At 38.8% G+C, this 72,089-nt stretch overlaps 1 protein-coding gene across 1 annotated transcript; it reads left to right on the top strand.

Moving 5' to 3' along the window:
- Positions 1-861: 861 nt before the first annotated feature.
- On the top strand, positions 862-32,939 carry ALX1 (ALX homeobox 1; the record flags this gene model as incomplete). The annotated part of the gene is made up of 4 exons (XM_083365427.1): positions 862-1,084; positions 6,006-6,310; positions 16,750-16,878; positions 32,625-32,939. 4 exons carry the CDS (start codon positions 862-864, stop codon positions 32,937-32,939), a joined length of 972 nt encoding a protein of 323 aa, XP_083221553.1.
- Positions 32,940-72,089: the final 39,150 nt, after the last annotated feature.

The raw sequence follows: 72,089 nt of genomic DNA on the forward strand, positions 1-72,089 counted from the left end.
TCAATTCCTGGATGCTTCGCTCCTTGATCAGCTTCCAGCCGTGTTTCTTGTCCTTCCCTTCTGGTGCTTTGGAAAATAGCTTGACCCCCCCCCCTCTTCTTCTTTATGGCAGCCCCTCAAATACTGCTATTATCTCTACCCACCCACCCCCGCGCCAAGACCTTTGAAATTTCTAACAGCAGCAGCAGCTGTTTTCCACGCCGCCCTGGCAGCGCTCTCGTTTTTGCTGGCTTCCCCAAGGCGCTTCCTCCGAAGGCGGCCCGAGAAGTTTCCAGGGCGATTTCGGGGTCGCGCTCTCTTGCCGGCTCAGCCAGGGCTTTGAAGCTCCTGCGACAAGCTCAGCCGCCGCTGCTGCCGCCGCCGCCCTCGTTGCCTCTGCCGCTCATCGGTCCCTTGGTCTTCCTCCTCAGGTTTACCGGAGCCGAAAAGCTAAATCTTCGGGTCGAGACGGCGTCGCTGGGGCAGGGGAGGCGGGGAGGGGGCAGGACTCCTCTGGGCTGGGAAGAAGCCGGGCCGAAATGTGAGTCGGTTGCGGTGGACGCGGGGCTCTTCCCAGCCGCTCCCCCTCCCCTTGGCCGGCGTCCCCTCCGCTGTGGGCCGAGGCTTGGAGGAGGAGGAGGAGGAGGAGGAGGAGGAGGAGGAGGAGGCGGGGGGGGGGAGGGAGGAGAGGGAAGGGGCCAGCAGGCTGGGTGGAGCCAGCGGAGGCTGCGCGCGGGGAGGGTTGTTGCAAGAAGTCCCCGCTGCGCTTCCAGATATAAAAAGCGTCGTCGGGGCGCCTCCGTCGCGGCAGCCAGGCAGCAGGACGGCAGCCGGGCGGGCGGGCAGGCAGCAGCTGAGGCGAGCGCAGCTCCGTCGAGGATTATGGAATTCCTGAGTGACAAATTCGGCCTCAAGAGCCCCCCGGCGGCGGCGGGCAAAAGCAGCGATTTCTACCTGGCCTCCGGAGCCCCTTTAGAGCACGTCATGGAAGCGCTGGAGGGCGGCGAAGCCTTCTACGCCAAAGGCGGCGGCAAATGCGTGGGCCAGGCAGCCTACGCTCCTCACGGCCGGTTGGAGAGGACTTCCCCGGCTAGGGACGGTTCCGGTAAGTGAGGCAACGGCGTATGTGGGGGGGGGGAGGGAGAGAGGACGGGGGCGGGTGGCTGTCACGAAACCTGGCCCGGGGTCCTGTTTGCTGAAGCAACGTCGCGCCAATGGACCTGGCCTCGGGGAACGGGGAACCGGTTGAATGGGGAGGGGGGGGCAATTCTTCTCCCTCCTCTAAATTCACAAAAAGTCCGGTTCCGGATAGCAAATTTAGCCTCTGATTTACACACTGGGGTTTTGCACAATACACTGAACCGTAAATTATCAGGAGAGTTGAGAGAGCACAACGGGCCAGGCAAAAACGCGGCTGGCTAGTTTCTGGTTGATGCTGTAATTGGCATTTTCGGGGCTCGATCCACCTAGACCTTTCCCCGACGTTTTTGGATTCCGGTTCGCTTTAGGAGCCTCAGGGAAGAAGATGGGGAGGCGGATAGATTCGCTTTATTTATGGGCGGCGGGATGTGGAGGGGGGGGGGAAGAAAGAGAACCTCAAAAATCCTTGAAATCGACAGGCGTGACTTCGGGGAAAAGGAAAAAAAATATATATATTAAGACCGGCTGTACGCTTTAAAAATCGAGAAAACGTACCTCGTATTCCTCTCCGTCTGCCGTTTCATTTTAAAGTAATAGACAATTTCTGATCGATGCTTGTAAAGTTCTGGACACACTGGTTACACAAACACACACACACACACACCACACACCACACACAGTCTTCCCTCAGGCAGAAGCATGGTCTGGAAAACACCAGGGAATATTTGAACTTCCCGACTGTCCCCCAGACGAATTCCTCCCGATGCACTTTGTTTAGGATTCTCTGGGAAATCCTTGGAAAACGTGTTTTAAATTAAAACGTACACACAGCCCCATATCTTGGTCCATATGCTCGAAATTCTGCCCTTGTATGATTTCTGGATTCATCTACTCGTCGGTCTTACACGGAGGAAACACCAATCCGCTTTTATTTTGTAAACATCAACGCCGTATCTTCCTCTTTCTGAGCAAAACGAAAGTGAATCCACAAAGGTTTGGGCAGGCAGAGTCCGGGATGCTAAACTTAAAATTATTGGCCGGGCGAGGGCGGGGCGGGGGTGGTGGTGGGGAAGGAATGGCAGAAAGCAGCAGTTGTTTGGGGTCAACTGGCACCCCGAAACTTCATTTTACTTTTGACACGGGTGCAGCAGCAATTTTTCATTTTCATCCGCTACTTCACCTCACTGCTATGCGGCAGTGGTCTGAATCGTACATAAGTTCGATTTTTACGATTGAATATCTGACTGGAGATCCCAGCCCATTATAACAGCACAAAATTTGTTTATATGGAGAGAGAACAAGACCACTCAATGAACAACTTATTAGGCAGAACAAAACAAAGCCATGACGGAAGGACCAGGTAACTTAATTATGGTTGGGGGAACATTGTTCTGCCATTGAATTTATTTTTGCATATGGTCAACTGGTCAGTCGCTCTGAATCTTATTTTCTAATAGCTTTCTTCCTCCTTTTTAATTAAGGTACAAAAGGCATCGCTCAGACCAATTCTCTCCATTTATACAGGCATTGGTCAACACGATTTCATTGAATTATTTTTAAAAAAAAAAATTAAAAAAATCTTTGCTGCTTCACAAATAGCTTCATTCTTATATTTCTCCTCTATTTTCTTTCTTTAGCAAATAGTTTTTTTATATTTTATTTCGTGTGCTCCCTAAGATAAATTAAGAGTAAAATAAACGATCGCGCAGCTAAGTAGCGCTCCTGCTACTTCCTTTCTCTCTCTCCCAAACCAGCAGCTGCCCTTTGAGTTAATTTTATGTTGCCTGGAAGTGCTGCGTAGCTTCCTTCGCCCCTCTGCCTACTTGCTGGAGATTGAAGAAACTCTCACAGTCCATTCAAACCAAATGCTGTCAGGACTTAAAATTATCCAAAGGATCAAGTCCTTAGTTTATTCTCTCTTTCATCAGCAAAGTGATGGTGGCAGTAGCGATTAGTAATACATTAGTAGCAGCAGCGAGGCAGACTCTTGCAGAAATGAAGTCCTTGGTTTGCAATTAGATGCTCATACTTAGCTGAAAAGTAAGAATTCAATGGGCTTCTTCAATGCTCTCCAAAGCAACTGTGCAACCTGGCGCTCCTATTAACACTTTTTCCAGTCTGGAAAGTCATTGGAACTTGGTGACTGCCTGGAGTCCTTTTGCCTTTGAAAAGTTTTTCTTCTTACAATTTTGTTTTTCATCCAAAAAGCTGGTCTACCACGCACAGCCACACATTTCACCACTTCTAACTGATAAGGGTATGTTGGAATTAGCTTTTTTTGAAGATTCATAGGGAGCAGATCTTCCGCTAAATTCAACTGTTTCACAGTAGCTTCAGGGTCATCCAAAAATCCGTAACAAAAACATCAGCAAAACATCTCTTGCTCTTTAGGAGGCAGATTTGCCTCCAAAACCTGGAAGCTTTTTCTGTTGCTCTCCCACTTTCACCTCTTATCTATCCCATTCTTTAAACCAGACAAACCAAGTCAAGAAGAAATGCTTGGTTACCTAGTCCTTTAGTTTAAGGGGATTGGAGTTCTCTTTAGTCATGTAATTAGTGCAAAAACTCATCACTTAAGAAAACAAACAATGCAAGGCTGGTCTAAAACATCTAGTAAAAAAATTCCTGCTTTCTGTGATTAGTTAGCCTTTCGGTTTAAATGCTACATTTATTTTCTGATTTGCAATATGTGCAATTATGTGCTACATAATTCACAACAGAAATACGACTTGCTCTCTAATTTTAGACTCAGCCAACTAGTTACAGTTTTGACTTGAAGGCACTGTATTTGTATTTTTTAAAAAAAGAATATAGAATGAAAAATATGATTTTTTCATAGCTGAACAGATACAAATATCAAATTTCTAATGGATAACTGGTTTATTCTGTGCAAAGTTATTCATAAAGACTTTGAATCTGTGGAAGGCTTCTTAGAAATTTTGCAATTAAAACAGCAATGGAAGGTATTTAATACATTATGTTGGAAGATCTTTACATACCAAACACTATATGTCAAATAAAGGAACTATATTAAATGATCATTGTGTTTTGGTAAGTTTAATTTTGAATCATAGTATAACTTCCCTTATTATTAGAATTAAAGATTTATCCTACCATTTGTAACATTCTCAGTGTTCAGTGTGCCTAAGAAAATACAGCTCAAATTATTTCTCAGCACACACTCACACTTCCCGATATTAGCTATGGAGAAATGCAATATCTAATGAATCTACCAATTTCATAAAAGTATTAATTAGTTTGCTATTTGCTAATGCCTATTATTTGGCTAGTATTCATCAATATTTATGGTTTGCATTCATAGAAGATGGCACCAAACTTTTACCAGGAAAGGAACGAGAAAGTATATTGTTGGCAGAATTTAAATCATTGTTGCTCACCTTGCTTAGATTAATTTTTAATTTTTATATATAATTTTATTTTATGTATGTAGGTGCATGATTCTCTCCCCCCCTCTCTCTCTGTGTATGTGATAATACTAATTTATAAGTAAAAACATAAATATATTTGCTCACTAGGACTTTCCTTTGAATTTGCTTGGAATCTCATCTAGAGGTAAGGCCACTAGTATAAATTGTAAACCATGCTTAGCTAAAATCGTACTCAGTGAGCAGACCAGTGTAGTGAAATTACTGGCAGTGACAGAGAACGTTAAAAACAAATTCAAAATAGCAAGCTAAGTTCTTTTCATTGTAATGCTTACTGTTATGGATAAATGGAATGACTTTTTCCTCCTAAACTTGTGAATCTACCCCAACATGTAACATCAATTATCTTGGAAATATGACATTTTTTAAGGAGGGGGGAAATCATGGGAATTTGTTCAGAAGCTAAGTGGGGGTGTTGGAATACTTTAAGCTTTATCTTGGACAGTGAGTGCTTCTGAGAAGGTAAATAGTTCTTGTAGGACCAGTGCAAAATATAGGAAATAACCATTTTGACTTGAGTTATGATTTTAAAGAGCCCCCGCTTCCCAGTTTACAGTAATAAAGAAACTAATTGGGAACAAAGCCACTCCAGTAAGATCCAAGATCATTATTTTTTCGTGAAATATTTTCATTTCTTACTAAGCGTGACTCAGCATGCTCTATTCCTTAAGAAATCCTTGTAATAATTTTCATTATTAAATAATTTGTAAAATAAAATAACTGGACATAATCCATTCAAAGGAAAGCATTTTAAAACTCTAATTAATTTTTCCCCCAAATGGAATATGTTCAGATTGTTCCACTGCATATTCTTTGTTCAGCAATAAGTTTCATTATCCCCAACTGATCTTACTCCTAAGTAAATTTGGCTCTGATTATATTTGATAATATTGCTTGTCTACCTGAAAATAAAATTCATTTGACTACATTATAAATGAAAAATAGACAAGCATAGGCTTGGCAGTATAGTGACCCTTTAGAGATATTATATGGAGAATAAGCCCTATTGAAGAGGGTAACACTTCTTCTAAATGAATAGACTTAATACAAAATTAACTCTCCTGAATACAACAAGATTTATTGCTAAGAAGATATGTTCTGTGCCATGCCGTATGTTTGTATATTGATCTAGTTTTCCATTCTGTATGAATCTACCTACCTAGAAAAACAAATGGCGCTGGCGTAAAAGTGCATTTTACTTTGAAGAAAATCAGACTTAAATCTTGATGAAACTACATTCAAAATCCACAATAATATCCTTATTCATTCAGTAATTTCTAGATACTCACATAACAGGAAGTCTGACCCACGAGTAGACCATGTTCCTATAAACATTTCACACACTGTTCTTGCAAGCAATCTATGGTTTTTCACATAGTTTTAAAAATGATTCTAAACTTAACATGAACGTAGCCCAACTTCATTTATTTTCTTCTGCAGTGAATTTTGGGATTACGAAAGTTGAGAGTCAACCATTGCACTCTGAGATGGGCAGACCGCTGGACTCTTGCAGCAACCTCCGCATGTCTCCTGTGAAAGGGATTCCGGAGAAAAGGGAATTGGATGAACTCGGTGATAAGTGTGACAGCAATGTTTCCAGCAGCAAGAAGAGAAGACACAGGACCACTTTTACCAGTTTACAGCTGGAAGAACTGGAGAAAGTGTTCCAGAAGACACATTACCCCGATGTTTATGTCAGAGAGCAGTTGGCTCTGAGAACGGAACTTACAGAAGCTCGAGTTCAGGTAAGTGCCTTAGTTCCATCCAAAACAGAACAACGCAATCTACTCAGTGTTTCTTAAACTTGGCTTCTTTAAAACATGTGGCTTCATGCTCCCTGGGGAATTCTGGGAGTTGAAGTCCACAGATCTTAAAGTTGCCAAGTTTGAGAAACACTGAATTAGAGGATAAAAGAAACACCTGAAGCAGCTGCGTCTTGCAAAAACCAAACCAAAAGATATAAATTATCAGCCAGACAAAATAAAATGGGTTACTTAGAGCCTTTACTATTCGCTAGCAATAGTAACATGGAACAACTTCCCTAGCTGCCCCCCCCTCCCCCCAATTCTTCACTTCATGATCTCAAGAGTTCGTCCAATAGTCTTGTAAGGTAAGAGAAGATGGTTTTATATTCGCTTCAGCCAGAAATGGCAAAGGCATAGTATCTTCCTTTAGGACATCTGATATGATGCTGGATTATGGACTGAGGACTGTTGGAGTTCAACCAGAGCTGTGATAGCATAAAGCCCTGCTGCTAACAGCAATCATGAAAAGATGAGGAAAAATATGTTACGATATCACAAGTCAATCCTTGCTTGTCTGTGCATGCATCCAGGTGTTGTAAGTCATGAGGCTTATTATTTATTTATTATTATTTATTAATTTAATTTATATACCGCCCTTCTCCCGAAGGACTCAGGGAGGTGAACAGGGCAATACATAAAAACAAGATACAAAAATTAAAAATTATTAAAAAGTAATTAAACAATGCCCATAATAAATTAATACAGATTAAAAATTGAAGTCCATTTATAAAATCCCACCCCGTCCCATCAGGCCAGGCCAGCTTGTTTAAAGAGATCGCGCCGGAAGGAGCGGAGATCGGGCGCCATCCGGAGCTCGACCGGAAGATGGTTCCATAAATCCGGTGCACCCACAGAGAACGCCCTCCCCCTGGGGGCCACCAGTCGGCATTCTTTGACCGGTGGCACCCTGAGGAGGCCCTCTCTGGGAGCGTACTGAGCGGAGGGAAGTTGACGCCGGCCGCAAGTGCTCCCCAAGGTATTCCGGACCCATGCCATGTAGGGCTTTGTAGGTCATTACTAACACCTTGAACCTCATTACTAACACCTTGAACCTTGCATCATGATGCCACAACACTCATCTTGTCATATGCTCTGCTTTCTTTCCCTGGATCCCCTGTCTGTGGCAGCAAATAGTTCTGTTGGACAGCTTTAACTATGCTTCATTAAGATGCTTTGTACCTCCTTTGCATGATCTGCATTTTAGACCTAACTTTTGTTAATGAGGGACATAGAACAGAAGAAGCTATGTTTTCAATAAAAATAATTACGTAGTCCAATTCCTATGTAATTCATTCACATTAGGGACTCTGGAAATATAAAGCTGATGTAAATATGGTAAAATTACTTTAATGTTATGATTAAGGAATGCCAAATTGTGCAGGTAGATAAAGGAATGTATCCGCATTCTGAAGTTGGAAATAACCATCCTTTGTTCAGGAAAGTGATAACTTGCTTAAGCAATAATAAACATAAAATAATAATAAAATGACTCTCTGTAGTGAATTGAAATACCTGTTGATTCTGAAATGTATTTAAAGAGAAGAATAAAGAAAGAACATGTTATATTGAACAGTGTCAAGCATTTTAGCCACTGGCATACTCCTAGCAGTTGAGATCTTTTGAATACCACTATTATCATTCAACTCGCTTTTCCTCAGCTGAGAAATCTTGGGCTTTGGCCTTGAAGTTCACACATGACTCTTCCACCATCTGCAAATCTATATAATTCCAGGAACATTATCTGGCTTTCTACTGATGTGTGATGCCAACATTTTATTGCATGCTCTATGAGTCAACAGCATCATCAGTGAATGATTTTGAAAAGTAGAGTTCTGGATCTAAGATTTGTTGCATTAGACTGGACAGCCATTTGTCTGAAATGGTATAGGGTTTCCTGCCTTAGCAGGGGGTTGGACTAGATGACCTCCAAGGTCCCTTCCAACTTCTTCTTCTTCTTCTTCTTCTTCTTCTTCTTCTTCTTCTTCTTCTTCTTCTTCTTCTTCTTCTTCTTCTTCTTCTTCTTCTTCTTGTTATTATTATTGTTATTATTGTTATTATTGTTATTATTGTTATAAATTAAAACTGTCAAGATTAATGTAGTAAATGGTCAAATAACAGTCTTCTGCTAATCAGTATTCTTGTGCTTCTTCAGATGCAAGTGTAAGCTATCAGTTAAGGCTGTTTCAGATTATTGTATATCCATATCCTCTTCATTATTACAAGCATGATTTTTATGATGCGTTAAGCATATACTTAAACATATATATGATGAACAACAAATGTCTGGCATGCTTGTATTTGTAAGTTCATGTATTTCACCTAGAACTACTAATGCAACTAGATTGGGATCTCATATCCCTGCAAAACTGGCAGTACCAGGTTGAACATTATATAGTTTGCAATATATTATATTGGTAATCTGTAGTTGGTAAAACAGCTGCAATAGTTTAAAATATCACATTTAGTTCCCATTCCTGGCAGCTATTCCCACTGAAATAGCAGAGGCACAGTAATACTTGGGCCACTAGAAGCTTGAAAACTTCTTACATGTTCTGATGGCATAGAAGAAATTAGGGTGTATTTTGGAGTTATTTCATTATATTGATTCTGTCTCAAACAGAACTTTATTGTTCTTCAGTCGATGTCTTCCATATGTTTCAGACTACAGTGATTATTGCCATCCACCAGACTAGAGATTATGGGATTTATAGTCTAATACATCTGAAAGGGTTGTTGCATTAGGTGAGGCTGCATTAATTCATATGTTCGGTAAAATCATGTAACACTTAAAGGGTGATAATGGAGACTTGTCGGATGCAGTTATTAATACAGGTAGTCCTCGACTTACTGCAGTTCGTTTAGTGATTGTTCATAATTACCACAGCATTGAAAAAAGTGATTATGACCGTATTTCGCACTTACGACCATTGCAGCATCTTCATGGTCAAACGATCAAAATTCAGACGCTTGGCAACTGACTCCTGTTTATGATGGTTGCAGTGTCCTGGGGTCAAATGATCCCCTTTTGTGACTTTATGATCAGCAAAGTCAATGGGGAATCCTCATTCACTTAACAACCATGTTCCTAGCTTAATAACTGCAGTGATTCACTTAACAACTGTGACAAGTAAGGTTGTAAAATGGAAAAAAGCTCACTTAACAACTGTCTCGCTTAGGAACAGAAATTTTGAGCTCAATTGTGGTCGTAAGTCAAGGACTACCTATATTGCAATCCTAAATGTATTTTCTTATGAATTAAATGCCTCTGGGACAAACTCATAAAAAATCCTGCTAAGTGAAGCAATTCCATTAAACACAATAGGTTTAAAATGGTAAAGTAGTTAGTACACTGAGAAATAGCTGATAATGAATTAATCAACAAATCCAAAAATATACCTTAAACTGTAGAGAACCGCTATAAAGAAATATAATGATACCTTGGATCCAGACTTTATCACCCTTTAAAAAAACTACTGAGCTTAATTGTTTTGGTTTCAATAAGACTAACTGAAAGTTCACTTAAATCTGGAGTATTGGAGTAATTGAATTAAATGAATTAATCTGTTTTAAATATGATTAAGCCTATATCTTCTTTAGTGGTTGGAAAGGGATGGGTATATGTCTTTTACAGAATGCCTCTTACTATTTTACTTATTTATTTTTATCCTGCCTTTATTAATTATATAAATAATTCAAGGGAGTGAATATACATAATACTCCTGCCCCCTCCTATTTTCCCTAGAACAACAACTCTGTGAGGTGGGTTGAGCTGAGAGAGGGTGACTGGCACAAAGTCACTCAGATGGCTTTTATTCCTTAGGCAGGTCTAAAAGTCACAGTCTCCTGGTTGTATAATTTAATACTGTCTTATTTAAGCAAGCTAAAACTATACTTTCTTAATCCTACTAAATCCAGAATATTTAGTAGTTATTTAACACCCAAAGTATCTTACTGTATTTCTCAAACGAAAAAAAAATAGTGTCAATAAATATTTTTGAAAACTAGGTATCTAAGTCAAAATTTGCTGGCCACAAATTTCAGAATTACAGATTATGGTTTTGCTTTTGCATTTGAAAAAAACTGCTGTACTGTTCATGCAATGTCATGTTTTACTATTTGAAGGAAAAGCGAGTCTATTTCAGAAGGCAGCTGCTTAGGTTTTGCTAAGGCTTCCTAAGTCATTATGGACAGATAAAAGAGTGGCAGAGCCAGAGAGAGAGAGTGATGTTATGGCTTGTATATATTATATTCTTTCCTTGGAACAAAATTGCTGGTTTCATTTTTTTTCTGAGACTGTTTATTCTATTCTTTGTGTACATAGAGATTTCCGGGCTATTGAAGTAAATGCCCTAGATTTTTGCATCTCTGATCAGTCTATTGAAAAAGGCCAGTGTAAGAGAATGGGGATCATAATTCCACCAAGCGGCAACAATATTCCATCATGATATTAAGCAATTTTCAAAGGCCTTACATCATTAGAGACCGGCATCTTGTTAGGCAGGGATAACAAGCAGCAGATTGTTGCTTCATTTTGTATAGGCACTGGTTACTTTATCTTTGCCAGGAGTCGGTTTTGAGTAAATCGATGTAAACAGAAACATTTTGGGGGAGTGTCAGGGTTAAAAAATGTGGGTTTTCCCCCCATGAGTTCCTTCCTAAAATTCAAGCAAATTGTTTGATTTAAATTAGCCAAACGATTGGCTGAATATATGCACTGCACATCTCATTTGGTTAGTATTTCATCAAGATCCAATTTAACTTTCATCCTGCTTCCATGCTGAAAGAGTCTGCCTGAACCTAATTTATTGAAGTGGTTTTCTTTTTCTGTTGCATGTCTGTGGAATAACTGGCACCCAGCCTAAGGAGAGGGTCAAGTCCTTTATAGTGACAGGGGCCTAAATATTAAATATTATGAGTTATTTATTCCTACTGTAGGGAAGGCAAATGGGGAATGGGGAGGCAAAAATGTTTCCCAGAGCCCTCATACAGTACAGGTTTATGAACAAAAAAAAATCTTCCTTGCAATTGATTATGCAGTTGGGTAAATTTTATTGACTAGTGATTGCTATACATCAGAGGTGTCAAACTGCCGGCCTATGGGCTGGATGCATCATCCGGAAGCCACGCCCACCCCATTGCCAGCAATGGCAAAACCGTCCCGATACGTTGTGCGACATCACGTGACGTCGCAAGTTTGACTTGTCTGCTATACATGATCATGATATATTTATTAGCTATGTTTCTCCTTTTGATGGTTTTGGGGGCATTTTTCAAAATTGTTCTATTAAATTTGCAAGAGGGCCTGCGGAAAATTAATTCATATGCTGGTGTTTCAGCACGGCAGTTACCTTGTTCTGCTATTAGGTGAAAATAATTTCAAGTGGTTTAATTGTTTCTTAATTGGCTAATCTTTAACTGCCCTGAAGGAGTGTTCTATTTGCAGCAGATTTATTATGTAATGCTAACTATGAATGTGATGGAGTATTGGTAATGCTAGAATATATTCAGTCATTCAGTTGAAAAGGAACAAATATGAAATAAATTATTTGTGTAGTTTGCCATGCTAACATGCATCTTGTAACAATAACTTTGGAAGGTCACATACAGCTACTAGCTTTCATGAAATTCCAGTCCTGTTATGACTTGGGTCTAGCAGCTCCAATAAAGCAACTAATTCCAGCTTATATTTCCTTGAGAGTTGCAGATAAGCCTTTGTACTGGATACTGGAGAACACAAAAGTAGCAAACCTTAAGAACATAAATTCCATCTGCTTCATATCAGCTAGTTACAATATGCTTGATGTAAGTAGGCTGCCTTTGAAAACTTCAGTTGGTTCAAAAAATACTGTGCTTCTTTTATTTAGTGTAGCTGAATTATTGACTGGATCAGCAAGGTTTTAGAGTCAGCATGGAAGAAGGTAAAAATTGGGATTGTATAAAACGTAGCAATGTCCAGATTTTTTGCCAATTGGTTTTCTTCAAGATGAGTTTTTTTATTTAAGTTTTCTATTTTTGTTCCCCAACTTTTCTCTACTTCTGCAGCTGTTGATATTCTTAGTAAACATTCGCCTTTTTTATTAAAACAAAACAAAACAAAACAGAATTGTATGAAAATGACCGAGGTGAGATTGAATTGCAAAACACAACACCATTCTTTGAAAGCCAGTACCTAATTCCAGAATGCTGACTAATTCAAACCAGAGGCAAGAATTTGTCCATGGTACTAAATAAAAAAAAAAAAGTAGGGATTATGTCCCAGATGCAAAATTGCAGTTTGTCCCCCACCTCCAAAGAACATCAGAACACCCATGTCACAGTAAGTAAAATGTGGAAAATAGAGAAACACGTATATTCAAAGATGCATAGAAAAGTATCCCATATTAAAACTCATATGCAATCAAAATAAAGCCAATAAAAAGAAGGAAAGCAGCCCACATTGCTTACGTGATCTCCAGGTCAAATTTGTAAACATAGTAAAAAAAATGTACATCTCCATGAAAGAAAATAGACATGTCTTGGGCATGGGCAAAGACTTCTCATTTCCTTAAAACTTCCTATAGTTTCTTTGGATGTTCTCTGCCATTGCCATTTTGTACCACAGCCTGCTATTATTATTGCTTCAGATGAGATTGCATAAATAAAGAAGATGCTAGGGCGGGGGTGTCAAACTGACGGCCCACTGGCCAGATGCATCATAGCAAAACCACACCTACCCCATTGCTGGCAATGGCAAAAAAGTTGCAATACATCGAGGCACGTCATGTGACGTTGCGGAGTTTGACACCCCTGTGCTAGGGTCAGGAATTTTATCCTGCAGCTTGCCAGTTTTCATTTAATATTGTAAGGGAGAGAGGGGGGGGGAGGGAGGGAGGGAGGGAAGGAGGGAGGGAGGGAGAGAGAGAGAGAGAGAGAGAGAGAGAGAGAGAGAGGGCAAAAACCCACAAATGGGATTAAGTGGCTTTCATCTTCACTCCATCTGAGGGCTCTTGCTCTGTTCCCATGCTCTCTTTCTTTGCCTTTTCCTTTCAAAGGATAGATTTTTCTGTTGCGTAAGTCCATTTCTGGCTGCCTTTTGGTACACATAGAGTTTTGTTGTAAAGTTTGCTTTTACAAGTGCCTTTTACTTATGGAACAATATTTTAAAGGATATATTCCCAAGCACAATGTTTTGACTGGGCTAATGTTTTAGACCACAAGAAGATGATATAGGGCCTTCTTCACCAGTGCGTTTATGGAGACTTGCTAGTGCCCCTGGGCTCCTTGCCTTGTCTGACTTTATTTTTTTTTTAAAAAAGATACTTTAATTGTTTTAAAAATTGAAGCTGGATAGTGTAAAATAGTCTCTATCATCATCTTTATTTTCAAGACTGCTTCTGAAACTCTAATCGAATCCACAAATATTCTTAAAGATGGTGGATGAAGACAACCATCAGATCTGTTTGGAAATATGTCCTCCTATTACCTTTGGATTCAGAAAGAGTGACAGGGAACAACCTGACTAGTTTGCCTCTGTTATTTTATAACAGACCACTTGTCCAAAAACATATCTTCTCTGTCCTTAGTTTAATCAGTGCTTCTCAAACTTGACAATTATAGGTTTTGTGGACTTCTTCACATATCTTAAAATGGTCACATCTGAAAAACATTGGTTTAAATGGTAATTGGTATTTTTGATTTTCATGAATGAAGGCAACTATACATGTCCCGGGATAATGTTGCAGGATCCAATCTGGGTCGGTCATCAGGACCAGAGGTTTAGTCTTCTGAGCTTTCGGACTCGTGCTGGAGCCCATCTTCAGGGAATTCCTTTCTACTGGAATGTGTGCTTTGGACTATTCTATTCACAGTATTTATGTGGTCCCTGGTTAGGTGTGCCTTCTTATTGCTTAATTGGCATGCTGATGGCCAGCTATTAAGTTGTTGGCTGTTTTTTTCCTTGTGTTGCCAAATCCTTCTAAATACTAATACTAGAATAGAATGGAATGGAATGGAACAGAACAGAACAGAACATTGCTGGAGGGGACTTTGGAGGCCTTCTAATCCAGCCCCCCACTCAAGCAGGAGAACCTATACCATCTCAGACAAGTGACTGTCTAGCCTCTTCTTGAAAATCTCCAGTGATGGAGCGCCCACGATTTCTGGAGGCAAGCTGTTCCACTGGTTGATTGTCCTCACTCTCAAGAAGTTTCTCCGTAATTCCAGGTTGGTTCTCTCTTTGTTCAATTTCCAACCATAGTTTCTTGTTCTGCCCTCTGGTGCTTTGGTGAATAACGTGACCTCCCTCTTCTTTATGACAGCCCCTAAATGCTGGAATACTGCTATCATGTCTCCCCTATTTCTTCTCTTCTTTAGAATAGCCAAACCCAAGTCCCATAGCCATTATTTGTATGTTTTAGTCTTCAGGCCTTGAATCATCTTAGTTGCTCTTCTCTGAATTTTTTTCCAAACTCTCAACATCTTTTTCGTGTCATGGCGACCAAAATTGGCTGTAGTATTCTAGGTGTGGTCTTACTAGGATTTTACTAGTACACATACATAAATACTATACATAGCACACATTCCAGTAAAGAGAAGTTCCCCAAGGATGGGGGCTCCAGCATGAGTCTGAAAGCTCAGAAGACTAAACCTCTGGTCCCAATGATTGACCCAGATTGGATCCTGCATTTTTTATTTTGCTTGCCATATTTAGCATATTTTAAATAAAAATGCTTGAAAATGGTAGAGATCCAGTTACAAATGATTGTGCAGAACAAATATTCTCAGATACTGGAAGTCTATCAGTTGTAGGGTCATATTCTTATGGGTATATTTGTAATTCTATTTTGCTGAAGGCTATGAAAATTCCCCACTCCACTTGTCCAGAGAACATATTATGGGAACTTAATCATGAGGTCTTTTACATGACAAAATATCTTTACAATGGCTTGATGTCTGGGATGATGAAAGGTGTAGGCAACAACATATGATGATTTAAAGTTAGGAAACATTGTTAATTTTAGATATTCAGAATACATCATGGAATTATATTGCAGAATTCACCAAAATGCCTTAGTGTAACAGGGAAGTAATTTTTCTAGGCTCATCTGATGCATGCCTGTTGCTCTCATGCAATGGGTTATCAGAGATCAACAAAAAGCCTACTAAAAATATAGGCATACCTTGGAAATATTATGGATTTGGTTCCAGATCACCACAATGAAGGGAATATTGAAAATAAAGAGAGTCACACAATTTTTTTGCTTTCCCATTGAATATGAAAATTATATGTAGTATATACAGTATGCTCCTTTGACACTTGAAGTGGTAAAAGAAGTAAAGAAGAAGAAAAAGTCGAAAGTATGTACTATATTGTAGTCTGTCAAATGTACAATAGTATCATATCTAAAAAAATCAATGTGCAGACTTTAATTAAAACATTGTACTGCTAAAATGCTAATCATCATTTGATTAATGCTGAAAATATGTGGGACCCTTGGTTGCTCCCTGAGGCTGGCGGTTTTCTTGCAGATGTTTCATTACCAAAATAACATCATCAGTGCATTACAAAAATGTGACACAGAGACACAAATTGAGCAAATGCTATTAGAAAAATGGTGCCAATAGACTTGTTCAATGCAGTGTTTTCACAAACCTTCAATTTGCCCACATCTTATCAAATATTCAAAAATATGATGTTTGCAATGGAAACCCTTCCTGTCTGAACTCCAGCCTGATTATTTGAAAAGGACTTTTGAAATTATCTTGAGGGTAGGAGGACATTAAACTAAAAGCTACATGAAGTCTAAAGGTTATTGGTTATCAAACTGCATTAGTCTATAAAAAGGAGTTTTATGGATTGAGACTTGGACCACAGTTCAGCCATTCTTGTGCTTTTTTATTCTGTCATCGTAAAAGGTCTCCATTAAGAAGTCCTTCCTCTCTGTCTGCCAGAAACATCTTTCACTGCATGTCTTAGGAACAGCTTATGATGGTACCTATCAAGATCAGAACACTGTTAGGTTCTAGGATTTCATTAAAATCCAAAACAGAGTAAAGGATAATTTCTTATCTGCAAAATGCTATAAATTTAAAGATGACCTATTAAATCATAAGTCAAGAAGTGACCTTTGGCCATGTTTCTCCTCAGTGCTTTGGACCAAGGGCTGTATTTGGTTGAATGAATTAAATGATGGAGATGTATAGCAGAGCAAAGAAATATTTATGGTGTGGACATAATTTTTCAAGGTGCCTTTGGGATGAATTCAGGAGTTTCAGGGGTCAGCTACAATCCTGGGACTTAAGCAATTTATCACTGATCTATGGGCTGGCAAAACAATTAAGAGGGAGGGCAGCAAAAATGGTTTTTTTGGACAATCTAATAATTTTCTTATTTGACATAGGTCTGGTTCCAAAACCGAAGAGCAAAATGGAGAAAGAGAGAACGTTATGGACAAATCCAACAAGCAAAAAGTCATTTTGCTGCCACATATGATATATCTGTTTTACCACGGACTGATAGCTACCCCCAGGTATTAAATATTGAATATTTATTGTTTTGTTTCTTTTCTCTGCAAGACAAAACCATATAAATCTTATTTATCACATACACACAGACACATCAAGCAGCACAATTACTGTATAATTGCTATACAATAAATTCATTTTTTCCTACATTGTTTGCATCTATATTGGGGATTTTGTGTGCCACATGGAACACTTGTCTGGAGGTATTTCATTCTGTGTGAAGAATTAGAACTCTCAGTACAAGAAAACCTTTTCTGGAACAGAGATGCAGGCAGCAGAGTTAACCAGGGGGAAGATGGCAGTTCCTTCAGTTGTGAGATGTTTCAGCACCAGGCTGTCTGCTTCCCAGTAGATGTGGTTTAGCTATGATGTATTTCAAGACATTTTAAGTAGAAGTCAAGATGAAACCTATAAGCTTGTAAAATCATAAAAAGTTTTGACCAAATTTCTGTAGATTTTGCTCTTTCAATTCAATGCAGTTGTTAATTATTACAAGAAATCTGCCCTTGTGTATCATGATAAAATAATGCTTGGAGACATTTTTAGCAATCAATAACCAGCTTGAACAAGAATTTTATAAAAATAGTAATGCAGCCAACCATCTGTTTTCTTTTTATTCCATTCTCCGAATTGTTAGTTGTATAATTTTATTTTCCTTCAGATACATTTTGGAAAGTTTTTTTCTCCCCTTTGCCTTCCATAAATGTCAGGAAGCATTGTAATCAGAACAACTGAAGTGTTTACAAAGATAAATAATTAACTGTTGGAATATTGCATGAAATATTCAGAAAAAAACTTCTTTCAACTCTTTCCAAAGTCCCAAAGCTGGCTTCCTAGCAAAATGTCAGGCATTAACCTTTTGTCTGAGAATTCTACTATTTTTTCTGTTCTGACAATCTGGTGGAGTCTTGTAGATGATTTAGAATCTTCTCACATATTATAAAATCAGCTGTAATTGTGCTAATACAACAGCTTTTCTTTGTCAATGTTATGTCCTAATAAAACTAACATAGGTGCTTTAGTATCTCCATTTTTCTGAAAGTAGGAAAAGCATGGGATGAACTTCCAAGTAAAACTATTTAGAATGGAGATTCCAATGCAAAAAGGTAAAACAATCGTCCATATTGTTTTTATATCAAAGATTTATTTCTTGACTAGGTATAGTTAGAGATCAAATTGATTGATTTTGTAATATCTTATATCTGTTTGCTACAGTCTTCCTCACAACGTTGCTTATCAATTCTCTGGAGTATATCATCTCTCATCATTGGTTATGCTGACTGGAGCATGTGAAAGTTGTAGCACAAAATCAGTGCTTGCATATTCTGAATTAGAAAGGAGAATTGGAAAATCTGAGTGACTGTATAGATAATTCATGCATTTGTAACTCTTTCCTTCCTATGATTTCAATAAACATATAGAGTGAAATCTCCTACGGTCACATAGAGTAAAGACTATTTATGAGTCATGAGCCACTTTCAATATTTTATTTATTTTGGCTAATAATCTACTTCATTCATAAATAACTCTAAACGGTGTACATTCCAAAGGAGTAGAAATGTTAAAGCAATAAATAATACAGTACAAAAGCGAACAACTAACAGTAATGTTCACTTCCATCTTATTATATAATACCATTCTTGTTAACATTACAATTATAAAGGAGCATCTGCAGTTTGAATGAAAAAAAAGTCAAGATGGTACTCTGTGATTGACATATGTTTAAAAGGAGAGGGGTTAGATTGTGCACCCCCTACAGATGCTCCTGCAATCATTTAATCACGAATGGGGAATCCCTAAAGCAGGGGTAAGGCAACCTTGGCTCGTTTATGACTCGTGGACTTCAACTCCCAGAATTCCTGAGCCAGCCATGAAGAGAGAACTACTGTGTATGTGTGTCCCAAAATTGCTTTCTAAAGAGGCAATTGGACTTTCTTGTTTTTCTTTGAAGATGTTTCATTTCTCATCCAAGAAGCTTCTTCAACTGTACATGTGGATCCCCTCGAGCTTTTGTGAGAAAAAAAATGAGATACATTTAATCAGTGCATTACATTATATTGTAATATTTGCTGAAAACTAGATCTCCGTGGGGAGCTTTAAACTAAATTCTACTCAGAAGTAAATGTGAGGAACCAAAACCTGAGGAAACCACTTCAGAAATTATTGTTCTCTTATTCTCCTTCAAACAGGCAGTACTGAGATGTATGAAACCTATGAAAGTTTAGCAAATGATTAGTCTTCTATTTTCCAATCAAAATAGCAAGAAGTAACATAAGTAGAGAACTTACTGCTATTAGCAGTCTAGTTGGCCTTATGTAATCATAAAATGGTGAGATAGTCTATTGGAGGAAATGTGTTCCATCTATTGCAATCTTCCTCACAATGAGAATACTTAAAACTACATGATTCTACTTTGTGAGCCAAGGATGTGAGGAAATCTTTCTCAGGCTTCCTCAAACCATTATATATTCAAGTTGGACAGTATTTAATATTTTATTGTTATGTATATGTAGGGGTGTGGGTCTATACATATGTTGTATGTTTTAGGTATGTGTCATGTATGTGTCTCACTTTGAGAGCGGGCAACTAAATTTCATTTTTGATGTGCGCCATTGTGCCCACAGTAAAAAAAATGACAATAAAGATTATCTTTTATCTTAACTTAACTTATCTTATCATCTTATCTTATCTTATCTTATCTTATCTTATCTTATCTTATCTTATCTTATCTTATCTTATCTTATCTTATCTTATCATCTTATCTTATCTTATCTTATCCTATAAATATACACATGCTCTTTGTTAAATGTGCATTTTAATTTCACATCAGAGCCCTTTATGAGCATACATGGATAACTTCCATTAGCAACAATCAGGGTTACATCCTATATTCCAGTTAAATACTGCATAGGGTCAATATTATGGTATTTGACTAAATGTTGTTTTGTTCTATGTAATTACAAAGGCTCTCAGTCCTTCTAAAAATCAGTAATTCACATTAATTGACCACAACTTTTTACTTTTAGTGGAATACATGATATTCCCCTTAAAGAATATTTATTTGGCATTATACTTAACTTAGTAAGTGGGAAATGGCAATTATGAGTGCTTTAATTGTAATTTCCAATTATTAACTATATAATCCATGAAGTTGTCTATGGATCATTAGGAGACCCTTACACAAAGAGTTTGGCACTGATACTATATCTGTACCATGCCCCGGCTTTCCCACATCATCTTCTTTGGCACAGCTCAAACTGCGAAACTTTTATTTTGAGATGCAGGAGTTTGATGGGACAGTTCAGTTTCCTACTAGAATTCCCACATGCTTTGTCTTCCTGACTACATGGCACATGGCTGCCCTGGCAGATGCAAAAATTGTAGAATTCCCTAATGTCTATATATCAGTTTTGTAAGGTGTTTTTTTTGGTTATTGTTATTGTCAGACCTATTTTTCTTTTCTCCTTTGCCAGAAAAACAAATGGTGGGAAGCTGCAAATTTCTGTGGTTCTCTATTTGTCAGTTAGAAGAAATGCCAATCAGTTTGGAACCTGGCAGGATAAGTCTATTTTGGATAATTTTGATATATGTGAAACTGGTTACTATGTGGAAGTGCCCAAATTTTCACTGCAGTCTTATTAAGAAGATACTCTTGGAAATTTGGGAACCAAAAATTTATTTAAGGCTTAGATAAGCCTTAGGACTAGGGGTCCTTAGGACTAGGGGTGACATGATAGCAGTATTCCAATAACTAAGGTGCTGCCATGAGGAAGAGGGGGTCAACCTATTCTCCAAAGCACCTGAAGGCAGGACAAGAAACAATGAATGGAAACTAATCAAGAAGAGAAACAACTTAGAACTAAGGAGAAATTTCCTGACAGAACAATTAATCAGTGGACCAACTTGCCTCCAGAAGTTGTGGGTGCTCCAACACTGGAAGTTTTTAAAAAGAGATTGGACAACCATTTGTTTGGAATGGTATAGGATTTCCTGCCTGAGCAGAGGGTTGGACTAGAAGACCTCCAAGGTCCCTTACAACTCTGTTATTCTGGTTTTTCTGTTTAGTAGAAAAATTTACCATTTTATTATTGGATGATAAAATTGAGCTACCACATTCCTGAATAATCTTTGGATCAGGGAGCTCCATAAGAATTGTTGGGCAGTCTAAAAGAGCATCAAGAAATAATATGCCATAATATTCTTTTTAAATAAATGTAGAATGACTTAGTAATAATGCCTGAAAGGTAACTCCTTTCACAAGCTCTCTGAAAGGTATAGGGGCCTTTATTTTACTTTTACACTTTCAGGATTTACTACAGCAAGAGAAAAAAAATGTTTCTGATAGCTTCTTGTTGAATTCATTTTCAAATCTAGTAATTTGGTGGTGCAGTGGTTAGAATGCAGTACTGCAGGTTACCATGGACAATGGTATCAAAAGCCACTGAGAGGTCTAATAGGACTAGGACAGAGGGACAACCTCTGTCCCGAGCCCGCCAGAGATAATTCACCAGCGTGACCAATGCTGTCTCCGTGCTGTACCTGAGCCTAAAACCCAATTGGTACGGGTCCAGATAGTTAGTTTCCTCCAGGAACAGAGAGAGCTGATGTGCCACCACGCTCTCAACAACCTTCGCAAGAAAGCGAAGGTTGGAGACCAGATGATAGTTGTTCAAAATAGCCGGGTCCAGGGCAGGCTTCTTGAGGAGGGCCCTCACCACCGCCTCCTTCAAGGCGGCAGGGAAGCTACCCTCCCTCAAAGAAGCAGTTATTACTGCCTGGAGCCAGCCTCGTGTCCTCTCCCGAGCTGCATACACCAGCCAGGAGGGGCACGGGTCCAGTAAACATGTACAGTAGTGGAACTCAGCTTCCCCATGATCCTGTCCACCTCTTCCGGAGTCACAGGGTCTAATTCTTCCCAGATAACATTCCTAAGACTGCTCGACTCTGCCCAGGGTTGTTGTCCAGAAAACAGATATGGTGGGGATGGATGAGGAAGACAGGAAGACATAGATACAATGATTAAAGTGGGATCAGTTGTGGCTATGGGGTAATTGGGGTGATACAAGAATCTCTCCCAGATAATGGTGATAGACAAACAATAGAATATAGCAAGGCACACAATTCCAAATCATCAGGTTCTTGCTCTGAAAGAGAGTCCTTTTTTGTAGCATTTTACAAAAAAATAAGGGTAAAGATGGGCTAATTTAATTGAGAAAAAAATTGTTCACTTTGTGAAAAATAATGCATGTCATCTCTTTTTTTGCACTTTTTCCTCCAAAGGAGAGACTTAAATAACTGCTGTTTCTGAAAAACAAAACTGCTAGAATCCTCCTTTCTTTAAAAACAACAACAACCCAAACCTGTATACAATACAGGTTGGCTATGTGTGGCATGGAATATAGGATTCATATGGACAATAAGAACACACCTATGTCTCTACAAACCAGCACTTCAAGTTTAATATCATGTATTCTAGGGTGCCATGGTTTACTCTCCTGATTCCTGAAATGGTTCAATATATGATTGTAGGAGAGTCCCATTTCTTAGATTTATTTACATGGCAAGAGAGAGATAGGGAAGACAGAATGAACGCACTGTGACATATAATAATTATGTTTAAGAAAACAAAGTAATCACAACCATGGAACTCATTAGGTCAGCTACTATCTTTCAGTGCAATTTAACTCACATGTAGAAGAAAGCCAGAATCATAATCAGAATGTGAATAAAGCAAAAGAGGACTGCCTCCTGCTCCTTATCCAAATATTGCTTTTGTTTGTGCAGTAGAGTTGCCTTGCCTGTGTTTTAGATGTGTGTTACTGCATCTCCCAGAAATTCAAGTCATCCTGCCCAACTCTTCTGGTGGGCACTCAATCAGGAACGTATGTGGTAGAATAACTTTTTACTATAGCCTTTCTCTCATGCTTTGATCCTCTCACCTAATGTGAAGGAAGCCAGGAGCCCATCACTTCACACCCCTTGGAATTACTAATAACTTTAGCACTAATGTTACAGAAGACCTGGAGGCTTGTTTGCCGTGTGTATGCAGATGTGATATTTAGTTCTCATGTATAGCATGAGGCATTTAGTTGATTGAGTGAAGTTAATATAACTCCAAACAGGACTGGGTCTTTGAGGGCTAACTAACTTTTGGGTTAGCTGCCTGGATCAATTGGCCTTTTTTGATACTGCCTGGAAATGCTAGCCCCCATTGGCCTAATTAAATTTCTTGTGGAGACTGCATTGAACTTGGTACAACTGCCTGTGCTGATATTGTCTATTTGATGGAATTATTTGACTAACACACAGCTTTAAATGATATCATCCTGAGGTTTTGGCTTTAAGTTCCAAGCTATGATATTTTAAGCTGATACCCTTCTAGGTTTTTTCATTATCAGTATAACATGGGAATTGTAATCAGTTTGACTAAGCAGCATATATTGACATTCAGTGATAAATTACTGAGGTTCATTTTCATGGTTAGCTTGTTTATAATCATTTTACAATTTTTATAATCTAGCTAATGGACATCAAACATAAAATTGTAAAATTGTAAAAAATAAAGCGAATCTACTAGTTCAGTGTACAGTTGACAACTAACCATCAGAACATTACATTAGATTGGGATGGTATTTGGACCATCCCCATTTAACGTACATTGGGCCACACAATACTGCACATAGCTTTTTATTTTCTATAACATTAAGACTCAAGATGGCTATTGTTCTTTTCAGTTAGATTTTGATATCAGCTGGCATGATATACCTTTTTTTCTCTCTGCTATTTACTTTGAAGTTCTTGGAATATGTCTAGAATTTCTTAGTTTGTATGACATCTATTACTTGTAGTTATCTATTTCACTTTCCTATTACTTGTTCTTCCATCTTCCATTGCTGGTACGATGAGTCATCACTTAAGAGTCCAGAAATGACTTGGAGGCCAGGGCTTGGTATTTCTATCTAGCAAATAGTGGGACGGCTATCTCAAAGGTGCTTTTTTCCTTGACGAGTAAGAAGAAAACATTTCACTCCTCATCCAAGAAGTTTCATCAGTTGAGCTTCTTGGATGAGAAGTGAAACATTTCCTCAAGGAAAAACAAAACCCGGTCCAGATAACTTTTGAAAAAGCACCTTTGAGACAAGTATAACTTGGATAACTGAGAATCTCCACATACAGTGGGGCTGCTAGTTAATGAGATTTAAGGTGCTGGTACTTACCTTTAAAGCCCTACATGGCTTAGGACCGGGATACTTGCAGGATCATCTGCTGCCAGGAACGAATTCCCATCGCCCAGTACGCTCACACAGAGAAGGCCTCCTCAGGGTACCGTCGGCTAAACAATGTCGGCTGGCGACCCCCAGGGGGAGGGCCTTCTCTGTGGGAGCACCAGCCCTGTGGAACCAGCTCCCCCATGAACTTCGGATGGCCCAAGATCTCCGGTCCTTTCGCCGCGGCCTCAAAACACTCCTTTTCCACCTGGCTGACCTGGACTGACAGGAATTTTAATTATGCTTTTTAATTTTTAACTCTAACTTTTAATTTATTTTAATTTTAATTTTAATTTATTGTACAGAGGCCTTTAATTTTAATTTTTATCTTAACTTCTGTATTTATTATATGTTACTGTTGTTAGCCGCCCTGAGTCCTTCGGGAGATAGGGCGGCATATAAGTCCAAATAATGAATAAATAAATAAAGAAAGAATATTTGAAACTGATTAATAATCTGCATTTGCAGTGGTTATAAATACAAATGAGAAATGCATATTTAAGGGTATCTCTTTAAGATTGTAAAGGACATAATCTTTAGTTTAAATTTTTTTTGTGTAGCAGGGTAACATACTAGAGATAAAATAACTTCAAATTATATATCTTCTGCCAGGCCCCATAGATTAAAGTTATCTTTACCTATTAATTGGCTAAAATTGTAGTTGATGCAGAGATGAGTTAAACTGTTTGAATCTTACAGACCCTATGTAACATACTCAGACATAAACACATACATGCACAAAAACACTAAATGATACTTTGGTGATTTCATGTTAACCACAAGAGAAAAACTTAAAATGTTCGTGATGTAACAGAAACCAGAGGTGAGATCTATGTGTAGGCTTATTCAGAAACTCCATGAATTACCTTTTATATACTGCACAGATCACAGAAAATTTAAACAAGAATAATTATATTTATATTCAAGCACTGTTTTCTTTCCCTCCCATGTACCAGGGTTTTCTACTTATTGTAAAGTAGTAGTTTTATTTATTCTGAATTCCAATATAAATTTTAGGCTTAGGTTTTTGTTTTATGATACTTACACTATATACCTTGCTAAGTAATGTGTCTTCAGCATGTATTTTTATATTTAAAGAAGTGGAAGAGATAAAACTCACAGTACCATAACTTTTAAAGTTCAACTAAATTCATGAGCCAAGCAGTAAGTGTTGTGTTGTGTTCATATTATCCAATTTATATTCTCTCCACTAAGAAAACTTTTCACAGTTGCTTGCCAGCTTTATAAATTCTTAATGTGTTTGTCTGACATAAAGTTTGTGTTTAAATTTTCAACTTTCACAGCAAATTAAAATGATAATGTACAATCACTTTGCAATAAAACAAGGAAAACATTTGCCATTTGCTCTTAAACCATGTGTTGCTAGAAGGATTACAGGCTCTGTATACATAAACTTTAAACAAGAAGATAAAAACTGTGATACATTAATATAATGTAAGGAGGAATAAAGAAAAAGAAATCAAAGAAAAAGCAAAAAGTACAAAAAGGGGAAAAAGTTGAAGAAAAATAAAAAAGAAATAAAAAAGTGAAGAAGTAGCAATAGATATTCTTCATCGTAGCTATAAACTTAATATCAGTAATATCAGTGTCATCTTGATATTAACTTGACAACATCTGACTACCAATTTGTTATAAGTGCCCTATGTGGATATCCTTAGCACTATATGGCTCGTCTGCGTTACTCTAGTGTTGACTTGTACGCTCTCAGGGGGGTTTCTCCCTCCTGGGTACGACCTGCTACCTTTGTTTGTAATTCCCTTAATGACGGGCCCAATTTTTGGGACCCTGAGAGGTGGCTGGGTATGGATAGGGGCCTCTGGGGGAAATGCATCAAGAGGCCCCTAGTATGTTTTTTAGCCGGTTGTTTTAAAGGGTTAGGGAGGGGGGGTAATGGTAGGGTTGGGAGGGAATTAGGATGTGTTCCTTCAAGCGGCTGTCAGTCTGGGCCGGAGAGGGGTTTGGGGTTGGGGGCTTCTGGTTTTCCTGGTATTGGGGTGGGGTTTCAAATCCCCATGACGATAGGGAATGGCAGCAGGCGGTCACACAGAGGGCCATATCGACATCTGGGATCACGCCCCTGCTGTCTTCAAGTGGTGGCGTGCTCCGACCCTCCGGTTGGTACCCGTTTACCCGGGGGTGCGGGGGATCAGGTCCCTGAGCTTAGGCTGGTGTACTTCAATGCCAGATCCATGGTGAATAAGGCTCCCCTTGTCCATGATTTGATCGAGGAGGAACGCGCGGATCTGGCATGTACCTGGTTGGGCTAAGAGGGAGGTGTCCCTCTGACTGAGCTTTGCCCTCCAGGTTTCTCTGTGTTGCATCAGCTGAGGGCTCAGGGCAGGGGCGGTGGGGTGGCGGTAGTTATACGGAAGACCTTATGTCCGCGGGAGTCCACTGTTTTACAGATAGGCGGGAGTGAGTCCCTCCTCCTGAGATGCGGCCCTAGGGCTCAGTTGGGCTTGTTGCTCACATACCTGGCACCCAGCTGTGTGGCAACGGCCCTGCCCGAGCTTCTCGATGCCCTCTCAGGGTTGTCGGTTGAGTTTCCCAGACTTATAGTTCTGGGTGACTTTAACCTGCCTTCTCTGGGAGGGTCGTCTGAGTTAGCCTGGGAGTTCTTGGCCTCCATGATGGCCATGGACCTGACCCAAGAAATTCAGGGTCTGACCTATGGGGGGGACACACTCTCGACCTAGTTTTCTTATCTGGGCAGTGGCTTGATGATCTGGGAGGCGGCTCGCCAACTAGTGTCCCCCTGTCATGGTCCGATCATCACCTCCTGCGGTTGGTCTTCCGTTATGCCACCCCCCACTGCTGGGCTGCAGAACCGACCAGGTGGTTCCGCCCCAGGGGCCTAATGGACCCGGAATGGTTCCAGACGGTGCTTGGGTCTATACCTATCCCCCTCACTCACAGCCCGGTCAATGCCTTGGTGAATGCCTGGGAAAGGGCTGCCACCGAGGCGCTCGACCGTGTTGTACCCTTGCGACCCCTGACCCGACGCAGATCCCGGTGGGCTCCATGGTTTTCTATGGAGCTCTGGGAGATGAAGCATAGGAGAAGGGGTCTAGAGAGCTGTTGGAGATCCAGCCGATCCGAATCTGACCGATTGCAGTTAAGAATCTTTATAAGGTCTTATCTTGCAGCGATGAGGACGGCAAAGGCTAATTACTTTGCTGACCTCATCGCGTCTTCAGATAATCGCCTGGCCACCCTGTTTAGGGTGACTTGCTCCCTTCTCAACCGGGAAGTGAGGGAGGATCCCTTACAGGGGCGGGCCGAGGAGTTTAGTCATCATCTGACGGACAAAATTGCTCAGATCTGGACTGGTTTGGACTCTGACTGGGCAGAGTCTGACGTGGAGGAATCGGACGGTCTTGAGCGTGTTATCTGGACTGAGTTCGATCCTGTTTCCCCTGATTATGTGGACAGGATGATGAGGAGGCTGAGCTCCACCACCTGTTTGTTGGACCCGTGCCCCTCCTGGCTGGTTTATGCGGCTCGGGAGGAGACACGAGGCTGGTTCCAGGCAGTAATAACTGCTTCCTTGAAGGAGGGTATCTTCCCCGCCGCCCTCAAGGAGGCGGTGGTGAGACCCCTCCTCAAGAAGCCTGCCCTGGACCCAGCTGTTTTAAATAACTATCGTCCGGTCTCCAACCTCCGCTTTCTGGCGAAGGTTGTTGAGAGTGTGGTGGCCCATTAGCTTCCTCTGTTCCTGGATGAAGCTGATTATCTGGACCAGTACCAATCGGGTTTCAGGCCCGGGCACAGCATGGAGACGGCATTGGTCGTGCTGGTGAATTATCTCTGGCAGGCTCAGGACAGGGGTTGTTCCTCTGTCCTAGTCCTATTAGATCTCTCAGCAGCTTTCGATACCATCGACCATGGTATCCTACCTCAGCGTCTCAGGGGGTTGGGAGTGGGAGGCACTGTTTTGCAGTGGTTCTCCTCCTATCTCCTGGGCCGCTCGCAGTCGGTGTTGACGGGAGGGCAGAGGTCCGCCCCGAGGCCTCTCGCTTGTGCAGTTCCTCAGGGGTCGGTTCTCTCTCCCCTCCTGTTCAACATCTATATGAAGCCGCTGGGCGAGATCATTCGTGGTTTCGGGGTGGGGTATCATCAGTATGCTGATGATACCCAACTTTTTTTCTCCATCCCAAACCAACCCAGTGATGCCCTCTCGTTGCCTGGAGGCGGTCCGGGTCTGGATGGAGAGAAACAGACTTCGTCTAAATCCTTCCAAGACTGAGTGCATACCGGCATCTCGGGTCACCGAGACTATTCCATCTTTAACGATGGGGGGTGAGGTGTTACCCCCCGTTGATAGGGCTCACAAGTTGGGCGTCCTCCTGGATTCACGGCTCAATTTTGAAGACCACATAGGAGCCGTGACCAGGGGGGCTTTTGTCCAGGTTCGCCTGGTGCGCCAGTTGCGACCCTATCTGGACCGAGATGCCCTACGCACAGTTACTCATCTGCTCGTGAGCTCCCGTTTAGACTACTGCAACGCTCTCTACATGGGGTTGCCCTTGAGGACCACTCGGAGGCTTCAACTGGTGCAGAATGCGGCTGCGTGAGTTGTGATGGGGGCTTCCCGATACTCCCATGTAACACCTCTACTTTGCGAGCTGCATTGGCTTCCGGTTGCCCTTCGGGTGAGATTCAAGGTGCTGGTGATGACCTATAAAGCCCTAAATGGCTTGGGTCCGGGTTATCTGAGGGAACACCTGCTGCCGGCATCAAGCTCCCTTTGTCCCGTGCGCTCCCACAGGGAGGGCCTTCTCAGGATACCGCTGGTTAAGGAATGCCAGTGGGTTATTCCCAGGGGAAGAGCGTTCTCTGTGGGCGCGCCGGCCCTATGGAACCAACTCCCCATGGAACTTAGGACTGCCCCCGACCTTCGCTCATTCCGCAGGGACCTGAAAACCTGGCTCTTTGAGCTGTCTGGCCCAGGCTGAGGGGTTTTAATTTTTATTGGGTTTTAGTTTTAAATTTCAGGGACTTCATTTAATTAATTGTCTTAATCTGATTTTAATTTTTGTATGTTTGTTTTAATCCTCCCTGTACACCGCCCTGAGTCCTCCGGGAATAGGGCGGTACATAAATTTAATAAAATAAATAAAATTTAATAAAATAAATAAATACAAATATATTTTTGCCTCTATCTCTAAAGTTACATCATATTATTCTACTTTCTATAGTCCTATGTAATCATCAAAACCATAAACCACAAGTTCACATTTTTCACTTTTATGTAAAAATCCATAAGAGTCAGTTATCAATAAATATAGTGTCTTTTCTCTAATCAAAAGAATTCAGCAAAATCTGTCAGTTTCACCAACCATTTCTCCATAGTGAGAAGTGCCAAATCTTTCTATCTTTGTGCATATAATAATTTTGCAAAAGTAATCATATATAGATATACTCTTCCATGGCTTTTTTCTAACTGTGGTTTAAAGGGTTAAAATTTACATTGTGTTATCATCTCAAAGACATTTTTATATAAAAAAGTATTGTTGGTTCATGACATCAGAGAAATTATATGAAATGCAATTCAAATTTATGTTGGAAATATGAACAACATGAAAGGGCATTTTATCATACTCGATAGACATATAAAAATGGATTCAAATACATATTTTGATACAGAATATTTTAATGATAAATAAGGAGTCCATATTCAATTGAAGCCAGAATGTTTTCTTTTGGTGTTAATGGATAACCAGTTAAGAGAAGTCATGGAAGATTATTTCAATATATGATTATTATGGTTAGATTATTATACACACAGAGATGGAAAGATTCAATAGTATTCACTATGGTTGGTGAAGTTGACACATTTTACTGAAATGGATAAATTGACTTCTTTGATTTGAATAAGACAGGCTCTGTTTTTGTCATATAAATCAGCCATGAATTCAGTTTTTGTCCATTTCCCATGTGTTTTTAACACCCTTTTAATGTTCTTGGGGATTTCAGATACCCACCTTGATAAAATGTGATATCCAATGGCAAATAGTAAAACCCAAATCCATTAGATGTTAAGGAAGTTTGGATGACACTCTAAGCTGAAATTTATTAGCTAAAAAGGAACTTAGTTATTTAGAATTTGTTAGCCACATGCATGGAAATTGGTTTGCATGGTTTAATTAGAACTGGGTGTTGCAAACAAGATTCTTGTGGGGTTTTTTTTTTTCTGTGCCAGTATTTTGAAAAGGCTAACCCAATTTTGATTGTTTATTTACAATATACTGATATTAATTATTTGTTTATTGAAAGTCTGACATAACAGTTGCCATGTGGATTGTTATATATTTATTTCAAACAATATTAATTGAAACCTAATAGTGATCGAATGTTGTGTCTTTTCCCCCCTCAAAAGGATGAAGGTTTAGACTTTTCTAGAATTTTTGAGCTATTTGGAACCATTACTTTATGAATTTAATTACTGTAAATATTATTTATATCCTAAAATATATTAACAGCAAAATTGTTTGTGGTTCTGCTTTGATTTAAATATGTCCAGCAAATAAGCACCACAGTTGGCAGTATTTGACCTCTGGGAATATATGGACAGATATGAGTGGGTCTGGGATGGGAATGCTTGGTTTGTGTGACATCCATGAGGTAAATGGGGCAGCATACCTTCTGCCACATTAATATAATCCTAAATGTGGCCCAACCATGGGTTAGTAAGTTGTTTTCATGAGATGATATGGTGACTTCTTAGCAACCATAAAAGTGGTCCTTGCTAGACATAAGGAATGCCAGTATGACTTCTCTGACATTCCAGAAGTGCTCCATTGGATGTTGGAACATCTGTACAAGAGGAGTTTTGAGGAATGGAGTATATGGAAAAAGGGAAGGATGCTAAGAACCATGTGAGTAAGGAGCACTTTGTATTCTCATTCTTGCCATTCAAATGATGCTGTGAATCAATCAGAAAAGAGAATAGAAATATACCTCAGACATCAGCAAATCTACAACCACATGTATATGTACAATCACTTGCTGAACTTTTCTATTTATTCCTACAGCTCCTGTGCATATACAGTTTTATTTGTGCAAACAACATTCTCAAACAGAATGCAATCCTTTTTGATTTAGTCATCTGAGAATTTGATAGGGAAGATTGGCTTTTCCTCAATTACTTTGGCTTCAGCTTGCAATTGTTTGACAATATCTCCATAAACAAAGGTTTCAAGGCAAGGCACTATTTCCCCACTGCAGCTGAAATGAACCTATCCTTTTATTTTCACACAATAGTAATTGATTCTTTCTTTGGTCCAGATCCAAGGTTAGAGGACAGGGTTAAACACTTCCTACATACTGATGTTTAGTTTTATAGCTTGCTTCCATTTCTGCAGTGATTTTTCAGAGTAGTTGTACATGTTGTTGCTGTATACATAGCTAATTTCAAACTGAGGAACAAATGTCTCCTACAAATCTTTCACACTTTCCATGAACAAAAGAATTAAGTTATCATTGACTGCATTTCTCCAGGGAGAGAAGAAATTTGCCAAAAGATTTTTGAAAATGATACTTTTCTTACCCAAAGGCACTACCAACAATAACTGTTGGCTTTCAGGCCATTATGTCAATCCACATCTGTTTGGAGTATGTGGAGGCCACATAGTGGTGGTGGTGGGGAAAAACCCTCTCGAATTTATGCTATCTTCCTGTGGCTAATGAAAAATTTCAGAAGACATCACTGAGCTGTCCTATCAGTAGGAAATAAATATATCAATCTTTCTGAGCAGTTACCGAAATAAATAAAAGATTCTAAATATACTAAATATACTAGATACAACTTTATTTTCAAGGTTAAAATGAAATGCAGAGGTTATGAAATTTAGTTCTAGGTTTCCTTCTTTTTCATTTTTTTCATTACTAATATATGTCAGATTTATAGACCAGAGTTGCCCAGAAAACATTTCATTATATGCATGTATTGCTGCGGGAGAATCACCCTGTTGGTATCTCAGTCTTTCTTGCAAAAAATGTAGCACCAAGTTATTCATGACATTGACTGAGAGTTTCTGTTAAAAATATACCTCAATCTATTGTGAAGGGACTATAAGCAAAATAATGATTTCCTCAGAAAATACAGGCCCTGATCTTAGGTGCAATAAAACAAGTGCTTCTACATTTCATCACTGCTGAATTTTACTTTGGGGAAGATGGTTGTGACCAAATGTGTCCAAAGATATTTTCTACTCTGAAGCAAGTCAGCAAATGATACCTAGTTCTCTAGCTAAAGGCAGAATATCTAAGATCAGGTTTGTTACTTTGTCAGCTGCTTCAGAAAATTACACTTCTCATTTGAATTTCTATTTTTCATTTGCATAAACTTAATATTATCCTATTGCCAGCTGTATTGACAATAGGTTCAATGATAAATGAAACTAGAGGGAAAAAAGATGCTTAAAATATACATTTAATCTTGTCTTGTTTATATGTTCCAGATTCAGAATAATTTGTGGGCAGGAAATGCAGCTAGCAGTTCGGTGACTTCCTGCATGCTTCCACGGGATACTTCCTCTTGTATGACCCCTTATTCCCATTCTCCTCGGACAGATTCTGGGTACTCTGGCTTTTCAAATCATCAGAGCCAGTTCAGCCATGTTCCCCTTAATAACTTCTTTACTGACTCTTTACTTTCTGGAACTAATGGACATGCATTTGAAACCAAGCCAGAATTTGAACGCAGGTCTTCCAGTATTGCAGTTTTACGAATGAAAGCCAAGGAACATACTGCTAATATTTCTTGGGCTATGTAATATAACAGAATCTCTTTCCAGTTTAAAGTCAGACATAAAAAAAAGCTCTTCTTCTCTACCACCATTCTTATTTCTATAATTAAAGGACTCGACAATAAGCTGCTGTGTGAAGAATTGCTAGTGATCAGGATGTACAAAGAAGCCTGCTTGAGTAAATACCCAATATGCTATTTAGCATTTAAGCATCAATGTATATAAGGACTTAATGGAATCACTGTGTGCCAATCTCCAAAAGCCCTCTTAAAATAGCCAGATATGTTTTGTTGTATCAGTTGATGAAATGTAATTGTAAAATCTTCAAAAAGAATAAACCTATTAAACAAGTACGTGTGTTACATATTGTTTAATGTCAGTGCAACATCAAGGTAGATAGCTTATTCACAAGTAGGGCTGACTGAGAAAAATGCATTTGTTATGACAAGGCTCTAAGGGTAACCTTTTGACAAGTGGTATGTTGAATGAAATGTTTTTCCCTTCCTGTTTTACAAACAGAATTTGTGTGTTTATTTATTTGATAATGCATCCTTCTTAAAAACTACTTCCCATGAACATGATGAGTTTTGCTGGAACTTTAGAAGCTGCCTGCTTTATTTACAGTGTACAGAATTTTAGGGTTGTTGGCATATAGTACAAAAACAACATTGGGGCAATTTCTTACCATTTCTTCAAATTTGCCATCTTGCTCTTTTAGGTGAGCTACTGTAATTGTCTGCACCCCTGAACAGCTGCAACTTATAATGTCAATTCCTTATTTGTTATAAAAAGTCTACATTTGCTGCATGACATTAAGAATGTTTGTGCACCACAACAGGTAAATAAAGCTAGATCTGCATGAAATGCTTCACATAAAACATATCTACGTATAAAGGAAGTATATCAAACTATATGTGTATTTATAAATATGCATATGAACATAAAACATACAGCAAAATATTTCAATGAGAGGAATCTAGTATTTGGCCCCCTTAGCAGGCAGCCATGATTTCTTTTAGGATATTCAGATTGCTTCCTCTATCTAACACCAAGGGCCCACAATGGCACAAACTATGCTCTGCAAACTGTTTTTTTTTAAAAAATATGACTCAAGTTCATGCTGCTGATTTTGTTTCATCTCCACTAAACAGATGAGGCCTTGACATGATCTACAATCAGTCTCTTTGATTTTGATGACGACCCACTTAAGTGTCAGACTCTTCCTAGCTCCTATTAGCCATGTTGTTTACTGCAGGCAGCCCTCCATCTAGGTTGAGAAGAAATGGGAAATGGCTTCCAAAGAGGCAACTATGTGCGTGATGCCTGATCAGGACTTTCCAAAGTCCTTTCCGAATTAGGAGCTTTAGGCACATAAATTTAGTGAACTTTTGAAAGAGTTTTACCTCTGTTTGTTTGTTTTCAAAAAATATGGTTTCAGTGGACACTTGAAAGAATCCTAGGCCTGGGCTTAAAAAGCAGAACTACTTCTCTTCAAAGGATGCTAATCTTGTGCTTCACAAAAGGCTGATTTACAACCTAGAAAGAGGGTTGGTTTTGTCAGGTGGGTGTTGCTGGTTCTGTCACCATTGATTGGTTTACGTGGTTTTGACTGCTTCTGCCAAGTACTGTGTGGCTGTAACTTCTTCTTAGTATTATTCTGGAGGTCACCAATTATGCCAGTTTGCTATTCAGGGGCTCCTTTCAGAAGCTGTTAAGTATGAGGATTTGCTACCATTCTTCTGCTGTGGTAGCGAATAAAGCACCCTCATTAGTTACTGCCTCCTGCTTCATCCTGCAATGCTCCTCCATCTGCAGCCTGTCATCCAGGCTATATTTAGACACAGATTTAGAGCTCTTTCAGAGGAATTTCCAAGCCTGTGTTTTGTTTTTGTTTTTTTGTTTTTTTTTAAAAACAGGCTAGTGCTGAGACATTGACCAGTTGACAGGTCACAGGCACAGAATACCTCTGATCTTTTTTCTGGGTAAATTGGCACGGTGCTGAATGCACCACTCCAAGTCTCTATCTCTACTTGTCCCAGTTAAGTTAGGAAGAGCAATTGGCCCTGGTTTCCTGCTGGCATATAATGCCTAGTAGGAGAGAAACAAAGCCAAATGAACGCATCAATTGCTTCACTTCTAAGGCAGTACCTGCTGCTGCTGTTGATGCTTTGTACCTCTCAGGCAAATTTTATGCTGGCATACTTTTCTGCCTGCTGAGGAATAATGGACAGCATTTTAACATAGCTGACTTAGCCTCCACACTTAAATCATTTGGCTTTTGAATTCCCCCTGCCACTCCTTCCAGTCCTGTCAATAAATTTTATTTTTGAATATTTCTTTAGATTATGAATAGATTATGATTCTACTTCAGCTACACAAAATATACCCAGACAAAGCTAAGATTAACATAGGGGGGAAAAAAGAGAACATCTCAGTAATGACAAAGGAGAGACATCCATAGGGGGGAAAAAGAAAGTGTAAGAGGCATGAGAAACAGGAATATTACATATTTACCGGCTTTGCTATTTAAATGTGAACAGTAGACTGGGCAAATGAAAAAAAATTGATGCTTTTTAATACTAGAATCGTATTCTTCCCAGTTGGTCCAAATTACTGATCAAACACATCAAATATTATCACTGATATGTTTGTATTGAGCATCTCATGAGTAATGAAGAATTAGGAAATGGTAGTATTTATGGCAAACCTATCTATAACAGGCTTTTTTCTTAATAGGCCTTCTAAATGAGCATGTACTTCAATACCTAAATATACAATGGATTTTTTAAAAAATATCCGTTGAATCTAGGTTCTGCTAATTTTAATGGTTATAAGAAGATATGGTCAGTCTGATGAAAATACAGTTCTTCTACAGTTATTTAATGACAATCAGGAGAGATTGATAGTCTAAAATGATTGCGTATTCATAAGATGTTTGAGGACAGTTGTGTAAAGCACTATAGCAGATGATTTTATGTTTCAATATAATATTTAATAGCAATCAAAACCAGATATTTTGATTATAAAAATCCATTCACTTGTAATATGTTAATAACAGCTGAAAAGTACACTTTGGAGTAAACCTATAAATTATTTTGGTAGTATGAAAATGCAAAGTCCAAGTGGGAATAGACACAATGGTTTTTGAAAAATGTTCTGTTAACAGTGTAGACAGAAAAATTGCTCTGGTTTTCTTATGGGAAGAAATTTTTTTCCAACTATGGCAGGATACCTCCACCAAAGCCCCAATAGGATCAATATAAAAAAAGCAGAAAAAAGGTGTTCCCTAGACAGCTGTTATTTGCATTATTTGGATGATTATGTAATAAAATATGAGATATTCATGCATATTCATTGGCTTGTAAATATGACAGTCTATCATAGGTATTTTTTTCTGAAATTCTTATTATCTTATTTAATTTTGTAAAAGTGTATGACAATTAGTAGGAAAATAAACATACAAGAGGATATCTTTCTGACACTATGTGTAAATCTGACAAACTTATTTACAAATATGCTGTTGAAGGATTTATGTTTAAGCAACATGGGTTGGTCTTAAGTACAATGATTGTTAATAGCTATTCTCCAGTTGTGGGACATTTTTTGTTTTTTTAAGAAAATTAAGACAAAGATTTCCTATACTTTTTTCAGTGGGATCTTGAAAACAGAAAATAAGTAGGTTTTAAAATTTTCCTATACTTTCAAAAAATATTTTATGGATATTTATTTTGCTGTCAAGGATTGTATCTGTCTTGTTATTGGGATAAGATAAGAAATTAGGAGAAAGACAAAAATGAAATGATTAAATGATTCAGAAATTTCTGCTCAACCTCTCCTACTTTTACCAAGTATTACTCATTTCCTACTCTTTCCTATCCTTTATATATTTATAATGCTTCTTATTCAGTTTTGGTGGTTTGCTCATTTTTAAAGCTTCTGGATTTAATAGTGCACATAAACACCATGAATGCTCTGTAGAAATTGTGTGGTTTATTTTCGAACTACAATGCAGTAGTAGTACAATACAGTCAGAAGTAACTGAGTAAAGGTTTGATTTCTCACCATTCACATTTTAAAAGAGACCTATTCCTTCTCTTTCTGGCACTGAATCTAAATTCAAGGTAATCTTTTTAATGTATGCTTCTCATCACAAAGAGGTTTGCAGGTCACAACCCATGAAAGACAGTGCAGAGCAGAGGAATTTCATCCACTCTTATATACCATGTCCAGACTCTGTTGTTTGTATGTGTGTGTATGGGGGGTGGGGGGGAGTCTCTGGGTGTGAAATAGGCTCTCTCAGTCCAGTTCATCATTCACTATTGACTAACCCCTTGGCTATATATTTCATTCTTGGGAGCCATTCTTCAATTCTAAAGGCATCTTGATGAAGTGACTCAAAACTCTCAGGAATCCCTTTTTCTTCTGCAGGCAAGGTAAGAAAATGCAGGCAATGTTGCCAATTCCAGACTTTTACTAAGCTGAAAAATGAATTTGCAAAGCTGGAAGAAGATCTATAATGGTGCAAACTTGAGTTGAACTTTCAAACTGACTGCAGTCCATCTTAGTCAAGGTTTCTCTGTGTGGTACGTTGAGTTGCAGATGATTCAAGGCAAAACTCCCTCTGGCTTTTCATCAGGAGCGAGACAAAACTGCTGCTCCTTTACAGAATGTCAGTGCCTCTGTTATATGAAGGAATTAAATTGTCAGCAAACATTCTGAAACTTCTGGTAGGAGAGAAAAAAAACCAAGGCATGTGTATGTTGGGATGAAGGGAGGGAAGATGGAAGAGGGAGGGGGCATTGAAGAAAAATATTTTACATCTGGTGAATTGCTATCTGCTTTGATTTACTTCTCCTCCCTTTCCTCTGTCACATTCCGGACTCCTTCAGATGAAGGAAATATTCACTTCTTTGAAAGAAACATTCTCCCAAGTTCAGAAAGGCAAATACAACTTAATTGAAATAAAGGAATACTTGAGATTGGGCCTTGAGTAGAACAGGATACAGGCCAGCCTTTGCTCATTCTTGCTTTTTTTTTTCCTCACAACCCCTGAACTTCAGACAGGAAGGGAAGACAATCTGCTTGCAGAAAGAAAGTCTAGGCAATAAAATTACAAGAGGACAAGAGGAGATACTGCATCAAAGACTACTGACTACCACTTTATGGTACAGTAGTTCCTTCTACTATCAATATACTTTCAACCAAGTATTAGGTCTTTAAATTGCCATTTGCATACTTCCTACTAAGAAGGCACATATACAGTAGTGGCCAAAATTGTGGAAACCTTTTGGGAAAAGTGTACATTTGAGGTTTGATGGAGTAGTACCATAAAATTATATATCAATGAAAAGATAATTTAACCAAGAATGTAATGCAACAAAGTTTGTTCAATTAGCCAAATTCAATTAGCCAAATAACCAGAAAAAGAAAGCACAACTTGCTTAGGTTGATATCAGGCAGCTTTCCCTCATCTGATTGTAGCCAATGAGCATGAGTGTTTAGAGAGCCAATCAGGTGTCATTTTGGCAACGAGCCAATCAGATCACAGTAGGATTCAGTTATTGATGTCATGTATTGAAGCTGAGAGGAGGACATTTGTCAGTGTGTTATGTGATCGCTATCAAGTTGGTTGGGTTTTTTTGTGTTCTTTCATTTAGTGAGCTTGTACTGTAAAACATAATGAAATTAAAGTAATGGTGCAAAGAGTTGACTGGTCACCCAGAAAGCAATGTAAAATAATATTATTAAGTGAACAAGGCTACAGTTATAAAGAAATTAGAAGAAAAACTGGTGGAAACCTAAAGGTGGCATTTCTAAGTTTTTGAAAAGGTATAAGGAGACTCAGTCACTACAAAACCACACTGGTAAAGGCAGGAAAAGGTGCACAACAGCAAGTGATGATAGAAGAATTAAGAGATTGTGCCTATGTGACAGAAGAAAATCATCTGGGTATATACAAGATGAAATGGCACAATGCAATGTGAAGGTGAGTGCAAGGACTGTTTGGTGCAGACTGCAGGAATTTGGCCTAAAATCTAGAATTCCACAGAAAAAGCCACTTTTATCTCTCAAACAAAGGTTGAAGACTAAACTGGGCTAAAACCCATGTTACCTGGACAGAGGAACAATGGGACACTGTTATTTGGAATGATGAGACCAAGATCTCCCTGTCTGGTAGTGATGGCATAAAATATGTAAGAAGACGAATTGGAGAAGATTTGCATCCTGATTGCATTACATGTACCGTGAAGCACCCAGTCAGTGTTATGATCTGGGGTTGTATGACATCAAAACGTGTGGGCAGAATTTGTGTGATTAATGGGAATATAAATGGCCAAAAATACATTAATGAAATACTTGAGCCCAAACTGAAGCCTTCCACACATGATCTTTTCCAAGACAATGAAGAATTTATATTTCAGCAGGATTCAGCTCCATGTCAAGTTGCTGCTGTGTACAAAAAGTGGTTTCAAGATAATCATATTCCACTGCTGGAATGGCCTGGGAATAGCCCAGACCTTAACCCAATTGAAAACCTATGGAGCTGACTAAAGAAACTTGTTAATCAGAAGCAACCCAGCAATAAAACCCAGTTAATAGAAACAATCATTCAATCTCGGTTTCACATTATAACAGCTGCAGAACTAAAGGACTTGTTTCACTCCATGGGAAGATGTTGTAAGGCTGTAATTCATGCTAAAAGTTATCCAACTAGGTATTAACTGACATGGTGATAATTTTTGTATATCTTGTTTTTTCTATGGTGATAATCAGGGCTTTTTTTCTCATAGAACGCTCAGAACGGAGTTCCGGCACCTTTTTTGGATGGAACCTTGTAGGGTTGGCAAGACGGGTTGTATGACGTGTGAGTTCCGGCACCTTTTTCTTTTACAAAAAAAGCACTGGTGATAATTTTTGTATATCTCATTGTTTCTATGTGTTTCGCTTTTCTTCTTTATAACTGCTATTCTAATAGTAAATCCTTCATAAATGTTATTGCATTACATTCTTGATTAAATTATCTTTCCATTGGTATATAATTTTATGGTACTACTCCAAAAAAAAGTGGTGTTATTAGCCATCAAACCTCAAATGTACACTTTTCCCAAAAGGTTTCCACAATTTTGGCCACTACTGTATGTTTATCTATATGCTTATTTAGAAAGTTGACATGGCACCTACCACTTATTAGTTCTGAGTGGCTTGGGAAAAATGCAATAAAAACAGTCATGAAAATAACATTAAAAGCGTGTCAGGTATAAAACACAAAACTAAAATAATTAAGTTTTTTTTTTAAAAAAATAGATTTTTTTCAACTTCAATGACAATTCATTCCATAAGATGAATCACAATATTGTGAGTTATTGAGGGTTTTTGAAAACAGATTATCAACAAAATTGCACTCTCCCTCCTCCCTCCAATATAAATAATGTATTTCACAATATCTCCTTGACAGATTCAAATATGAACCAAGATTGGAAAGAATAAAAGCAATCCATTTCATCTCAGAACTTCTGGAACTGCAAATCCATCACTTCTTTAACAGATTGCCAATAAGGACATAGGTTCAATGAACTGGGTCCAAAGGTGACCCTATAAGCAAAACTTTCAGTTTTGCGTAACTTCTTTTAAGGGCTGGGGAACAATGTCTGGAAAAGAAATGTGTGCATGTGTGTGAATTCTATTCTTTGGCAGGAAGGTATTCTTAGGGATCCTTGTAAGCCAACCAGTAAAACACCATCAAATATGCAAATATGGATGCAAACAAAGCCAAAAGCCTTATCTACTTCCTCAACAGAAAAATAATAAATCTGATACAAACAAATATTATTAAATGAGGTATTACATAAACTAGGTATGGTATTGCCCAAAGTGACACAAAGTCTACCTGAGCTTAAAATTTGTCTACAAATATCTGTCTCAATTGTTTGCAGTGGAGCTCAGTGATAAGAAAGTCTGACTAGAATTATAGCAGACTAAATCATCTTCCACACAACCCTCAAAAACTCTTTTGGATGATTCTCCTGAATGCAGTTAATGCAGCCAATGGGGACACACATTATTTTCCCCCAATTGCCATGACATATCTCATAATGATGCCTTTACTACCTTTGGTTGAATATGGTTCTGCATGTTCAGACTGACTATTCTCATTTCTGGTAACTCTTGGTAACCAGCACAGTGACCTCAACATGGGATTAATCTAAACTGGTGAGATTGCTCTGTCATCTAACTGGTATTGCATTCTAGATTGCAATTCCCAAATTATCTCCAAAAGCTACCCCATGTAGACTGCATTGCAGTAGTCCAATCACAAGGTGATCAAAACATACATTATCATTGCCAAGGAATCTAAACCACAACAAGCAAAGAGACTTTTTAGCAAGAGTTGTCATGAACCAAATATTTTAGGAGGAAATGGCGTCCCACCAGGCTCAAGGTTGACTCAGCCTTCCATCCTTCCGAGGTAGGTAAAATGAGGACCCAGATTGTTGGGGGCAATTAAGCTGACTTTGTAATAATGCCACTTGGGGGGGTGTATGAAGGCCCTAATAAGCAGGTATATACATAGAATGAAGGCTACTGCTAAGCTTGTAAGCCGCCCTGAGTCTTCAGAGAAGGGCGGGATATAAATGGAATTAAAAAAAAAAAGTGTCCCCATATAATATATTTCTCAGGGTCAGTATTAGCACAAAGTTTATTGCAAAATTGTAATCATGGTAGGATTTAATCTGAACTTATTCCAACCGTTAACAGATTCTGGATACTGGTTCAGACTTTCCATAACACTTGCAGTATGGCCTGGAATGAGAATGTATAATTGTACGTTGATACATCATCCCAAATCCCAGCATATTATTAGTTTATCCAACAATTTCATAACAATGTTGAACTTTGAAGAACTTCAAGATGCTTGAAGCATTCCTGTACTGGAGCATCCAAGGATGTGAATGCTGCTTTTCAGCTGGTAATAGCAACTGGCAGATTTCTCTGTCTTGTGATCATTTCCAGGTAAGTAAACATGTGCAAACTTATGAAACAAAATAATGACTTATGTATGCTGATAACTGAGCACAGGTCACTCGCAGAAATTTAGAACTCAACATCCATGCACACTTCACAATATAATAAAAAAAGTCATTTGCACCTAAAAATAATGGACAATAATTTTCATTTTTTTCTTTAAATATTTATCTGTCAGTTGCTACTGGATTTCAGAAAATGCTAATACATGGCATTCACAATAATTTAAAGAGATTCTAAACTAAGTCCTTATGAATGTTGCAACACACACACACACACACACACACACACACACATGTATATGTATATGTATATGTATATGTATATACACACACAGACACACACACACAAACAAAACAGATGAAAGAAATGGGGAACTTGTTTTATTGAAAGATTTTTGTGGGGAGAAGCTCACTCTTTAGAGGGAGATTTGTTTTTCTAAAAATAGCATAAACTATACAATTCACTATACCGCAAATCTAAAGAAAATCTGTATGCCCATGGTGTAGTTCTTAAATTTTAAGACTAGCTCTTGTCTGAATTAAAATAATCAAGCTTGAAGCATATTTTCTCATTTCTTTTTTTTTATTGAAAAGTTTTACAGTACATTTTAAAAAAACCCTTCCCTCCCCCTCCCCCTGACTTCCCCCCACCTCCCCATAGAGCCCACCCTTCCCGCCCCCTCCCCCCGACTTCCCAGAGCTGAATACAGGGTATTGCCTCTAACAAACTTGAACTAGAATATGCTATCTATGAATACACTTTAAAACCTAACACACTTTAACTCCCATTAGACATAGCTAAATAATATTACATCTTGTTAAATTCTAATATTCATATGGTAAATGAAACTTTTTAGTCCCATATTTATTCTGAATGTAATCAATCCATCTTCTCCATTCCAAAATGTATCTTTGTTGCGAGTGATCTTTCAAATATGCTGATTTTTTTGCCATTTCTGCTAGGTTCAAAACTTTTAGAGTCCACTCTTCTATAGTAGGCAGATCCTCATTCTTCCAATATTGTGATACCAAAAGTCTTGCTGCCGTTATTAAATTCAACATCAATTTAATTTCTATAACAGTACAGTCTGTAATAATACCCAACAGAAATAACTGCGGAGAAAACCTTATCATTTCCTTAAATATTTTCTGCATATTCCACCAAATTTTAATCCAAAAAGCTTTGACTTTTTTGCATGTCCACCATATATGATAGTATGTTGCATCGTCACAACCACACCTCCAACATTTAGGTTGATAATTTGGATACATACATGCTAATTTTTTGGGATCGAAATGCCATCTATAAAACATTTTATAAAAGTTCTTTCTTAAATTTTGTGCCTGTGTAAATTTTACATTTCTGACCCAGATTTTTTCCCAAGTATCCATCGTTATTGGGTCCTGAATATTCTGGGCCCATTTTTTCATACAGTCTTTTTCTGTCTTCCTCCTTGGTCTTTTTTTTTCTCTTCCCGTTTTCTCTAAGAAATCATTCCAGCGCCATCTTTCTCCCTTTCTTTTAAATTAAACTTCTAAACCTTAAAACAGAGGAGTCCCCGAGTCTGGAGTTAAGTTCAGGCTCCGACGGAGCTCTCACCCTTCGGCCTCCAGATTAATCATTCTGGGGGTCTAGGGGAGCTCTACCTCTACTTGAATGCTCACCCTCCCCTCTTCTCCCGAGGGGGGGTTTCCCAAACCACAAAACAGCTGATTGTTGCTGTTTTCATGATTTAAACGGAATCAACGGGGCTGACGGTCGAAATCGACGGAGCCTTGCCACCCGGAAGTTCCATATTTTCTCATTTCTAAGGCATACTATTATTACCATGTTCAACTCACTGAGATATTCTTTCTTGCCTATAGTTGGTTAAAATTTACCAAAGCCTATACTGCTGTCTCAAAATAATTTGCTTGGATAGAAGCTGTCTAATTTATATTAATTCTCATTCATGCTTTTGAAGCAACCAGCCCAAGACCATAAACAATAAGGATAATGCCTTGATGAATCAGTGATTGTAGTGAACCGTTGTTTCAGGTGGTGGACCTGTATTCAAAATGGTTCATCCTAATTCATTTCAGTGGTATAAATATATTGTGCAATTTATGGATCACATTGCCTTTAGAAATCTCTATGAGATTTCTCTATCTCTATGAGATCTCTTCTTCAAGACCTAGCAATGAACTTTTCAGTCACAGAATTCTCCTCAGAATGATGGATGTAGAGATCAGAATAAGGAATTTCCTTATCTTCTGTTCATGTATACTTTTATTCCTACAGATTCAGGGGAATAGAAGGGAAGGGAAGGGAAGGGAAAGGAAGGAAGAAAATTGGTTGAAGGTTTAGGATGGCTTAGGGCTAGAGGAATGAGAAAACAAGTGTGCAGTCAGGATCATTTTCTGAACCCCTAAAACTGATTTGAAAAAAAATATCCAAATGCTGATTTTTTTAAGAGCAAGGACTCCAATAACGTTTTAAATGATGTGATGCAACCTTTGTGACTGTGTCCATCTTTAATTATCATATGATTAATATTTAATATTTCAGGGCCCATTCATGTACTGAAAGCTGTTCAAAGAGGAGGCTATAACTATTTACCAGGAGCATAGAAATGTGCTTCTTAAATCGATATTCAAGCTGGGAACTTGAAAGTTATATTCTGCCTAAATAATTACTGATTAGTCACCTCCTTCATGAAGAAAATTTGGAACTCTTTTTTCTTTTAAAAACAATAATTCAAAACAATATACAAAATTGCTTACTGATAGTGCACTTTAAATGGGTTTTTATAGAATCACTTATTTATCAGAGGAAACATATTGTCCTTGTTTGCAAATTCAGTATTGGCATGTTTTTTTGAAATCATTTGCTATTTGCAATCTTATTTCTTCCAAAAGCATGTCTACAGTTACTTTGCAGAAATGGGAAAGGTGGGGGATGAAAATAACCCTTCAAGATTAGTAGCAGATAAAATTACTTCTTTTTTTTAAAGTAAAGATTATGAAATTTTCATATTGCAAGGTAATAAATGATTACTATGAAGTGATGCTACTGAGCTATAAATCCAAATATTTCTATGAATTAGTTGGCAAGAATTTTTTCCTGCATTGAGGGAAAAAAAGACAAAATGCAAGCATTTTGCAATTTAGTAGCAAAAGTCTCTTCTTCAAAATGTTTTTCATTTTTTAGAAAATTTCCACAGAATCTTGTTCAAGGTACTGTATAGCATGCCTGCTAAATTTCCAGATAATTTTTTTATCAATACTATTAACAGGAGAGCAAGATTTATTTCCCAATGTCTCCAGTGTTTTAAAGTCAGAATATCTTCTGGTCATTCCCGGAAAATATTATTTATTGTTAGTATTATGATGAGGAAGTACAAAGCAATCTTGATAAGCTCTAAACAGCAAAATTCTTACCAATAGACAGCAGTCGTGGAGATTTTGAATCCAATCAACCATTGTGTAAAATTACTTCAACTGGAGGGGAACAGGGTGTGGATGCAAATTTCCTGCCATTTCTAACTAATTGGAAAGACTGTGTTTAAATTAAACTTTCCCTCACTATGTTTATGGTGGAAATTATTCTGGTTACATACTGCAGGCATACTCTGATGCAGTTAGACAAGCAGGTATTCACGATCTTGCTGGAGCAGAAGCATGATGAGATGCAGACACCGCTTTAAACTTGTCATGCCTCTGCACACAGCTTCATAGCTGCAATGAATGAAAGTCTATCGAGGTTTTTCACATGATGAATGGGGAACCAGATAACCCATGTCAGTCTCAAGCCATTACATTGCAGAGTTATTTTAGATTAGTCTTTATAACCTTAAAGAGTCATAAGACAAGAATCACATTTTTTTAAAAAAAATCAAATCATTGATACAATATGTGTTTGAGTGTCTTGTTTATTGATCTGGGAACTTAGATATTGAAAGTGAGCTACATTCAGGGATAGAGAATTTTTATATCGTTGAAGACTTTGGAAGACTCTGAGGGACATGGTGAGCAAATGGTGCAAAACAACAGGGCTTCTTGATTCTATTTTTCTTGGGGAAGACTTTCCTTGTTTTATTATGCTACATGGATATATTCTTGGGTTTACAGCCCTATTTTTATTTTACCCTTGCTTCAAAATGCTAGGAAACAATACCATTGATTTGCAACAATTATGGCCAAGAGAACTCCAGGGACTGCAGAAAAGAGGCTCAGAGGTTTCTAGCTGTTCACCATGAGACCAACTTCATCTTGTTTGAATGTAATGGTGGCTGTTTACCTTTTAAAATAATGACAGCTGATGTATCTGGTAGTTAAGAGTTTAAAAAGGTGGCATTTTAACAAAACACATCTATTTAGAAATATTTCACTCTTAAAAACAAATTTCCCATAAATCAAAATATAATGCAAGCAATATTCACAAATCTACCATGAGGCCCTTCAGAGAGGACTTTTTTTTAAGCACAGCAAAGATTTTTCACTAGAATATATAACACAATTTCATTAATTTTGCAGTCCTGTTCCAGCATATCTATTTAAATAGTGATGATTGACTTGTAAAAATATGATTTTCTTCCATTTTTGATGCTAGTAATGATAGCATTTAAATAGCCTGTAAAATCTCTGGATGGTTTGTAACATTTAGCTAAATATATTTTGGCAGACACAGCAGTTTAAGGCTTGTATATTCCAGCAGAAAGCAAATGAGGCTGACTTTTAGTGCATCATTAATAGTGCATAATCCAAGATGCTATTTTCTATAAAGATACAATATTCTGATAACTAAAGCGGGTGAAGAATGTGAGCAGCCATGGAGCTACACTGATCATTGTTTGGCCCACACATTTCTCATGAAAGCCATCACTTGCAGCCAGGAATAATTAAATTGCAATGCCAAAATACTATTAGATTTGCAAACAGTTTGTAGTCTGACCTTCCTTTCCTCCAATTTGCTCACACATAAAGCATATGTCTATATTGCTTTCACTGGCTTTTTAGAAGACATCAATTGAGTATGGACTTTATGGGAGGAAAGCTGAGATGATAATGGAAATCCTTTCCTTTGATTTTGAAAAAAAGAAACACATAAAGTTTTTCCTTGATGAAGGACATTCTGTTCAACTATTTCTGCCTGTTAGGATAAAACTAATTACTCCTTGGAACCACACTGTCCTTTATATCTGCTGTGTCCAGATGTTCCAGATTCCTGTAGAATTTTCCAACTAAACTTCAAAATGCAGTTAGTGTGAATATGAGAAGTAACATTTTAACTGCAGGAGCTGATCTATAATTTAGGAACAACATAAATTGAGACAAAGAGACTGGGATAGAAAAAGAAGCTTCTTGTATTTGTATCCTGCATTTTTCTAGGAGCTCAAGGGGATGCATGTACTACAATCTGGTGAGATATGCGAAATTTGGGTTCAGTTTCATAATAAACAATTCTTTGTTAACCATACTTTGTTGAAAACTGCATTGTTTATTATACAGTTATTGAGTACACTCAGCTATCATTTAAAAATGATAATCCTGCATTCACATAATATAGGAGACCTGAACCAAACTAAAATGATTGATGATGCACTGTGTCAATTAAGCAGTGAGCAATGCTTACAGTCATAGACTGAGCTTTGTTACTGAGTATTTTTAATCTAGATTTTCTTGGTGCCTCACTAGTTCACTGGATGTGTCCTAACAGTGAAAAGTTAATTGGAAACCTAATTAGAAACTTCAGATCTTTACACGGCCAGTATTTCCTTCATTCTCCAACCATCAGGGTATTTTTGTAGGTGATGATGTTATAAAATTTACAGAAAGTATTGCTCTGCAACCAGTTATGTGATTGTTCCAGCATCTGTCAGCTCAGAGGCTTGTAATTTCAATGACTGTATTTTATATTTTCTATCTCTGTATAATGAAATATGACTGTTACCTCCTGTGTGGAAACTTAAGATCTTTGCAGATTGAATACTGATTTTCCCCCCCTCATGCTCAAAACAATTCATGGTGTAAAAAGGATATTATTGAGTAGGATATCTTCCCAATAGCTTTAATAAAACAACTCAAATCATGTACGGTGAACTGGGTAAATAACTTTACAAAGCATTGTATGAAATATAGAGACAAGGCTTGGATGAAAGCCTGCTATAACACATTTAACAGTCAGGGCCAGCATACAATACATTTTTAGTATAGCATTAAGTTTTAATTCATTTGTTCTCATATAGTTCAATCAAGTTGGTGAGGACTCTTAGTGACCACACAGATAGATTTTCTTCATGACAATCTATCTCCAACCTGGTCTTTCAGGTCTTCCAATAATGCTCACCTCACCATTCTACTGAGTCCATCTTTCTGCTAGTTGTTCTTTTCTTATCTTTCCTTCCACCTTTCCCAGCATTACAGCATTCTCCAGATTGGTACGTCTTTGTATAATTTGTCCAAAGTAGGATAATTTGAGCCTAGGTCATTTGTGTCTGGGTTGATTTATTTGATGATACATCTGTTTGTTTTCTTAGCTGTCCACAGGATTTCAAGAATCTTCATCAGAAGCAAAGTTTAAAATATCAATACTGTCCCTATCTTATTTTTTTCAAATTCTAATAGTTCAATCATGTATCTTATTAAATTGTTGAATTAAATCTTGCAACTTAATTGCAATTTACAGCCATATTTTCTACTCCTGTTATTGTTTATCAATTAGTATGCATTTACTTCAGGTAGAATCTCTAAATTAGAAGAAAAAAACTAAAAAAAAATACCCTACTCTGACAGAGAATATCAATTTTGCAAATAATCATTTTCTTTATCCCCTGAGTCTTTGGGTTGGAAGCCAGCATGAAATATTATATACATTAATTGACCTAAGTCTCCTCTGGACTGTCAGCAAAGGATATAACAAAGCTACTCAGAGAGCCACTTAAACCTCTGTATTTATCCACACTTCCTATTTATACTGCTAAATGTTTAAAACAACACTGGCTCATTCATTTGCTCTTTCTTTCAAATTCCTTTGGCAGGGCTGTATGTTTTGAGGGTGTCACTGGGCCTCCTCTCAAATAAATAAGGGCTGTGAAGAAGAAGGAGAAGAAGAGAACGAAATCTGCAGTTACAAAGTAGTTTGGACTCATTAAATGCAGATGGCCCACAAGGGGGGGTTAATTATAAGGGAGAGAACACACATCATGCTGAAATATAGCCCTGTTTTCTATCACTTGTTACCATTTGACTGTCTGTCTCAGGAAAGTGAATTTAATATATCTTCCTGGCCATCAGTTGCCCTTTTGGTTACTCCTTTTCCCTCTGATGTAGCTAGATTTTCTTATAGGACATACAGAGATGAATGAGCTCTTACAACACGTAGAAGTGAAAGAAAACATTTCTTTCTGCACCAGAACAGATGAGATTCATCATTAAAAGAATGGATTTGACCTTGTCAAGTGGACCAAAGCAATTTATAAATAAACTCTTTTGGAGGGTGGGGGGAGAAAGTACTTTCCACCAAGTACTAAGTAAGAAGAGAAATAGTAATGTCCGTGGCTACCTTGGAGTGGGTTGAATCCAGCTGCTATTCTGTTTAGGATAGGCTTGTTGAAATCAATGGAACTAACCACAATTAACTTGAATCCCAGACATTTAAAATGGTTTATCCTTGTATCTTAATTATTCATTATGCAAATAAGATAACAAGTTGAAATGCATAATATTAAATTGTTTTTACTACATTGTTAAAGAAATATTCAGAATGACAAATTGTAAATAGTTGGAATGCCAACAGAGGCATTGCAGAAATGCTGAACTGCATAGGACTTGTAGGTTAAATTTGAATGCTACTGCTTTTCAATGCATCTTATTCCATATATATATATCTATATATATATCTATATATATATCTATATATATATCTATATCTATATATATATATATATATATATATATATATATATATATATATATATATATATATATATATATGTATATGTATATGTATATGTATATGTATATGTATATGTATATGTATATGTATGTGTAAATTATGTCTAAACTGTCCGGTGTGACTACAGCCTGTTCAATGGCCTTTCTGAGGTTTTCGCGGGTGTTCGTATGTGGATCTTTGGTTATTCGGGTTTTTCCCCGCGTAGAACTAAAGGTGTAGGGGCGACGTTTCGACGGAATCCCATCCGTCATCATCAGGCTGGTGGCTTCTGCTTCCTTCTTCTGGGAGAAGCATGTGGCTGTTTGTTCCTCTTTTTTAAACTGCCAGAGGGGGTGTGTTCTGTGGGTGGAGATGTGCTCTGATTGGGTGGGGGAGTAAGTGTGTTCTGATTGGGTGGGAGTGTGTTTTGAATGGTGGGTGTGTTCTGATTGGGTGGGGGTGTCTTTTGAGTGGATGGGCTGGTCTCAGCTGCCAGCCTTAGACCTGAGTTGGTGAGTTGTGCTGCTTTTGTTCGGCTTCGTGTTTGTGGTGGTGCCATGTTTTTATAGTGGGTGTCAGTTTGCTTATTGTGTGGTTTGGAGGGGTTATATGTTTTCTGAGGTTTTCATGGGTGTTTGTATGTGGATCTTTGGTTATTCGGGTTTTTCCCCATACATATACATATATGTGTGTGTGTGTGTATTATTGCTACAAGGCTTTTACTTTACTAATAAATAAATCCAAAGATTATGTTTTTCTCCTTTACCCCATGTCCTTAGCAGAAACAGAAAAAAAATGGATTGAATTTTTACATTGCATGAAAATAATTCTATTTAAAGACAAGATACTCAAGACCAGATTAATGCCAAATGATAACCTATGAGCAACCAAAATGATGTCCCTCAATAGAAGTGAATATCTCACACTATAAGATGAAAACAACTATAATATTATATCTGCCATTTTCAAGCCAAGCTTTTAGACTTTAGTGACTTGCCGTTCTAAATAAAATATTTCTTTAACAATGCAGATTAAAGTCGAAAATGGAAGATAAGAACAATTAGAAACTGCTCAACTAAAGATAAGTGTGGCAATGAAAGAGATAAGGGAATGATAGCTGGTGGGGGGGAATGTGATGCCCTTTTTTCTTGATTTTTCCCTCTACAAAAGAAAATCAAAGTAGAATTCTAAAACAGGTAACATCGTCATAACTATCAAAAATGAAAATTTTGTTATGCAGTTATTCCATAAGAATATTAGATATTCATTGATTTTTAAAATACCAGGCTTAGTGTAGAGGGTAGGAGTAAAAAGGTAAAGGTAAAGGTAAAGGTTCCCCCGCACATGCGTGCTAGTCATCTCCAACTCTAGGGGCCAGTGCTCATCTCTGTTTCAAAGCCGAAGAGCCAGCACTTGTCCGAGGACGTCTCCGTGGTCATGTGGCCGGCATGACTAGACGCCAAAGGCGCACGGAACGCTGTTACCTTCCCACCGTAGTGGTCCCTATTTTTCTACTTGCATTTTTATGTGCTTTCGAACTGCTAGGTTGGCAGAAGCTGGGACGAGTAACAGGTGCTCACTCTGTTACACCGCACTCGGGATTCGACCCGCCAAACTGCCAACCTCCTGATCAACAAGCTCAGCATCCTAACCCACTGAGCCACTGCGTCCCTATGGAGTAAAAAGAGGGGACCCTAATTTTTTGTTGCTGGTATGTTGCAAGTAAGCAGCCCACTCTAATCTCAAACTTAAAAAAAAAAATCTTATGTACAGGAGGCCATCTGTGGATCCTGTGGAAAAGATAGACTATGAGCTCTGTTGTGTGACCACAAAATGAGATTATTGACTCCCCGTCAACAATTAGGACTGGAACATGACCAAAAGAGAATTTCTCAAGCAGTTACAAAAGGACCACACTGCAACTGTTCATAGCTCTTTAGCAGATTTATGTTTTAATTCATTAAAGGGTCACATTATCAAGTGCAGTCCCACTAAGACAAAAAGACTGTGGGGAAAAAATATCTGCTGCAGATCTACATTGCTGCATTATGACTCACAGATTTATAAGCTAAGTTAAGCAGTTTAAAGCAAAAATATTCAGACTTTGTCATTACAGTATTTGCCTTGTTAGATCAAAATAAAGTTGTACTTAATACAACACAGTGTTTCCATTAGCAGCTAAACAGGATGCCAATAGAAGTCACAAGACGAAGTGACATCCTGTTATATCTACCACTTTCATGTCTGAAAAGTAGCATATATTTGAATATACCACTTTTGGACATGAATATGCAAATGATAATTACTAATAGTTCTAGCCTTCTTCATTCTGCCTACTTACATTTTAAAGCCTTTTAGAAAAAAATGACTGCATTTTTATGAAATCAGATCCTGGTGTAAATCACATAGCCCTAACCTAATTTATGTTATTTTATTCCTACAAACAGCAGTGAGTGGATTGGTTCCCTAAATTCCCTAAACTTTTCATATATTTTTTTTAACGAAACACTGACATCATTCTATGCATTTTTGGCTAAATATGTAGAAATTTTGGACTTTACAAACATCTATAAAATAATAATCACTATAATATATATTTAACAAAGGAAATGTGTGATACATTTTAATATGATGACCTATAAAGCCCTAAATGGCTTGGGTCCCTTCGTCCTGTGCGGTCCCACAGGGAGGGCCTTCTCAGGGTGCCGCCGGCAAAGGATTGCCGGCGGGCAACACCCAGGGGGAGGGCCTTCTCTGTGGGCATGCCTGCCCTCTGGAACCAGTTACCCATAGAGCTTAGGACTGCCCCTGATTTTCGTTCGTTCCGCCGGGACCTGAAGATCTGGCTCTTTGAGCTTTCCGGCCAGGACTGAGGATTTTTTTAATTTTTTTAACTTATTGTAATTGGGTTTTTAATCAGAGATATACGGGTTTTAAATTTTAATCAAGGAAAATTTAATCTATTTTAATTGCTATTAATTTTTGTATTGTAATGTTGTTTTAATTGCCTTGTGAAACGCCCTGGGTCCTACGGGAGAAGGACGGTATATAAGTTTAATAAATATAAATATAAAGGGAAATATTTTAAAACAAACAAATAACCTTTAAGTGAATGCTATGCAAAACTATTTTTTATTTGTCAAGAATCATTTGATGTGATGACCTATTTCATTCAGTAACTAAACAAATGTTCAGTCCATTTCTGGCCAAATAATGGCTCTCTATTTAATGCTGTTATCAGGAGTAATTGTCATAGGTAGAGGTTACTGTCTATCATATGAAAAGTGATGATGGTATCATTTGAATGGAATGATAAACCATACCTTGATTTGATGAGCCCACTTGCTGCTCCTTTTCATTAGACATATTATGGGCAGAGCCACCATTCAACAAAAAAGTCACCCACAAAATTTTCTACTATTTGAGGGAGGAGCCTTGATTAGAGTAATATATACCATAATATAGTTTGTGGTATCATTGAGATCCAGGCTACATCTCTTCACAATGTGGATAAGGATATTGTCCTGTTTCCAACATTTGCAGTAAGTGGAGAAAAGTATAATGTTCCCCACTTAGAGTCCTGCAATGAAATTGCAACATTTTGCAATTAATAGATTTGTGAGACATGTTATAAAATGTTTATAACTTTTGGCTGATGAGCTAAGTGGTGTGCAACCCATAACTGAGAGGGTTCATGCCACCAGGCTCACCTAGCCTTAAAAACTCTCCCTCTTTTTTTCAGAATGCAACATGCTCTACAGTATACTCAAGCTATGATTACTCATCAGCTCACAAACAAAAACAAAGATTGAACTTAACAATAAAACAATAGTAAAAAGGTAAAGGGTTTCCTTGTCAGTTACGTCTGATTCTAGGGCACAGTGTTCATCTCTGTTTCTTGGCCAAGGGAGCCAGTATTGTCTGAAGACAATTTCTGTAGTCATGTGACTAATATGGCTATACACCAAAGGCATACAGAGCGCTGTTACCTTCCCACTGAAGAGGTACCTATTAATCTACTAGAGTGATTTTGGGTCAGTCACTCTCTCAGCCCAACTAATCTCACAGGGTTGTTACTGTAGGCAAAATAGGAGCAGAGAATCTTCTTCTTTACTTTCTCTTTTACCACTTTGGGTGTCAAGGGAGTACTAGGAATATTCACCATCTTGTGCTATTAATAAAAAACAATAAAGGTGGGATAAAAATAAATAAATATATAAAAATATATAGATATAATCTATAGGTAACAATCGTTGAAGAAAGCTATTGCTCTTTTGGTCATCCTTGTGAGCTTCTGAACTGGCTAGCTAATGTGTGAGACAGATTGTGAAATCCACTGAGCCTTTATTCTTACTCAGCAAGGTTCTTATGTTTTAAGAAGGAATAGACAGTGAAATACCTAGTGAAAATTTTAGGAGGTAAATCTGTAACATGAAAATATAGACACTGGGAAACAGATAACATGCTTCATGAGGTAAAGCCAGGATAAAACACTGATATATTATTTGTCCAGAAACAACAGTTTATTTTATTCATTTGTTAAATTTCTATCCTGTGTTTCATTCAGGAGCCCAAGAAGGCATATATAGAAGTCCCTTTTCTGATTCTACCTCACAACACCAATCTTGGATTGAATGATTGACACAGAGAGAATGACCCAAAATCTCTCAGTGTGCTTGTATGATTAAGGGTGGAATAGCTCCTGAGGTTTCCCAGTGCTGGTCCAATATCTTTACCTACTGTGCTCCACTGTACTTACTCTCAGATGCAGAGACAGAAGTCCATCCTACAGAAATTAACACCTAATTTTTTATGGAGTAGAGCGGAGGTTGAGGAGAGTGGAGGTAATAAGAAAAAAAAAGGATCTATGTTTCCCTCTTCTTCAATTGACAAGAGGCTCCTGGGCACCATTAATCAGAGACTGATTTCCTTTGGGAGCAGAAGTCACTGAAGCCTTTGCTTTTTAATGTATTTGCAAATATATAAATAAAAGAGCAAACTGTTTTCAGCAAACAGTTTTTATATTCATGAGAAGGCAAATTAGTATTGTGCTTTCAGGTTTCGTAGCTTGATCTCTCCCCCCACCTCTCTGCTTCAAAACTTCAAGAACTTGTGTTTCTTTCTGCTGAGCACATAGATATGCTTTACTAATCCTTCCATTCAACCAGAGGTCTGCTGAAATTCTCCAGTCAGAACATTTCAAGCTAAGTTCTAACTGCTTTGGATGGCTTGAAACATTAAGTATTTATTTGCTTAAGGAAAGATATACACAGACTCATAATCTTATGAATATGTACTGCTTGATTCTGCAGTTTAGGATTTAAATAAATGACTTTCCTTATTTCACAGACCCCTCCCAGAAACATATACACACACAAATTCTTCAAATTAAAGCAAACACATCCAATTCTATCATCCAGGAGATAGTTTATAATACTAGTAAAGAAAATTTTGCAAAATTCAAATAAATAATAGAAAAGGTTAAAATAATTGCAGCATAAAACTTCATCAGAAGCATAGATTTCAATGTATCTTTGTTTAAAAAGAGATGGGCTGGAATCTGGTTTTCTCTGCTTTAGTGGACAAGAGTCAAAGAAAGAGCACTACACATATCACGGCACATTTCAGAGTATATAGGTCATTTGGCATGTGGAGGAGGATGCTTCCATGCTTTTACTCCTGCTTTCATTTCCTCCCCAGAACTATTCTTTTGTGTCATTATATGATCCTCACTCCCAATAACTAATAAACTTCCTTCCTTCCTTCCTTCCTTCCTTCCTTCCTTCCTTCCTTCCTTCCTTCCTTCCTTCCTTCCTTCCTTCCTTCCTCTTTCTTAGACATTTTTCCCGAGCCTTTGATCTTGAGCTTCCATAGCAATTCATTCTACTTTGCTGTTATGCACTCCTGGAATCTTTCTAAGACAGTGATAGCGAATCTTTTAGAGACCGAGTGCCCAAATTGCAACCCAAAACCCGCTTATGTATTGTTGGGTGCCGGGTGGGCATGGCCCATTCGGTGGGTGTGGCCCATTGGGTGGGTGTGGCTGTGGTAGTAACGGCAGACTGGGTGGAACAAAAAGGTCAATCAAGCAATTCCAACTTTGCAAGAACTTTTTTTTCCACAAGAAGTTGAAATTGATTGAACCTTTGTTTTTTTTGCTCATGGCGGTGGAGGCCTAGAGTGAAAAGTTTTTGTAAAACCCAGCTGAAGGCCTAGGACTGGGGTGATGGTGCACATGCCTACAGAGAGGGCTCTGTGTGCCACCTGTGGCATGCGTGCCATAGGTTCGCCACCACAGTTTTAAGATAATCAAGCATGTTGCCTTTCCCTTTTCAACCTCCTTCTGAGTGTTGTTGCTGCAAAAGACAGAGGAGAATGATTTCTCTCCTCATCAGTATCAAATCCTAGATAACTGACATTGAAGAAGAAAATATGGCCAACAAAATAGAGCCAGCTTTGAGCAGAGAAGAAGATGTGTGAATAGTTATCTAGTGGATATGAAAGATATTTTGTGAACAGAAGCTTGTGTGTAAAAGGCTACTTCTTCTCTAGCTCAGCATTCTGGGATGATTTTTTTTAAGTGATCCATATTCTGCATTTTTAGGAAACCAGGTATAAGCATGTTCAGCCCAAGGCAATGTACAGATATTTAACATCCAATTTACTCTTTATCTCTGCAATCATATTTTGCATAAGCAGAATCAAAGTATAAGTTTTATTTGGGGAAATAGGAAAAGACTGATTTTAAAAACTGATTTGCAATTTGTCCACTTATTAAGCTTTATTTATTTATCATATGGCATATTTTGGGTGGTAATTGTATTTTAACCTTTTTCCACAAAAAAAACCTATGTTTGACTACCTCCAAAATGGAATGCCCTGGGCAATCTTCTCTCTTAACACAGTGGCTAAAAGTCTATACACACAGTGACTGAACTGGATATTGCATTCCTTGTGGTCAAAAACTACAGAGGCAGCAATTAGACTACAACAGTTCTTTTAAGAACTCACTGACAAAAGATATTGGACCCCAGATCCATATTTTGCAACTAGACATAAAAGACTTAAGTAGAAATAAATGTGAGTACAATTCAACAATTCATGACTCCACAACTCCACAATACAAGGATTCACTGAGTTCATAATTTCTTACATTTCTCTAAAAATGATGAAAAAGGATGCTGGATTTCACTACTAGTATGTATTCAACTCTCCTGGTGGAAGTGCATATAGAATAAAAAATAATTTCATTTATTCAAGATGAGTCTTCTGATTACTCCTCCAATGCAGCTGCATTTTTGAACACTACCTTGTCACAAGTTCTAAGACTTTTTGAGTAGATTCTGCTACTTTCTTTTACTAGATATCTGGACAGTACAACAGTTGCATTTATTATTATTTTTATTTCTGAAAACTGAGAGATAGTTAATAAATATATTAGGCCAAATGTTCCAAATATATGGTTTTTTCGGATGGGTGGGTGGAATTTTAACTTGCAGATTAAAAAAAAGAGAATCTAGAAGAATGTCCAAGAAGTTTCACAGAGATATCATTTCAAAAATATTGACTCAATCACTGTAGAAATGAGTTTATGTTCATTCATCTAAGAGAACATCTAAAAAGTCACTGTCTCTTGATCTATTTGTGTCCAAGTTTGTACTTTTGTTATAATATGTAAAATGGCATTTCATTTCCTGTCACATAGTTTAAATCAGTGAGAAAGCCAATTAACAGATTTGCTTAAAATTTTTGCTGTAATACATAATATTTTATCTGTCTGAATTTTTGTGCCAGCATCAGTACAGCTATGGCTGAGAAACTAGCAGTTCTGTCTACTATCAGGTTGCATTTTTAATACGTATCATGTTGTAGCTGAACATGATAAATGAAGTGCTAACTTATGAACAGCTCTTTGAAAGTTACAGCGGCTTTCACAAAAAAAGATGGAGAACTATGTTGTTTACCAGAAGCAATGGAAATACAGGTTATAAAGGAAAATATTTTTAAGCCAATATATGACATCACCCTGAACTAAAATTGCCCCCCTCTCTGTGTATGTGTGTGTATGTGTGTGTGTATATACACAGACACACACACACACACACAGACACACACACACAGACACACACACACAGAGACACACACACATATATGTGTGTGTGTGTGTGTGTAACAGCATTTAGCGTTTGGCTACAGGATAACAGGACAAAATGTGAGTTCATTTTATGAAAAAGAGATAGTGTTCTTCATTTAATATTATATTCAAAAGTAACAAAGATGAGTAATGGTTACTGTCCACCTTATGAAAAGCAATCTTGAGTCAATACAGTTTGGATAATAAACCTTAAACTGTTTTAAACCTTATTGATCAATGCATCTGATGATGATCCTGTAGCATTTAATGATATACCATAACTTATAAACCATTCTATCCTCTGGACATGATCCATACTACTTTAGAGTAAGGAACTTATTTATTTCACAAATTTTAATACTGCTCCAATCTTTAGACATGTTCTGTCTATTTTCTTAAATGTATACATTTTGTTCAGTCAATGAACAAAAATGATATTCTAAACAGTTTCACATCACAAGAGTCAAATTTAGCATTTATGGACACTTACACTTCACAAGTTCTAGTACATAAACAAATATTAGTATCTTGGGTTGCACATTAATAATGCAATATTTAATGATAAGTATCTCCAAAGTAAAAATCTTTTCTTGGAAGAAAATCTTGAATAAAATTGGGTTTCAGATTTCATTATCAGTTCAAACTATGCCATTTACGTTTGAGCATGTGCGAGAAATAAGGAGGGATAGCAACTTTCTTTACATTTTCTCCAAATTTCTCAGACTCTTTTGTACAATATAGTGACAGAAAATTGGGATACCACAAGTTCTGTTTGCATTAGGTACCAAAACTCCTTTCTGAGGAGCACAAAACACTGAATGGGTTCACAATACTGTTACGGGGTGGCTTCATTCTCAGGTAGCAGATTTTTTTGCCGAAGGAAAAGTGCCTCAATTTGAATGGCGTTTATGTTGAATAGTAATGTAATGTTGTAGTTTTCTAATGTGTATAATACAAATTCTGTATCTGTGAGTGTCTGTCGTTGATAACCAAATGGAGTTTTATTTCTGAATTGCCCTCGTATAACGACTCCTGCCTTGGGCAGACACAAGAGAATGAAAATGATATATGCACCTAGTTGTACACATACAAGTAAGTTCTGATTAGCTTTAGGGCCCACCAACTATAATGCTTGCAAACCTCCATGGACTTCCTTTTAAAATTGAGGTCTTCAAGATTATTCTGGGTCGACTCCAGCCATCATCTTTATTTCCAAAAATACCAGCAGATCCTAAGTAGAGTCGTATGATGTTTTCTTAGAAATAAGAATGATGAAGTGGCTATGGTACAATTTTTAAAATTATTACTATCATTAAAATTAAGTTCACCTTCTCCAGGAAAAGGATAAAATGGCAAATGCAAAATGTAATCATTTTCCAGGAGTGGGCTGCAAGAGGTAAATTTTGATAAGCCAGTGCTTTGTAACTGTAAATTTTCTCATAAAATGTTTTTCCCCCCCTTTTTGATCACAAATGCCAAACATGCCAATCAATCCCACAAAATTAGGATTTCTGGTTGAAATCACGATAAGCAAAAAGGAAGAAGGAATGCTCTAAGAAAATTAGTAGAAACCACTGAATGTTTGTTTATAAATTACTGTTTGAATTTGATGGTTCATATTTATTTGAAGCTACATCTACTCAAGATGATTTGGAAAGTTGCACAATGCCCATTACTCAAAAAGAAAAGTCCAGATTTTATGGGCAAAAATATTATCCTAGCCAGATGTCTAAGATTTCCCCCAGGAGTGTGTTTTATAAGAAACCTGCAGCTTACAACAAACCAAATAATTGTCATGTTTGTAGGATTTATTTATGGCAAACTATGTGATTGTTATATTTGTAAATAAAATATGGCCTAGGCAAGGTTTTATTTTATTCTTGCAGAAATGAATCAAGATCTGCTTCCCTGCAGCAATTATGAATGAAAAGGGAGTGAATGTTTGCATTTCAGTTTCTTTGGCCAATGTAAGCTAGACAACAAGGCAGCCATTGATCTCCAAGGATTATCACAAAACAAGTTTGCTTTGCTGTGGGGTTGCCATTTATTTTTCCAGACAAAAACCTGATTGTTTTTTTTTAATATTTGACATTTGGAAGGGGAAGGGAAAAATGGAATGATATAATTCCTGTGCATGAGAAGAGGCCAATTTCTACTAGTCCTTGGCATCATGATTAAGGCAGTGTGAGCATCAGCTAAGGATTTATTTGCCTATTTTTTTTCTGTCTCTTTTCATATGTTTCTTTGTTGCATCCCACTTTCCAATCTCCCACTTAAAACAGTGATAATAAGTTTAGATATTGATTGCACATTCATTTTGATGACTGGAAAGAGAGAAATGGAAAAAGAAAGTTGCTATTATTATCTTGCTTTTATTTATCTAAATTGGCCTATCCATTATGTTCTTCCTTACCATATCTATAAGAAGAAAGAAAACTGGGGGCCTTTTACAATGAAGATTTGCCCATCTCTTTCAGTCTTCTGAACTATTTCATAGGATGTTTGAAGATAAACAGACTGTTGCCACCTTGCCCTACTTTCATTTTCAAATTAATTAATTTGCTTCATATTTGTGAATTCAATATATAATTTATCTATTTGTTGTTATTTCATATTTTCTGAAAATGTTGATTTCTTAATTCTTTACCATGGACATTTTAATGGCATGATAGTTCATCTTTATGGTTGTAACTGACAATGGTCTTTATTGATTCAGTGGTACTTACGTAGAAGGAATGAATAATTCCCAGTGGGGATTGCATTTAATAAAATGTTCAACTACTTCACTTAGCTTTAATTATACAATTCAGGCAACCTTATGTTCATTAACATCTCAGAATTATGGTTAACATAGATATCAATCTTTTTACCCCTTTATTTCTGGAGGTTTAGATTGTCTGATTATCATAATATTAGCAATGCCTTATATACATTGTGGAAATGTCAGTGTGTCCAGATGATATCTAGTTAAATATTTAAGGTTTTAGGAAAAACCACATGACGTTGAGAAACATTTGATATAACCTTACTAAAAAAAATTCATATGGGAGTTATTTTTTAATAATATTTTATTAGTTTTCCAACATTTACAATAATATCTTTAAGAAGCAACGTGGTATCCGAGTTACAATATTTCCATTTCAAACAAATACATATTATTACAGATCTCCGCATTATTATAACCAATACTTCCTCTCTCTTTTTTCTTCGATATATACTATCTCTTATCTAGATTAACATATTTCTTATTGCTATTCATCAAACATTTAATAGTTTATTTTATTTTTTGTATATATATCCATCAATCTTTTAGTATATTTCATATTTTAACATTCCATCTTAAAAACATCAAACACCTTATCTATTTTTTCTAGCTTAATTTTACATTGGTATTAAAATTAAAACGTTTAAGATTTCTCAATTACATATCACTAAAATATCTCTTTTTCCTTTATTCACTTCTGTTCAATATCTAATAGTGTAATCCAGTTCTCATTTATTTCATTTCCATATCTATAACAATTATCGAATATTTAAAATAGTAGTCATTAAAATACATATCACAAGGAGGAGAAAAAAAAAGAGAAAAACAAAAACAAAAACAGAAAGAAAGGAAAGAAAAAAGAAAAAAGAGCAGGGCAATAAGATATTCTTATTTCTCATTTATAGTTTCCACATATTACAAATTAACCAAAATTTGTTCCATTTTAACATTCAAAACATCCTTCATGTCTCTGCATCTAAATATATTAGTTATATTCTGTCATTTTTAGCATGTATACATCTTAACCCATATCATTTAGAAAAACTCAATATTTCAATGTTAATATTCATACATTTGTATTTTATTTTTTATTTTTATTATTTTTTATTAATCAATATTTTTATCTACTCATCAAAACATTCTCGTAGTCCCAGTACCATCCTGTCTATTTTAATATTATCTATTTGGCCTCCTAAAAATGTTCATATTTCTTCAATCGTATTCTTGCTTTCCTCCTTTGCCATGCCATTTTACGCTTCTTTGCCTCAGGGTCATCAAAGCATTCTTGTGTTACTATCTCATATTGAAGTGGACCTCCAGACTCCACCATTGAAGAATTAAAGAATCTGCCAACAGCACCAAATCTTATTATTTTCACCTCTTGGTACAATTATCCTGGTTCAAATAAACTTCCTTCCATATTTTCTCCATCACCATCTTCAAAAACCTGTATTTGTTGACTATTTAATTCTTCTGTCAGTGTATTTGATTGTTCAATTTCTTCTATTAAGTTCTGTCCCAATAAAATATTAGTTGTAGTCACAGTTTGAATTTGAGTTTGTTTCATCGCGATACTTTCTAATTCTTTCCCAAAAGCTCTTATTTCATCGCCAGCTGTAGAAAAGAGCTGATCAGTTTGGTAAGATATTTCCCACAGAGCATGAATTTGTTTTTGAAACTCTTCCATTGTAAGCTTTCACATCTGATGTTCAAGGTTACTCTTTATCTTATTTTCTTAAATATTTTCTTGGTTTTTTTTAAAGAGAAAGTCAGAATTGTAATTTCAAATTTAGCCACTGGGTGTCCTCAAGTACTTTAAGAGTTCTTTTCTTTTGTTATTTCTTTCTTAAACATTTTTTTAATTAAAAAGTTTTACAAAAACAAAGTTTTACAATATATACCCAAATCCCCCCCACCCCAAACCCGCCCACTTCCCCCCCACTTCCCAGAGCTAAATACAGGATTATAGTTATAATAATCATATTCTAAATAAAAATTATGCAAATATACAATTAACCAAATTCATAATGTGCTTTAACTCCCCTTTAACATAACTACAATCAAAGTACCAATAACAATATCCCACTAAAATCTACTCGTAAGCTAAATGGAACTTTTTAGTCCCATATTTGTTCTGAATATAATCTATCCATCTCCTCCAAACTGAAATATATCTTTCCTGCGAATGATCTTTCAGATAAGCAGAAATCTTAGACATCTCTGCAAGATTCGAAACTTTAAACACCCATTCTTCTATAGTAGGCAAACTATCCTTCTTCCAATATTATCCCACCAGTAACCGTGCTGCTGTTATCATATTCAACATCAAATTAGTTTCTTTAACATCACAATCTACAATAATACCCAATAAAAACAATTGCAGAGAAAACTTTATCTTTCTCTTAAAAATCTTTTGAATGTTCCACCAAATTTTGATCCAAAAAGCTTTTATATTTCTACAAGTCCACCACATGTGAAAATAGGTAGCTTCTAAACTACCACATCTCCAACATTTAGGCTTTGTTTCCAAAAAAACCCCACCCCTGAATTTGTTCACCACCTTCCGAAGGGAGGGTTAAATTCCCTCTCCCTCTTCACAGGGGGGAAAGTACTTAGAAGCTTTATTAGGTGAAAAGAAGATGATTAAGGTACAAGAGAGGAATCTTACCCTCACCTCTTCCACACTGCTTTAATGTTGCCTGATGGTAGCTTTGACTTTGGCTGTCTGCAGCCTAGGAGCTGGCCATATTCCTATGGTCAATCTTTCGTCCGCCGGTACAAAGGGAATGCAGGCACTAATGAGGGGGTTGGTGCCCCCCGCATGTGCTCAGAAAAATTGGAATCTAATTGTCCTCAGGAGAAGCTTATAGACAAGTCAGGAAGTCATAGTCCAGACAGAACATAATAAAACAGAGAGTACAACAAGATGATGTACTCTTCCCATATTTATTCAACTTATATGTGGAATATATATTAAGGGAAGTTGGACTGGAAGAAGATGAGCATGGTTTTAAAACTGGACAAAGGAACATCAATAAACTGTGTTTGCTGATTACACTATCCTGATAGCTGGGTATGCAAAGGATCTGTAAGCCCTAGAACTAAAAATCAGAACACATTGAATGAGCAGAACTAAAATTAAATATAAAGAAGGCCAAATTAATGACAATTGGTGGAACAATCAGCCTTAGAATTGACAATGAAGACATTGAAGTGGTGGATAGCTGTCTTTTAGGACCAGCCTTGTAAAAAAAACAAGCAGTCAAGAAATAGATCCCAGATTAGCACCCAGTAGAGCAGCCATGAAGGCCTTGGAAAAGATATTCAAATGCCATGATAGCCTACACATATCAGAATCATGCATGCCATGGTATTCCCTGTGATACTCTATGAAAGTAAAAGTTGGACTTTAAAGAAGCACAATAGGTGTAGTATTAATGCTTATGAATTTTGGTGTAGGAGATGTCTCTCTTGAGAATATCATGGATAGCCAAGAAAATAAACCAATGGATTATTGAACAAATGAATCCAGACTTCTCACTCAAGACACAAATGACTAGGCTCAAATCCATCCTACTTTGGACACATTATATGAAGATTAAGCTCTTTGGAAAAGAGCAGTACAGTTGATGGACTCAGTTACAGAGGCAATGAGTGGAAATATGAAAGGAAAGGTTAGGGGTATATATATCATCTTTGAGAAAATCTATCTATGTGGACTTGATGGCACATAATCAATCATAATGAGTGGTGAAATCAAAACTCTTCTCCCTAAACAGTAGCAATGTAAATCTTTTCATGAACACGTGATTATAATATTCAACTAATCCCAGTCAATTTATGAGGATTATAATATGTAAGTTCTCCACTATTTCTTCTGGCTATTTCCTGTCAAATTATCTCTCATGTGCTAAACATTTTCCCTCAAGAGTAAACATTTGATTTTAGGGTCAAAATATTTTGGCTCTTGACTGATACACATATAATATGAGAAAAGTAAAATTTATCTTACTGTATAAACATAAAGTGAGATATATTATACACATTTTCATTCCATTTGACACTCACCATTACAATGTTTCTTTTCAACGTAAGCAATATTATGCCAAGTGCAGAAAGGGATTAAGAAATAATAAAATGAAGTAATCAATGGCATAGGTAAAAAAAGAAAGAAAATATAGCTAAACATATAAAACATTTTGTTTCGACCATGCCCGTAGGTTGATAGGTTACCTTTTCTTCTTAAGAGTCTTAACTTTCTTTTCTTTTTAAGGATTTCCAGCCACATTTTTTCAATCTTTCTGCTTACCTGTGAAATGTTTGCTGGCAATTTAATCCTCTTTCATTCTGTGTATATGGTGAAATCACTTTTTTCATAGTCATTGCTCACATTTATATTTAATCCATGTTCATTCAGCATCCATTCAGTCTTGAACTATCTCTTTTTGTTATTCTGCCTATGGTTCTTAAATGCCCTATTTCCACCACATGTAATACAGTATATTTTATGTTTCTTCTGACATACCAAACCCTCTTCGCCATTAACAAAGGAAGAAGAAGCAAGTTCTACCACCCAAATGTTTTCACTTCTTTCAGTAAACATTACTTCTTCAAATACACTATATCTATCCCCATTCTAGCATCTTTTGCATGTATTCAAACTTCTCCATCCATTTTCCATTTTAATGCCCATTTTATTGAGATATACAAATTCATGTTCTTTCTCTAGTTTCTTTTGCTGTTTACATAACCTGCAATCATTCACTCCATTGACTCTGTCAAATACAAATAACTTTGGGTCTTGCACACTGCCCAGAGGCTACCATACTGGGACAAATTATGCATTGTAAAGATTTCTTGGAGGTGGGAGATACTTCCAATGTAAACTACTAGATCCCCTGCATTGATTGTAGGATAGACAGGGAGGAAACTAACCACCAGATTGCAAGAACACAAGTGAACGGTCAGACAAGTAGCCTCACACTGCAATGAACAAGGACACACATGCAGCTACCAAGATTGTTGGATGAGCAGGCACAAAAACAGTCAGGGAAGCGATTGAAGCCTGGGAAACAGGTCCCTCATCAGTCAACAGGAATGGTGATTTATCAAGTACTTAGACAGGGAGGGCTGGGTAGCACAAGCAAACAACAGCTAATGACTTAAAAGCCATCCATCCACACACCCCAATCAACAACTAAAAAGCCAGTTACAACAGGCACTATAAATGCCACACACAGAACAGCACACACTCTGCTAGAGAGAAGTTCCCTGAAGATGGGCTCCAGCACAAGTTTGAAAGCCTGGAAGACAAAACCTCTAGTCCCGGTGACTGATCCAGATTGGATCCTGCAGCATTATCCTGGGACACATATATTCACCTTCATTCGTATAAATATCTTTATCTTTGATAATAGCTTTTGTTAATTTTAAGCCCTCTCCTCCTCAGTGTAATATGCAATTTGTTTAATATTCACTGTAGTTCATTTGGATTCTTAGGTGAAATTATGATATTATTTCCATATAGTTAACATTGAGGAGATTATGATCACAATGTGCAATCCCCTTAATTATGTAATCCATTTCTGGATAAATCCTTATGGAATTCTTTGGATGACAGAGATCTGCTGATCCTACCCTGAGGTAAAGGAAGGAGGAATTTAATTTAATTTAATTTATTAATATTTCTATACCGCCCTTCTCCCGGAGGACTCAGGGCGGTGTACAGGGCAAGAATAAAACACAGAAATTTACAAAAATTAAAAGATAATTAAATGCATGCCCGATTAAAATACAATTGATACATAGTAAAAACCCCAATAAAAATAATAAAAAACCCCACCAATCCCCCCTCAGGCCAGGCCGGCTTGCTCGAAAAAGTATGTTTTCAGATCGCGGTGAAAGGAGCGCAGATCGGGCGCTGTCCGGAGCTCAACCGGTAACTGGTTCCATAGCTCCGGGGCGCCCACAGAGAAGGCCTTCCCCCTGGGGGCCACCAGTCGGCATTCTCTGACCGGTGGCACCCTGAGGAGGCCCTCTCTGTGGGAACGCACAGGGCGCAGGGAGCTTGATGCCGGCAGCAGATGTTCCCTGAGGTACTCCGGCCCCATGCCATGGAGGGCTTTGAACACCATTACTAGCACCTTGAATCTCACCCGGAAGACAACTGGCAACCAATGCAGCTCACGGAGCAGAGGTGTGACATGGGAGTATCGGGAGACTCCCAACACAACTCTTGCGGCTGCATTCTGTACCAGTTGGAGCCTCCGGGTGGTCTTCAAGGGAAGCCCCATGTAGAGAGTGTTGCAGTAGTCTAGACGAGAGGTCACGAGCGCGTGAGTGACCGTGCATAAATCATCCCGGCTTAGATAGGGCCGCAACTGGCGTACCAGGCGAACCTGGGCGAAAGCCCCCCTAGTCACAGCCACCATGTGATCTTCCAAGGTGAGCCGCGAATTTAGGAGGACTCCCAAGTTGCGAGCCCTATCTACGGGGGGTAATAATTCACCCCCCATAGAAAGAGATAGAATATCCAAATAGACACGGGATGAAGGTATGCAAAGCCACTCGGTCTTGTCGGGGTTGAGTTGAAGTCTGTTCCTCCCCATCCAGACCCGAACCGCCTCCAGGCAACGGGACATCACGTTGAGGGCATCACTGGGGTGGTTTGGGGTAGAAAGAAAAAGCTGGGTATCATCAGCATATTGATGATACCCAACTCCAAAGCCACGAATGATCTCACCCAGCGGTTTCATATAGATGTTGAACAGGAGAGGCGAGAGGACCGACCCCTGAGGAACTCCACAAACGAGAGACCTCGCAGTCGACCTCTGCCCTCCTGTCAACACCGACTGCGAGCGTCCCTGGAGATAGGAGGAGAACCACTGTAAAACCGTGCCTCTCACTCCCAATCCCCTGAGACGCCGCAGCAGGATACCATGGTCGATGGTATCGAAAGCCGCTGAGAGGTCTAATAGGACTAGAACAGAGGAATGACCCCTGTCCCGAGCCCTCCAGAGATCATTCACCAGCGCGACCAATGCCGTCTCTGTGCTGTGCCCAGGCCTGAAACCCGATTGGTACGGGTGTAGATAATCCGCTTCATCCAGGACCAAAGGGAGCTGATGCGCCACCACACTCTCAATAACCTTCGCAAGAAAGCGAAGGTTGGAGACCGGACGAAAGTTGTTCAATACACCTGGGTCCAAGGCAGGCTTCTTGAGGAGGGGCCTCACCACCGCCTCTTTCAAGATGGCAGGGAAGCTACCCTCACTCAAAGAAGCTGATATAACTGCCTGGAACCAGCTGCGTGTCCTCTCCCGGGCTGCATAAACCAGCCAGGAAGGGCACGGGTCCAATAAACATGTGGTGGAGCTCAGTCTCCCCATAATCCTGTCCACTTCCTCTGGAGTCACAGAATCAAACTCCTCCCAAGTGATATCGACAAGACCACCCGCGTCCTGATCGCCAGACTCTGCCCAGTCAGAGTCCAGACCGGTCCGAATCCGAGTGATTTTGTCCAACAGATAATTGTTAAACTCCTCGGCACGACCCTGCAAGGGTTCCTCCCTCACCTCCTGATTAAGGAGGGAGCGAGTCACCCTAAACAGAGCGGCCAGGCGATTATCTGCGGACGCGATAAGGGTAGCAAAGTGATTAGACCTCGCCACCCCTATCGCAGCGAGATAAGACCTAATATGGGTTCTTAGTCGCAATCGGTCGGATTCGGATCGGCTGGACCTCCAACCGCTCTCTAGGCCCCGTCTCCGGCGCTTCATCTCCCGGAGCTCCGCGGAGAACCATGGAGCTCGATGGGATCTGCATCAGGTCAGGGGCCGCAAGGGTACAACTCGGTCAAGAGCCTCAGTGGCTGCCCTTTCCCAAGCTTCCACTAAGGCATCTGCCGAGCTGTGAGTGGGGGAGGCAGGTGGGGACCCCAGCGCTGCCTGGAATCTCACGGAATCCATTAAGCATCTGGGGCGGTACCATCTAACTGGTTCCACACACCCACGGCGGGGGGTGGCAAAACGGAAGACCAGCCGCAGGAGATGATGATCGGTCCATGACAGGGGCATAATAATTGGGGAGCCCCCACCAAGATCATCTAACCACCGACCAGATAAGAAAACTAGGTCAAGGGTGTGGCCTCCCTCATGAGTCGGTCCTGAAATTAATTGCGTCAAGTCCATGGCCATCATGGAAGCCATGAACTCCCGAGCCAACTCAGATGATCCTCCCAGAGATGGTAGATTGAAGTCCCCCAAAACTATAAGTTTCGGGAACTCAACCACCAACCCAGAGAGGACATCGAGAAGCTCAGGCAGGGCTGCTGCTGCGTGACTAGGCGAAAGGTACACCAGCAGCAAGCCCAACTGCGCACCAGGGCCGCATCTCAAGAAGAGAGACTCACACCCGACTATCTGCGGAACGGTGGCCTCCCGCGGAGCTAAGGTCTCCCTCATAACAACAGCCACTCCCCCACCCCTACCCTGAGCCCGAGGCCGGTGTAGCACCCGGAAACCTGGTGGGCAAAGATCAGCCAGAGGAATACCGCCCTCTGGGCCCAACCAAGTCTCCGTGATGCAAGCCAGGTCCGCCTGCTCACCCTCGACCAAGTCACGGACGAGAGGAGCTTTATTAACGACAGACCTGGCATTCAGGTACACCAGCCGGAGCTCAGGAGGCTGCACATCCTCACTCCCGGGACCTCGGGGCAGAACAAGAGGGTCGGAACGCCTCACCGCTTGCAAGTAGCGGAGAGGCCTTCCCTGAGATCGATACTGCCCTCTGTTCCTGCACCTGCTGCCATTCCCTAACGTCGTGGGAATAGGCATTCCCATGACTTGCCCTGGAGCCCCGGGGGTGACCGACCCCCGCTCCTCCCCTCCGCGATCAATCCCGGCCCTGGCCTGAACAATGGTTGCTGGACTGCCCCCCATATCCGAACAACCAAAAGAAGTTCCCACCCCCCTCCCTAACCTCCTAAAAAATTTAACCAAAAAACTAACCAGGGGCCTCTTATTTGGCTTATATCAGAGGCCCCTACCCATGCCCAGCCATCTCTCAGGGTCCCAACACTCGGGCCCTTCATCAAGAGGAGGTGTAAAAAGTAAGGCGGGTCGCTCCCAGGATGGGGGGGGGCCCTGAGAGCGTATAAGGTCGTGCTAGAATAAGTCAGACACATGATCTTAACAAGTCCGACAAAAAAAACAGCAAGGCAGACCAGATCAACATGGGAGGATCTCAATATAAATAAATCGAAGGCAAGTGACCAGAGAGCCAGCCCAGCTCCACTGCCACTAGAGCTGGGAAATCCCGGAACAGATCGAATTCCGCCCTCTCACGGCGGTCAAAGCCGGGGGGCAACCTGGTACATGCAAACCGGGGGGGCAATACCCCCCAGAGCTCTCACCTCTGGGAGGCAGCAGATGTAAAAACTTAACCACTCTCCCACAGTGGTTACAACCCGGGCCTCCTATTATAGGGGAGGGGGGAGAAGGGGAGGGAGTTAGAGCAAAGAATCTATGAAATACATTAGGATTAATAAGCCGGCATGGTCACAAAATGGTAGGAGAGATTCCGGTTATATAAGTCACTTCCATGTTGCAAAAAAGACTGGATGATAGTCAGTCAAGAAGGGAAACCACAACATGGTCCAATGATTTTCTGGCGGCGCAGAGATTAAATTTTGCCTCACAAATATCCGAGGCAACAGCGTCCGCGTTCCACCACCAGGCCAGGTCACCATATCAGAGAGGCCTACTCCCTTCACCGTCAGCCATCTCGGAAACCAGCTAAACGACGTCTCCACCACTCCAGCATTTTCACCCCCCCGCTGCTCCAAGCCGCGATTCATAGTCAGTCCAGCAACACGCGGCTCCCCAAGCAGCAGGAAGGCGTTCCGGCGCATCACCGAGCTGTAAACAATTAATCCGGGCGTCACAGATCTCAGGAACACCACCAGGCTCCGTAGAAAGGGTCTCGGGACCTCCGTTGCACAAACGGTCAGCCGGTCGGAGGCACGCTGAGCAGAGCTTCAGCAAAAAAAACCCAGGGTCTTTCCAGGCGCCTCAGCAGCCTCAGCAGTCTCCATCGGGGCTCCGCCCAGCTCCTCCGCGCCCTACAGCCTCCATCGGAGTTCGCCGGGTCCCTGCGGCACCGATAAACAGCTGATTGGCGCCATACAACACGGGGCTCTGACTTCTGGTGGCTGCGCGGCGCCGGAGACAGCCTTCCCGGGCTGCCCGCGGCTCAGCTGTGTGTTTTTTCGCCCGAAACAGCGCCGATCAGCTGTTCGGGCGAATTTGAAGCCCCCTCCTCGGGAGAAGAGGAGGGGGTGAGGCCCCAGGTAGGGGTCGAGTTCTCCGGGGCCGCCTGAGCTTGGAGCTTGGGCGGCTGAAGGATTGAACTCCCCCGAAGCCTGGGTTGCTCCCAGCTGGCCAGCGTCTCTGCTCCAGATTTCTTGGAGCAGAGCCAGGCGTCTGCGACCACCCCTGCCTGAAGAAAGGACTATGGATTAAAGGAGCAGGCAGAGCGGTACAAGAGGAAAAGGTGAAGAGGATTATTTTATTATACTCTCGAGCTTGATGGACTTTTTAAACTTTAAGTGAAAGTGCGTCACAATTGAAAAGTAAAAGATGGCGGCTAAACCTCCCCCTAAAACTCTTCGGAGTGGTGGATCTTCTCCGGTGCAACAATCATCATTACAGGCGTTGCACCCTCCTGATGTACTGACACCGAAGGACTTACGAGATGCTTTGGATAAACATGCCCAGGTACTTTTGGAATCAATTAATCAATCAATGGGTGATAAATTTGCACAGATGGAGGAGAAATTGGAGAAACTGGAGGAGAGAATGGAAGAGAGGATGGAACAGAAGTTCAGCGTGATGAAGGTAGACATTTTGTCTTCAGTGCATAAAGTGGCGGAATGTGTGGAAGATTTAGATGAAAAAGTGGATGATTTGACCCAAAAGAATGCAATACTAGAAGTTAAAGTACGGCAGAATGAAAATTTAAGAGACAAAATGGAAAGGGAGTTAAGCCTTGCTCAATATTACCAGATGCAGTTTGCTGTTAGAATCAGAGGTTTAAAAGAGAATATTAAGGAAGATTTAAAGCAGCTGGTTTCTGAGGCTCTCGAAGTGGTATTGAACCAGCCAGCATCTGAAATAAGAGCAGCTATGGATAAAGTGTTCCGTGTGAATTCATGGATTGCCAGACAGAGAAAGTTGCCTAGAGATGTGGTGGTTTACTTTGCAAAAAGAGAAATTAGAGATGAAGTTATACAAGCTGCCTATGATGCTAAAGTTGTGATTGCTGATCAAGAAGTCTTGGT

Source organism: Vipera ursinii, assembly GCF_947247035.1.
Source record: "Vipera ursinii genome assembly, chromosome: 6".
NCBI classification, from domain to species: domain Eukaryota; kingdom Metazoa; phylum Chordata; class Lepidosauria; order Squamata; family Viperidae; genus Vipera; species Vipera ursinii.